The sequence below is a fragment of the Glycine max genome, chromosome 16 (genome assembly GCF_000004515.6).
Source record: "Glycine max cultivar Williams 82 chromosome 16, Glycine_max_v4.0, whole genome shotgun sequence".
NCBI classification, from domain to species: Eukaryota; Viridiplantae; Streptophyta; class Magnoliopsida; order Fabales; family Fabaceae; genus Glycine; species Glycine max.
The window spans coordinates 37,581,000-37,652,330 of NC_038252.2; the positions used below are offsets into that span (position 1 = coordinate 37,581,000).

The window sequence follows — 71,331 nt, forward strand, 5'->3', positions numbered from 1 at the left end:
TTTAAACTTCACAAGGGTAGTGTAACAATTTCTCACTACACATAAATTTAAGATGTAACATCAAAAAATTAATATAATAATAAAGAGATATAAATATATCTTTTAGTCAAGAAAAAAATAGATTAAATTATTTTAATATATTATATTATTATTTTTATTTTTATTTTAAAAAGATGTTTGCATAATAATACATTAGATTGATTAAAGAGAATAATAAATAAAGATAATAAAAATAAAAAATAAAAAAATTAGTTAAAAAAAGTTCAAAAGATATAATTTCAACAAACTTGATAGAAAAAAAAAAGGAATAAGAAATAACACAAATTACTTAATCAATAAAATAACATTTTCTAATTTTTTATGATATGAATTCTTAAAAATGTGTTTTATACATATATATATATATATATATAAAAACATTATCTAAAGGACTTTAGCATTCACTTAATGAATATATAATTAATGTGAATATATAATTAATGTGTGTTATGTTGTAGTTATTTTAAATATTATATGTTTTAGTTATTATATTATGTATATATTTTTAAATTGTGGTTTTAAAGCACAAGAAAAAAGTAACTAGAATTTAAAAGATTTGACTTAATTATTATATTACGTTATACTTTTAGTATTGGTTATCTAGATGCTCATATTGGAAAATAATATTTTTACTTGTGGAAAGACTATTTATTTGATTTTATTTATTATACATAAAATATTTTAAAATTAATATAATTTTAAAATTTTATGTTCTTTTTAGTATGGATTATTAATGTAACAAAGAAGGTTAACGTTAGGTAAGATACCTTTCACACGAACCTAGTTAATAAATTAGATTAAAACTTATAACTTGATTAAAATTTATGACTTAAATTACTGAATTAGAAACATTCAACAAAATTATTATAATTGTTTTACAACTTACTCTTTTTTGGGTATGCTTACAACTTACAATTATTAAATTGAGTGAATCTCCAAAATCAAAATAGACTGTTACATCTTGCAAATGAATCGTGAGAATTTAGAGTTTTTTTTTCTTACTCATAATCTTTCATATATGACACAGAAATAATTAGATAAATATTAATTTTACTATATATTTATTATGTAATTCTATTAGTTGAATTTGATGGGGTTGGAAGCTCAAGAACTTAGCTATTCAACTCAATTATAGTTGGATGCACTAAGACTAACCCAAATTGCAAAAATATTATTAAATTGGATTGATTTGGAGGGATTTGGGGATTGCTCACAATTCGCTCACACTCCTAATAAATAAAAACAAGAAAAAATATTTTCACTTATTTGAATGAGTAAAAAAATGAATTGAAATAAATAACTTATATGAAATTTATTTTATATCAACTAAAAGTGTAATTTTTATTTCATTATTTTTATTTTTAATATAATTTTTTTTTATTATTTAAAATTCTTATATCATAAATAATGTTTTTATAACAAAAAAGAAGAAACATCATTTTCCTCCCATTCCATGCCTAGTGGGATGGAAGTGTTTTTTTGGATCTCATTTTTTATTTTTCTTTTCAAACAAACAGGAGAAATTTAATATTTATATTCTATCTCTCGTTTTCTTTTCAGTTTATTTCCATCCAAACAAATAGAAGCTTAGAGTCCAAAATACACTACTTTTGTTATAACTAACAGAAACATGTGTTTGATTTTCTATTTTACTATATTGTAGGACTTACTTTAAATTTTGAGCTCCAATTAATGTGAACGTTTTTAATCCAATCTAATGAAGCATGTGTCATAATTGAGCTAGCTTAGTCAAGTTCAATCGGGTTGCCCGTTACTTTTCCTAATTTGGTTAAGAATAAAACTAAAATAACTTTTGATATTAAGAATAGTTATACTGTTAGTCTTTTCATTATTTCCCTAAATGTAATAATAAATAACATATCATGTCTATTTATTTAGATTTAGTTATATTTTTTTTTGGACCGGAGGTTTAGTTATACTTTTACTCCTGAAATTTAGAGTAAATCATTTTGATCTCCCAAATTGAAAAAAAAAATATTTTAATTACTCAAACTTAAAAAAATATATATTTTTATTCCTTAAAATTTAAGTGTATTATTGAAAGTAGTGAAAAGTTGTTACGTGATACCGTCTAACATTTGTTTGTTTCTCGGGATTGGAAACGTATTTTTGAAATTTAAGAGACTGAAATAGTTTTTTAATTTAAAGACCAAAAATAATTTCATCCTAGATTTTAAAACAAAAATATAATTAAACTTTTTATTTATTACACTAAAATAAATTTGACAATAAAAATAATTATCATATGATCATCTTGAAAGAAACAAGATGAGGTAATTAATTAGACTTCTCAACCATCCTTAAGAGTTGAAATCAATTTGATTTAATTAAGGTATGGTTTTTAGTAGTTGGAGAAAATAAAATAGTAAAAATCCAGAAAAAAGGTTACTCCCGAAGGATGGTCAAACAGATTAGGTTGTTAGTCTTTCAATAAGAGATCTCAAATATCTTGAATTATCAAATCATAATAATATTTGTGAATTTTTTTATGATGGTAAAATAATAAAATAAACTGTGAAAATAATAATTAATTAACTATTAATTTTAACAATTTAAGTTAATAAAGGGACTAAAACCATAAACGGAGAATTTTTACAGGGACTAAGACAAAATAAACTTTTTTTGAGGGACTATAAAACATAAATCATGATAAAATGAGAGTTTGTTTTCATAATTTTACCTTCTTTATTGGGTGTGAAACCAACATAATTTTTTCTTAAAAAAGTTTTTTTTTGTGTGTGTGATTAAATGTTTTTAAAATCGGACATTGAGCCGATGAATGTACTAATTTAAAGTTTAATGGTCTAATCGTAATTGAATTGCTTTATATTTTGTAATATTATATAATATATTAATTAATAAAATAATATAAAATTTAAAACGATAACTTAATATAAATGAATAAATTATATATTTTATAAGATAAAAATTTTAATAGTTGGAAAAAAATGATAGTTATGTGAAATATTTAAATGTGTATTTTTATTTACTTTAATTATGTTTCAAACTTGAGATGAATTATATCAAATATTTTAAGGATTTAGTGAATACATCATTGATTATGATATAATCACAATTAATTATGTTTACAACCTACAAGTTCTATTGATTTACATAACTAACTATATAAATACAATAATTAATTATATAGGCAAAAAAGAATATACAAAGGACTACAAGTTTCTTGGGACAATTTTGGAAGGATCATTTTTTAGTAGCCAACCCAAATTCACTCCCTTTTATCCCGTGAAACTCACAAATTTTTTAAAACTTGTATCCCCGACTCATCTATGTCAAATACCCATCCCACAACTTTCATCCCTAAATAACCTCAAATTCATCCTCTTAAATCAAACACAACCTAAAAAAAATTAAGAATGAAAAACCTTTTCTTATAAAAAAAACTTAATTAACCCTTTACTAACTAATTATTAGTTGGCTTGTGACTCGTGCCACAAAGTCCTTACTTCTGACTTTTATTTTGGATAAATACTTACTACCTTTTGATTTGATGATAAGTAGCAGTACATAAATAGAATATTTTTACTTGTGATAAATTGGCACAAATAATTTGATATTTGGTCCTTAATCAAGATCTATAGTTTAATTATTGATTTAAATATGAAATTGTTATTGAAGATATTACTTTATCTTGAAATGAACCAACCTGACGGGAGATAACTAGTCAAATATAAGAATTCTAAGATACCTCTTAGTAAAAATGAATTATATAAATTATATCCTTTTAACATATAAAAATAATTTCACATTAAAAAAAGACTTGCATGCGTAAAAAATTAACTAGGAAAAGTATAAGGTAACTAAATAATTAGTTAGAAATTTCAAAATAATAATTTTAATTACTAACTTGTATCCCAAAATCATAAACTAAATAATATTAAGTAGCATGTAACTTGTGGCATATATTCTTCTTATTCGAGATGTGATACATGCTAAAAAAAAAACTAATATTATACAAATTATTACTCAATAGGACCACGTCATTATAATTAAACAATTGAAACCCTTTAAGTTTGTTTTCTTACTCATATACCACCTCTGAATTTTTCAGCTTAAATAAATAAAAAAGATGGATCAATAATGGAATTCTGGACTTGCATAACACGTCATTTGGCATTTTAGGGTAGGCATTCCATCATTTCATGCATGAGTGGCCACCAAATCATCAATTGATCACTCACATCTCGGCAAAACAAGACACCAAATTTGCTGATCAGAGAAGCAAATACAATGAAACTCTTGCTCGTTTTACTACTTTATTGAGGATAATTCCTATTAAATATCGATCATTAAGGGTATCTCGGTGGTTAGAATAGGAAAGTTATTTTATCCATTTTTTGTAATTGATTATTTGATATATTAATAGTATATGATTTCTTATCTTGCTTATCCAATTTTGTTTGTATAATATTTTATTATAATCATCATTATTATTATTGATGGTTCTAGCATTATTATCATTGTCATAATCATCATTCTTGTTATTATCACATGGTGATGACAACAATGATGATTTTAGGTAAGTCTTTTGATATAAATCCTTAATTTTAATTTAAAAATTAGATTAATTATTTTTATTCTCACTTAAAAAGTTATTCTCATGTGATATGTTTCTTTATATACAAAATAACAATATATATAATAATAATTTAAATTTTTATATAGTTAAAAGAAAAGTGCTTTCATAAATAAAAACATATGATTTAATTAAAATTATGTATTTTATAATTTGTAAAAATTAAAATTTTAAATCAAAGTCACTTTAATTTTAGGAAGTTATATGTAACTTGAATGAAAGAGTAATTTTGTCATTTAATCACATTTTATATTTTATATTATCGTTATATGCTTCATATTAAATGAAAGACAAGATAACACAAATACTATTATTTAGTTTGTTATATGGTATGCATCAAATACTTGATAGGATTGAATTTATCATGCTCTTATTTAGTGGTGACAAAATGAGTTAGGCTAACCGGTTGAACCTAGACCGGCCACTAAAATATACTAAGGTTTAGACTTTAAAATTTGAGCATGAATTAAATGTGTACTTTTTAGTATGATCTAATAAATTTCTCATCATGATTATCTATTTTCAATACAATTTATTATCTTAATTACATTTTTTCCTCACAAGATTTTATTTAAGGAACTTAAGTTCAATTTTATTATAACTAATAACATATTGGTTTATTGAATAGTTTTATTCAATTATATCCTCAAAGCATAATATAATTAAAATATCATACTCAAATCAATCTCTTTTTTAATTAAAAAAAATAAATTTGCGTATTTTGGAATTTGGGGGCACGAATAGCACTTCAAAATAAACATTATTAACAAATAAAGTTTGGATTTTAATTAACATTCAAATTAATTAAGCTAACAATTTATTATTCACAAAAAAAAACCCATGTGACCAGAAACAAATAAATAAAATATGCATGAAATTGAATAATTGATTGAAATTGACCTTTTTATTTTTTATATGGATGCTTTTCAGTAGTTTAACTGTAATTGTGTTTTTTTCTCACTATTTTACCCTTATTTACTAAATGTACCTTCCTTATGTATTTTTAATATTTTTTACACTCAAATATACTTTTGGAACACTCTCACCATAAATCCAAACATTCCTTGAGCCGTCCAATTTTGATTTGTTTGGTTGGTAATGGAGTTTATTGCTATCTTCATGTGTTTGCAATCTATATTTTAAGGTTTAAGGTCTAACTAGCTTAGTTTCTCATATCTTACACCAATATTAATTTCACAATTTATAATTTATTGGAGTAATTTTTTATATTATTTAAAATTTTAATATATTACTAATTATTTAGTTTAAATTTTAATAAATATATTTTAATAAATATACCAATAAATATTTAAATATATTTTTATATACACATGCTAAAAAAATTGCTATTATTAAAAATGTTATCCTAAGTAAGATCTTCGGTGTGAATCAATTAAAATTATCTTTAATCATTATTGCTAATTACTAATAGAATTATTTAAATTTACACGTGTATGTTTTATAATAGAAAATTACTATATTTTAAAATATACTTATAATGGGATATTTTTCACATTTTTACTTAGTCAACAAAAAATATATCATATCAATTTATATGGTTCTTATATCTATTATATAAAATTAAAAAAATAGATAAATATAAAATATGCATAATTGAATTATATAAAATTTACATTAACTAAATTATTTTTAGAGAATGAATATGAGAGTAGCACATAACATCACCCACTGAATAAAATCTTTATATATATATATATATATATATATGATTTTTGGCATTGTATACTTTCTCAACTGTTGTTTATAGGTCCAACCAACTTCGGGCCTCTCTGTTTTGTTTTTTTCTTCAGACATTTTATGGGCAATTGTTTCCTACACCCTGTGAAAATTTTAAGACAAAAATGTTCTCTAGCTCTCACCAGGTACCTCCATTCTCTTAAGCAAACCCTATTTGTCTCCTCCATAACCACCACTCCCCACCTTCACCCAACCACCCAACACCAACAACTTTGGGCCTCTCTGTTATCATACTTCAAATTGAGTAATCTGAAACAAGTTTTTGGATTACTTAATTCAAAATTATGTTAACATCATTTTGGGACAACAAAATTTGGAACTAGCATGTTGCACCACCCCCACCAACTATCTTATCATAGTTTCGGGTTGAATAAATCAGAAAACATGTAATTCAGATTACTCAATCTGAAACTTTGATAGAAAAATTCTGGATTTATTGTTATGGATACAAAAAAGAAATGCAGTAATGAGCAATAAGAAAAGGAAAAAAGAAAAAGAGAGAGAGAGGAAGGTGTATTGGCAAAGGCAGGTTGGTGCATGGTTGTGATTCACACGTTGGAGGTGATGGGTGGTTAGAGGGTGGCATGATGGTTGGTTTCATGCGAAGGTTGTGTTGGGTGGGTGCAATGGTGGTGTTTGGATGCAACGATGGTATTGGGTGGTTGTGATGGTTATGGAGATTTGGAAGAGACGTTTAGGGTTTGCTTGGTAGACTGGAGTAGCCTCGTGAAAACTAAGGAGATTTTTTCCCATTTAGTCTGTTTTAAAATTTCTATGGGGTGGAGGAAGCCAAAACTAAGATGCAGAAAGCAATTGCCCATTTAATTTAATCCTGATCCTAAGTCGCTTTTATAAATAAGACTACAAATTATTCATTTAAATAAAAAATTGCTAGCTTACCAATTAGCTATTTAAGCAATAAGACTATTGGTCCCCATAATTTGAAGATTCACGTTGTTCAAATTAAAACATTAATATAGTCACATTTTGTCACTGATCAACCATACAATCTAATTAGCACTTTGTTAAATATTTCTCAACTCCTTTAATAAAAGGAGCTAAAAGTAGAAAAAAAATCCCGTTAATAGTGTAGACAAACATACCTAGAAATGATGAGTGCTGAATAAGAAAATTAAACAAAAGAAGACAAAATTCATTTGTAAAACCATATTATTACATTGCCATTGACATGAACTCCTTCAGATGTTAATCCATCAAAATCCCACCACAAAACAACTAGTCCTTCTTATCGCGAGCAGCCCTTGCAAGATGTTTCAGTTCAGCTATTTTCCACCTAACAATCAAGTAACATAAGGAGAATAGTGTATTGATCTGCATAAAGAGAAAGATACTTGAAGTCAATATTCAATATAAAAAAATAAAAATACTAGCACTGAAAAGGATACGTGAAAGAAAGCACTAACCAAGATTATCATAGAAATTACAAGAAGAGGTCCAGACCAAAGAACAGACATAAATAGTCCACTCGGATCAAAGTAGTTATGACTAGAGAAGCTTTTCCAGTTTTTTCCCAAAAATCTGTTCAGACTCTCAGCAAGATATACACCAACCACTGCATCAAAACAATTTGTAGGTAAGACAAGCTTCAAATAAAGAGATAAAACGACAACCAAGCCTGTTCCCACTAGAGAGATTGAATAACAAGTCTTGTTATGGTAGTAGCATCAGGACCAACCCACTAAGGGTCCTAAAAACATAACTACTAACTTTCCAGCACATACACCTTGAATGTATTGAGATTGAATATTCAATTTAATAGATTAAAATGGTACTTCATATCACCACCAAATCAGTGGCTAAGACAATCCATCATCAAATTTCTCATTGAAAAAGAAATCTTGACATTAATGAAATGGATAAATTTGCAATCATCTGAGCTCTTCACTAAGTAAAGAATATATGGTTCCAAGGTGCTAGTATGAATGAATCTTGATCCTCTAATTTGACAATTTTAGGTATTGTTTGCAATTATAAAAACATGACAAGAAAAATATTTTATAAGGATGAAGTAGTGTATAGGATAGAATTCGTCTCAATTTCACATAATTTTTGCTTGGCATTTCACCCCAGGCCTAACTTTATTATCATGAAGGATCGAAGAAAAGCAACAAATTCAAACAGGAACAAAGCTAGCGGCGTCAAAAGCAATAGAGCAGTTTTAAATAAGCCTATATAGTTGATTAAAAAATTCATTCAATAAAATAAATAAGGAATGCCACATGCATGTCAAAAGAAACAAGAACATTTGAAAGCTCGTCTTCTTCCTAGAGAGGATAGTTACAAGCAGCAACACAACATGGAATCCTGGTAATCGCATTACCCAAGGTTCCTGAAACAGAGTGAAAAGAAAAATTAGTAAATCAAAATGTTATCAATCGTAAGAAAGTTCAGAAAAAGAAAAATGATAAAGACTGAACAATCTGAGAACAGAAAAAACACTGAATGTCATGATTCAAAAACAGTATTTTCTATCCAAATGTTATATGCATTGTAACCTAAATAGTAGAGTGTATAGATTGGAAATCTCATGATATTGCCGCCAAGAACAAACATGACTAGTCTTCCATTGATCCTTTTTTTTCCCATTAAATTAAAAAGTCATCATATTGTTTATAACCTTTGATAGCATTATTCAAATTATTCAACCACCACCATCATGTAAAATTAGTGAATTAGACAACGATACCAGCAAGAGACCACCACAACAACCATAATAAAGCAGATAACTTTTTCACTTTTTGATTTGAAATTCGGGCTCATGAAAAATCCTTGGACCTTTCGATCATGCTTTCAAAAGCCTATCATCCATCCAGTTGAACTTTCTTTTAATTCAGATTTTGGTAGGAAATAAACAATGAATAAATGAATTGGTTCGATTCAATCTAATTTGCACAGACAAATTGAAAAATAACAAAATTGATGGCACTCTAAACATACAGAATCTAGTGTCACACCAACAATGGATCGCAAATCCAACACACACATAGGTTGATGCGAAGTGTTAATAAACTGTGGCTCACACCAACAATGTTAAATACTTTCATACCATAAATCAAAATTCTCATTCATAAAAATAATATTACAAGACATAAGGTATTTCAATAACTAGACGCAGGGAGACTAATAGTTAAAGAATCAAATTTCTGTTAACATATTTAAGTACCTTAGTTATCTAATAAATATAATGAACCTTATTAATATACCTATTATCTTTCTCATATAATTGTATTTTTTTATAGTAGGATTAAAAAGGTAGAGAATAAAATAAAATTAACATTTATCTCAATTTAATAGGACATCAATGTGTCATATGAAAGTCACTGTGATTTTTTAGAACATCTACATTGAACGTATTTATATGAGTTGTTTAATATTAAAGATATTTATTTAACTTTTTTTTAATTGAAACATATGATTTGAAGTTGTTTATATAAACATGGGTACTTATGTTGTTTAACAATTATATCATAAATAACATAATTTTTAAATATTATAAGACCTACAAAATTAAGTTAAATACTCATTTTAATAATTTTAATATCAAAATAAATTTTTTTATAGAAAATTTAAATTTATATAAAGTTATAAAACTTACAAAATTAAAATAAATAATTTATCTAAGCAATTATACATTAAAATTAGTATGTGTAACATCATTTAGCCTGTAAATTGAAATGAACAATGAATTATTGTTCAATTTTTTTTTGGAAGCAAGTGTTGATCACAAAACTAATTTTGCTATAAAAAAAATTAAATATACAATAATTTATACTTTTCTTGTATCATTATTATAAGGTTTAATTAATTAATTCATTAGAATTAAGGAAATAAGTTGATTTTTAGTTGAGAACATTAAATTCATTTTAAATTGACATTTTTTCCCCAAAACTATCCCATTGACAAAACTATCACAATCAATAGGTTTCATTGTTACACTAGTCTAAAATTGAGTTTAATTAAAGATATTTTTAAAGAAATAACTAATGTGGAGGACAATTTAGATTGAGTATTATATAAAAGATCAAATCGCACTTTTGAATTGGAATAGCAATTTGTATAACATTTTTGTGTATTTATCTCTTTTACACATTATTTGTTACATTTTATAATGATAGATATAAACCCAAAAAAAATGTTATACAAACTGTTATATAAATTATTGTACATACTGCATATATTACATCTCATAATAAAACTTTGAACAAACTTTTCTCTGTTTCCTACATTTTCAATGGGTGTACCACTTCCACACATTTCTTTTCCATTGCAAAAGAATTGGCTTGGCAAAGTAAACCTTTTGCTTTGATCCAAAATTTGAGTCAATCATTCTCAAACCTTCAAAAGCAGTTGATAAACGTAACCAAATCAATATTAAAGACTCGTTAAGCAAAATTAAAAGAGAAAAACTGTAAAATGAGTATTTAAATAAAATGGAGTTTTATTTTCGTACATGGTTAATATAGAGATTTTTACACTATCAACTAATAAAAAAATGTCTTAATTATAACCTTTTAAAGTAATTAATACAAAAATCCAAAATGTTACTATATTTGCGCATGTTCATGATAGATAACAAATATTTATACTGTCGATACATTTTAATTAAATACATGAAAAATAATGTTACATGTTTAACAGGAGAAAAGAGTGTGAAGATTTATTATTGCAACTCATCAAATGTATCGCTTTCATAATAATTTACTCTTATGTTCTGTTTAAACTTTGAAACTTGAGTATAGATGAAAATAAATTATCCAAAAATGTTGTCACAGTCACACATGAAATACCTCTTTATAAATGCATCAAACAGTTTCAACCAAAGCCCGTCGCAACCTCCCTTTATTCTTCCTTTCTTTGGCATGTTCAAAGGACTTACTACATGGTGTCAACATGTGGAACAATATACAAACAGACAGAAAACGATGTCCATTAATGATAGCAACATAAATTGACGCCTCCACGAAATAATATTAAAAGACATCACCAAAGAAAATCTTACATAATTAAAATATATTATAAAATATGAAAATAATTTTTTACTTATATATATAATCATTTGGGTGAACAAGATATCTTTATCCAAAGTTAAGAATCAAACCCCATGATTATATGTTTAAGAGATAACTTACTTAACAATGTTGCACATTGATGGTATATATATATATATATAATCATAGTATTAATTGAATAAATTAACGAAAGTCATTTACATTACCTGCAACTTTGTGGTACGCTCCAAGTAAGATTTGACTGTTTTTTGTCAATTTCAGACAATGCCATATACTTCTTCCAATCCTCAAGCAAAATTTTAAGATCATTGACTTTGTTGTCTATGCCAACACAACAATTGGCATGCATTGTTGAGACCTTGTTGAAGTCCTTGCTAGGCTCACAAAACCCTCCAAAATAGCTAGTGCTAAGGAACCTAATCTTCAGCTTCATGTGGGAAATTAAGGGGTGCATTTTGATCTTATTGAACACAGCCTGCTCACCCAACCCTGGGTACTCTTTGCTAGAGTTGAACCAGAACTTGTTAAACCAAATAGTTCGGTTATTCGATTTTATGTATTTAAACCCTCCATTTGGATAGTTGTATATGTCAGAGGAGTTGCCATTGAAAGCATCACAAGCTATTTGGAAATCTGCATCTTCATAAAATTGTTTGAAGGGATCTCTAAGCCACATTATATCAGTATCCTGCAAAGAAAAACAAAGAAAAACAAACCCTTTACCTTGTTGTCTTGTGTGGTAGAGTGTGTGCATTGTAAAGATCTTACGAAGCTTTTTTTTTTTTTTTCAAAAGAAATACATGTATAATTTTGTATATATACCGTGAACACAAAGTTATATCCCATCTCAAGAACAGAAGTGAGGAATTCAGTTCTTCTCCACATCATGTGTAGGTATGTCGGGGTCATGAATAATACTTCACCGGTGAAATTGGCACCTTTAGTTTCAACTTGGTAACAATGTTTGTGCAAAGCAAGGCAATAAGCATTTGTCTTTTGGTCCCAAGTTATTACCACCAAGTGATTTAAAAGCCATTGTGTCTCATTCCCTAGGCGAAAACTCTCAAGAAAGAGGTCAAATACCGAACCTGGCTTTGCCCATGCATCGTTTAAAGTTGTGATTATCACTGTCTTATCCTTCATAGACGCAGTTCTAAAAACACTCTCTAGCTTTGATTCATAACCAGCCTGATGCATAAAGTCAAGACTACATCAAATACTTGGTAACCCAAGTTCATATTTCTCTGAAGAAATTTTCATGAGACTAGCAGTGCAAAGTTAAGCTTAACAAATAACAACTAGTTAGCCATATGCTTGTCAAAAAGATAAAATAGTACAATCCCTTCATAGAGTGCAAAAGCATCAAATGAGCAAGAAATCAAATTATCTGAGATTTATGTAACAAATAATAATCCACAATGGTTAGAAAAAATCCAAAAAGAAGGGCAAAAGTTGCAAGACATCAAATAGGAAGTGAAAAGTAAGTGATGTAAACAAACTTCTAAACATCAATATAACAAAATGGTACGTACGTACCCTCCATTCACATATATATCAACAAGACTAGTGACACATATAGCTATTTTGGGTGAAAATTGTATACAAATTCTACATTTGCAGTGACCTCCAAGTCCTCACAATTATGCAAAGTATATATACAACTACAGAATGGTAGCAGACCGTGTGAAATTAGCAGGTAAACTGTCATTATGATAATGGCATCCACAAAAGAATTATATCTCCAAAAGGAATATATCCCATTATTCTTTTTCCAGTTATGCATCAATAATCAAACAATTAATGCATTAATAATATCAAAAATCAAAGAATCAAAATTATAATTTAACCAATTAAATAACATAATTAACTAAGGTACGTTTCCACAAAAAGAAAAACCTTAGGTACGTTTATTCTCATATAAATGCTGATAATTCAAAAACTTAAATGCAACCGGGAATCAGACATAACCGATCAAGTAGAGAAATTTGTTGTCGCTATCTTAAATCACCAAACCAGAATGTCAATGTCAATAGTTTAAGTTTGTGAATGTTTAATTAATAAATGATTTTCTTCAATGTGTTATTTAATTTCGAATTGATTAGCAATCCCACGTCGGATTAATTTCTTTCTTGAGTATCCTTGAAAGATTATATATATAAGAAAACTTAAGTAAGGCTTTAAGATCTAATCCCATTTATCTTATAATAGCATTCATTGTTTTTTCTCTAAGAGAAAAATTCGGAGAAAAATATAGTTTTCCCTATGAGGTCTTTTTAGTATTTTTATTTTCTTATTATTTTTAAAAGAGATTGTTAATATATATTCTCTCATTGTATTTTAAAAAGAGGTCATGCAATCTCTTTCAGATGGTGAAAATCTCTTATATTCTTATATGTGGGTTTTCCCTCGTTGAGGGTTTTCCACGTCACGTTGTTACTCAAATACCCAAATTATACAGCCCACTTGGTCAATATAGTCAATATTTTGGTATATAGTATTGTTTCAATATACAGTATACTATCCACGGTGTGGATATTGTTCACGATTACTATGCACGTGTACTTTAGCAGGGTGTCAACACACACCAGATTAACTTGTAGTATTGTATATACAGTTGAAAAATTATTTGGTGTTAAAGGAGGGTGGAAGCTAAGGAATTAGGATAAGAATGACAAGGATAGAGAATTAAGGATGACAACCAATACATACTATATATAGTATTTATTCTCATGTGCCCTGAGCTCATTTCCATTAAGCTGGAATTTTATCCATCATGAATATTTTTTTTACAAGTACTTACAGGATTTAGGTAGAATTGTCATCCCTAGACAATAATAAAAACTAAACAATTTCATTCTTGACTTTTCAACTTACTGACCAACAGAGTTTATATGACTTTCTTAGGACTGCAATAGGACTTGCTAAATCAGTCAATTCCCTAATTCATAGAATTTTTTAAAACTATCTTAATTGATCTGATTGTGACCTACTTTTCAAAATCAAAACTAGAGAACTCAATGGCTTGATCACAGAATTTGTTTTTTTAATCAAGTTTTTTTCACTAAAATTATTCTTGAAGGAGGTGGAAATGCAAGATATTCTTACGCAGAGAGAGATATTATATATATATATATATATATATATATATATATATATATATATATATATATATTGATTCTTTCTGGAAGAAGGAATATTAAAAAAAATATTCTAATTTGATTCTTATAAATAAGAAAAGGAAGTACATTTTATTGAAAATTATAAAAATGTCATTTCCTTTTTATTTGGTTGATCGCTTTTAAGAATTTACCACAAAAAATAATTATTCTTTCAAAAGAAAGATTGTTTTTTATGCATTGAATTTTTCCATAAACTAAAATCATATTAATTCTAAAAAAAATCTCTTTTATTCAATTTCTTATGTTAAAGTTTTTTAAAGAATAAAACTAGGTTAAATTTATAAAAACAATATAATGTTTTTATAATGATTAAAAAAGTGTATCATTAAGAATAAAATCATAAGGAAGATCCCATAAAAAATTAAAATAGATAAATCACACGTCAAATACCGAGTGGAATAATATATATATATATATATATTGAGAGAGAGAGAGAAACTCACCTTTGTTGATTGAGCAGTGAAGTAATGTGAGAAGGTATGGAATTCAATGGAAGAGGCAGAGTTAGAGAGAAACACCCACAACACAGGAAGTCCAGCAATGAACATGGTTAATTGCATCACCCTTCTAACCAAAAGCTGGTGGCGACGGAAACTCCATGCCTTGATGCCACCGGCATTCTCCATCGCAGAGGTGTTCTTCTTCATGTTTGTTTCAAGAGCTGATCAATTGGGGTTGCAAAAATGGTCTCTTTCACTCTTAAAGAACTTTGCTTCTACTTTGTTTTCTTCTTCAACAAAACAGCAACTATAGTAGTACTTTTTACGATATGTTATTGTTTGACTGCATTCACAATAACTGTTCATTTATTACTTTTTATATATCCTTCAAGTATATATTATAAATCAATCTTTTTATGAAGGCAAATTAATAAATTTATATTATTTCTTACATACCATTAATTGCTGTGTCTTGCATAATAATAAAAAATCTTCATATATAAAACTTTCGTTGTGATTAAGGCTACTTGTTTTGATATTAAATAAGTTGGTTATTTGTTTAATCTTTTATATAATAAAAAAGGAAATTTGAACACACTTTTTTTCCATCCAGAAACACTTTATAGAAATTTTCTTTTTAGTTTTTTTTTTTTTAAACAATAGATCAATTAGAGTGTAATAGAAAATATGTTTATAACATTTCTCTTGTATGAATTCATTAGCTTGTTTAAATCCTCAGTTTTTGGTTTAAATGCAAGGAAATCCTGGCCTCTCAAAGTTTACCTTGTTTAAATCCTGATAAAAGCAGTTATCCATTAGCTTGTCGATCATGGTCCAAACTCCAACCACAAGTAAACAACTCTTAATTGACACAAGATAAATGGTCTGGACAATGGCTCATTTGAGTTCCAAGTACTAAATGTACAAGGTTAGGCAGGAAAATTAAAGTTATTGCTTCGTCTTGCATTTATACTTACGATCAATTCACGCAAAAAAAATTCTGGTCAACTTGTGTAATATCTCGTGCTTATATCATATAATTTATTTTTTAATAGCTGATCTTATAATATATATATATATAGAGAGAGAGAGAGAGAGAGTCAATCAAAACTTATAATCAACAAGTGATTTGTCCAACTCTTTACTATATGTTCAGGAGTTAAATCAAAATGTAAAATTAGTCAAAATACGTAAATATCGTTTTTATTTAATTTAATTAGGTAAAGATATGTTAATTATGCGACCATTTGAAGGACACTTAATTTTCTCATTACTAAAAAAAAGGAAATGCTCATAAAAAAATATTAAAAAGAAGTTAAAAGCAAAATTAAATGTGTTTAACTTCTTGAATAGTGTTAGAGGCAAGGCCATGCAGAATATTCTTCATCACGAGAAGTTTAGTGTCACGTGGGATAATTCAGGAATCTGGAAGTGTCTCTTGGAGGAGTGATCGAAATTGAATTGTGATGGTGCATATTCTCTGGGATAACCAAGTTAATAGTGGAGTAGTCAGACACTGTCTTCAGATTATTAAACTTTTGGATGAAGGAGATCATTATGGAAATCATTTCTGAGATTTGCAATGTGAAAGGGCAGAGTTTCAACAATGTCTCTAGGTGCATATTCTGAGGGAAGCAAATAAATTGGTAGCTTCGTTGCCCAAAGCTGGTTTATCTTTAATCTCTGATGTTTGTTTTTACAATAATGTTCCTTTAAACTCCTCTATAGAGGATGTTGATGTAATCAATTTCCAACTGGGCATTAATTTATTTTTTTCTGGGGCGTTCTTTGCCTAAGTAATTCGGCAAAAAAAAAAACTTGAATAATAGTGAATTTTAACTTTAATTTTTTTTATCACGAGAAAAAGCAGTAAATAATGTCTTCCAGAGATTGTGAATGCGATGAGTATCCTTCTTTTAACATGATTTTCACTTAGTTAAAGAACATAAATTTTTATCACTTACACTAACTAGTGTTGGTTTTAATTTCAAACTTTCTTAAATATCATTTAATTACGGTATAAAATTTACATAAAAGACTTTAATTTATTATCTAAAATTGTTTATTATATGAAAAGATAATATATATTTATATTTTTAAATGATTAAGTGATAAGTTTATCTTATTTTATTCACATCGGAGACTTATTAAATGTAAAAAATCTACTTAAAAACAAAACATTGAATTTTAGTATAAATAGTTTAGCTTATAATATATTAAAAAAATATCATCAAGAAGTGTATGAATCATCTAAGGAGAAGTTGTTCCAGCTTAAGCTTAATTAAAGGTGTCGGGTTTGAGCCATAGCTATTCAACTGCGTTAAATACTTGAATGAAAATTTTTATGATCCATTATGATTCTACCCAACCAGAAAAAAGGATTGCTTCCATTAGAGAATACATATGCTCTAGACAAAAAAAATGATTTTAAAAAATATACCTGACTCTTTTAAATGATTATACGAAGATAAGTGCCAACAATTACTTTTTAACATATTTTTTAAACACATTTTCTATTATTAGTTAACATTTATTTAAAAATGATAAGTTGTATGACTCATATGTAATTTGCAATTAATTTTTGTTTAAGAAAATATAAGAGTGTATTTATTTTAGTGTATATAAGAGTGTATTAGAGTATGTTTATAATTTTTTTTTATGAATTTGACTATAATGTTGATTATTTATATATGACGTACCGTAGAGTGAAATTTTGTAAAATATTTTTTTTATTAAACGCCTCTTCTATTAATTCTTATATGATAAATCTGAGTATTGACATGGTTTGGTATAGTAGAAGAGATTAGTTTCTTAGAATGTAGTGACCTAATATATTATTTTTAAAATAAAAATTCAAATTTTGGGTTTAAATGCAAAATCGTCCTAGACGTAGGAATTTGCAAGTTCTTAGCGAAGTTGAAAACTCGTGTGATTAGAAACAATGACATTGGGATAACTCTAGTAGAGGAAAAACTCAAGGGACTGATAGAGCTAATCGTAGGTTTGATTGATCATTAGAAGAGAAAAGAAAAAAATTAAATAAAAAATAAAATTTGAAATTAAAGTGAAATGAAAAAGAAATAAGATCCATATTAAATAATAAAATTTTCCCTTCAATTTCTTTTCCTCTATCAACAACCAAACTTACCCTAAATGATCAATTTGTCTTAAGTTACATGAATTAATCCTTTGGAGAGTGTTGCGTGCGTGCAACCAAAGTTCATTGTATTTGCAGCAAATAAAGCTGAAATTATTATAATTTTTTTTCCCACGTGAAGTTACTCAAGCAAGGAGCAAGTCAAAGAATTTTGCCAATCACTAGGCTGCAATTGCATACTTTTAGGGTGTAACCTATATACTCTTGTACTCTTTAAAAAATATTAATTAAAATCACTAGGAGCAGGTCATGTACTCTTTAAAAAATAGAACATGTGCTCTTTAATACACATGTCACTGTCATGTACTATTTTTTTAATTTCTCGCCAAAAGAATCTCTGAAAGGTTCTCTTGTGGAAATCTTCATAAAAGCAGTTATCCATTAGCTTATCATGATCTAACCACTTGTAAGCTGTAACTATTAACGTAAGGTTTGGACTTTTAGGAGAATTCTTCCTTTCCAATCATAATTTTTTACCCAAAACATTTAAATCTAAAACTCTTAAGAGAATCAAGTCACTACAAATTTACATGCATTTGTGTCAATACAAATTTAATTACATGACCATCTAACGTCTAACGTATAATTAACATATAATTCTACGCACAATTCTGAGTTGGGTTATCAACCGATTACCTAACCTCAAATAGATTCAAATTAACCAATCCTAAACTAATTTCACTTCAATCATAAAAAAACAACCCAACCATGAAAAATGAATTCACAGTTGAAGAAAACAGGAAAAATGCATGCAAAATTCAGAATTTAGCTCAAACCTTAATCACATTCGTCACTGGAACCCTTGAATTGAGTAAAGCCTTTAGCCTTCCATGGACATTGCCATTGCCATTGAAGAATGATTAAAGAAGAAAACTTAGAAGAAGAGAGAAAACTTGAAGAATGAATAGAGAAATTTATATTTTCAATGGGTGTGTCTATCTCCATTGCATGACTCCTTATTTATACTAGTAGTGAAGAGCTTAATCAAATTAAATCGTAATAAATTCCTAAGGAAATCCTAAGATAAAATAAGGTAAAACCTTAAAACCCTAATGAGATAAAGTAGCTTCAAATCCCAAATGCTTTGTGATTTTATGATTTATGTACTTTGGATTCCCCAATGGGCACTTTTTTTCACGAGAAAGGAATAATAATAAAAATTACATGACAGGGATAGAAAGTCCCACAAAAATCAAACCAAAGGAGATTTTTACATTCCTAAGGGGATCACTAAAGAAAAGACATTTATGCTAATTTAGGCACTATTAATAAATACTTTTGCTTTTTTAAAAAAGCAAAATCTTTCAAATTTGCTCAACTTTTCTCTTTATTTATTTGGAACTTCAAATGGACGAATTTTCTTTTGATGTCTCCCTGAAAGATGTAGCAAATTCTATCCTCGAAATTGGCCGCTGATTTGGCATTGATCGAATGTCATGTCAGGATAAACCCATGTCATGCTACTAGCGGAAATGATGCATGAAACTTTGTAGCCATTTTTCTCCATGAATTCATCTGAATTAGCCAAGGCTTGTGAGATATGGAATTGTAGATCTTTTTCTTAACTTCCCAATGATACATAATTCTTCAAAATCCAACCTCTATAGCTTCAGTTATGCTTTGAAGAAGACAGAAACGTCAAAATGAGAGAAAATACTAAAATTAACGATGATTATTAATTAATCCAAATAAACCTCACAAATATAAAACTTAAGTCAAAATATCAATATATATTAAGCACGAACAGAAGTTATTGAAAATAAAAAATAAATTTAACATCAACGAATAATTATAAAAAAATAAAATAAAAAGCAAATAATATGTATTGAAAGTATTACACTCATCATTTCATTTATTGTTGTGTATGCAAATCATGACAAACTTCGGAGAAGAAGCGAATAAATATAAAAATACAGACACTCTTTATATTTGATCTTGGCAGCCTAAAGAAATACAAAAATTAAAATAAGTACATAATAAATGATAGCAGTATAATTTAGACCAAAAGAAGTAGAAATTGAACTTTGACTGTAAAATACATTGAAATTCATAAGTGCAAGTTTTGTGTCAGAATTATGAGAACTAGCTTGAACAAACTTTTCTCTGCTGCCTTCATTTTCTGTTGTATTGAATTAGTTTGGCAACGTAATTTTTTTCTGTCATCTGAAATTTGAGTCAATCATACTTCAATCTTCAAAACCAATTGAAAAACGTTACCAAATCAACATAAAATATACTCCTTTAGCAAAAAATGTAATGTAAACTAACAGATGAAGCTACCACATCTTTTCATAGTAAAGGCAAATACAAATTTAGACAATAAAAAAAATTCAAAGAAAACTATGCTACTTACAACAAACAAATATAATTTTGCCTATACTACTTTATAAAAATGTCATTTTTGTATTTCTTACCTAAAGATTATTGTTTATTTGTACAAGCAATTTTTGTTTAAAACATTTTCTGCATGAAATTTTATAAAATAAGAAATAAATTAAAAATAATGTGATAGTTTAATAATTATTAGTAAAACAAAAAAAATTAAACACAAAACATTTTCAAATACTAAAATAAAATGGTTATATATGTTCAATGCTTTTCAAAGAATCATATAATTGTAGACACTTTACCTAACTCTTTATACATGCATCAAACAGTTACAGCCAAAGCCCGTCACAACCTCCCTTTAATTAATCAGATTCCTTTCTTTGGCACGTTCAAAGGACGTCCTGAATGACGTCAACGATGTGGAACATTGTAAAACAGATATAAATAATTAAGCAAATATCTTATTTTATTAAAAAAATGCTTTTTTTAAAAAATAAGTTGAAACAAATGGACCGTGTGAAAAGTCATTTTTAGATTACCTGCAAAGTTGTGGTACGCTCCATGAAGGATGTGACTCTTTTTTCTCAATTTCAGACAATGCCATATACTTCTTCCAATCCTCAAGCAAAATTTTAAGATCATTGACTTTGTTTTCTATACCAACACAACAATTGGCATGCATTGTTGAGACCTTGTTGAAGTCCTCTGCAGGCTGGCAAAACCCTCCAAAATAACTAGTGCTAAGGAACCTAATCTTCAGCTTCATTTTGGAAATTAATGGATGCATTTTGATATTGTTGAGCACATCCTGCTCATTCAACCCAGGGTAGAAATTCCTAGAGTCGAACCAGAACTTATAGAACCAAATAGTTCGGTTATTTGATTGCACATATTTAAATCCTCCATTTGGAAAGTTGTTTAAGTCAGAGGAATTGCCATTGAAAGAATCACAAGCTATTTGGAAATCTGTATCTTTGTAAAATTGTTTGAAGGGATCTCTAAGCCACATTATATCAGTATCCTGCAAAGAAAAAAAAAACCCTTAAATTTGTGTATCCAACTTTTAATCCAAAACATTCTCTGGCTAAACTTCTCCATAAATACTTTAAAGAAAAATATAGAAAGAAAAAATGAAAAAGGTAATTTTTTTTATAAGTAACAAGGTAAAATCATTTAATTTGTTCAATAAACTGATTTTAACTTATAAGAGAAATTTATTTCATTTTTTCTTGTTATTTCTCCTCATATAATTGTTAATTGAATAATTTTGGTTCTCTCTTCCACAACAAGCATTTGGTTTCTTTTTTAGAAAATTTACAATTTTAATCTCATCTTCAAGTTATCCAAACATGTTCCCCTTGTTGTTTTGTGTGGTTGACTCTTGAGTGTGTGCATTGTAAAGATCTTAAGAAGCTTTTTTGCAAAACAAATAAAAGTATATACCGTGAACACAAAGTTGTATCCCATCTCAAGGATGGAACCAAGGAATTCAGTTCTTCTCCACATCATGTGTAGGTAGTTTGGGGTCATGTAAAATACTTCACCAGTGTAATTGCCACCTTTAGTTTCTACTTGGTAACAATGTTTGTGCACAACAAGGCAACGAGCAAGTGTCTTTTGGTCCCAAGTTATTACCACCAAGTGATTTGAAAGCCATTGTGTCCCATTCCCTAGTTGTAAACTCTCAAGGAAGAGGTCAAACATGGAACCTGGCTCTGCCCATGCATCATTTAAAGTTGTGATTATCACTGTCTTATCCTTCATAGATGCGTCTCTAAGAACACTCTCTAGCTTTGGATCATAATTAGCCTGCTGCATAATGTTTTCACATTTCACAGAGGAATTTTATCAAACACATGAAAGGAATATATTTATTCTCATATAAATGCTAATAATCCAAAAAAATTACTTTAATGCAACAATCTTGTGGAATCCAGCATAATCAGTCAAGTATAGAAATCTGTTGTGGCCAGCTTAAATCACGAAACAGAAGGTCAATTTCAATAGTTGAAGTTTGTCAATGTTATTTAATTAATAATTGATTCTCTAGCTTCGATGTGTCATTTTGAATTGACTAGAAGTCTCTTGTCAAATGAGTTTCTTTCTTGAATATTATGGATATTATACCAGTCAAATTCGAACTCAGTCTTTTATGAGATTATTTTACGACAATTATCATATGGACTAAAAATGAAAATTCTTTCTTAAGCATGAACTTATATAAAAAAGTTGAAGCGAGGCTTTAAGGTCTATCCCATTTTCTTTATCTTTATATTCTATATAAATTATTTATCATAAATTGTTTCTTATAGATTTTATTTATAATATAATGTATATATTTAAAATTATTTATTCTTTATAAATTTTGGTTATGTAAAATAAACATGTATTCTCTACACTGCATAGAATAAAATATTAATTTTTGTATTGATTAAAAAGATATTAAATATTGCAAAAGTAAACAAAAAAAAATGATAATATGTAACTAGATGAGTGTGTTTGGGAATGTTTGCGAAATTAATAATAAAACATTTATTTTGAAGCAACGTTATTTATGTTTTAATATTTTTATCTTAAAAGTAAGTAAATAGCTAGTAAAACTTTATAATTAAAATTTATATAATATAAAAACTAGCAAAATTTATCATAATCAAAAATCAATTTTTGACTTGAAATCAATTCGTAAGCACAAACCAAAATGTGAATATTCACCTAAAATCATATGAACCCGTAATCAATGTCATTATGGATAATCTAACGTACGTAAATCCTGATTTGCCCTAGATTATCAATACATTTAGATAATTAAATTCATACTAAAACTGCATTAGTTTTTTTTCTTCTAAAAAGTATATATCTCCATTTTTTGACAACTCACCAAAAATACTAGAAGAAATTCACAACTACATTTTACCTCTTTTAATAAGAATAATTTTGTCCAAAGTAATTTTGATCATAATGATTTATTTAATTAATAGTATTTAAAAAAGGGTGTATCAACTTTTTGATTGGTTTGCAAGAAAAATAAGCATCAAAGGCCAAAACCCAAAAAATTCACTCCTTTCATTCTCCTCTATCAATTGCAAAATTAAACACGCAAGTACACTCACAAACATAGATAGAAAGGGTCACCTTTGATGACTGAGCATTGATGCTATGTGAGAAGGCAGGGAATATTCCAAAGGGAGAAGCAGTGTTATAGAGAAACATCCACAACACAGCAAGCCCAGCAAGGAACATGGTGACTTGCATGACCCTTCTCATCACCCAAATGTGGCTACCGGAGCCACTGGAACTCCCTTCCTTGTCGCGGTCAACGCTGGTGGAGGTGTCCTTCATTGTGAAAATCTTTACTTCTTTCTTTTATTCCCCAACATAACACCGAACGTAGTACCTTGTGTTTTGTAGTATTTACAAAATATAAAGATTTCCCAATAATGTTGTTAATTTTGCGACACTGTTGGAGATCTTACATGATTTTATAGGGTTTGGGGTTATCGTGTGGGGCTGGCTATACAAGGGATTTGAAAAGAAACATTATTAAGTGTGCCCTATGAAGAGTGTAACGAGAGAGAGAGATATATTGGTGAGGGAGGAATGAGAATGATCACGTTGCAAAAGGAAATTAACTTATATATATGTATTATGAATTAATATTAATTAGAGTTAATTTAATAAATATGTACCGTTGTATAAACTTTTAAGATAATTGTAAATGTAAAAAAAAATGTTATTAACCGATAAAAATGATGTTTTGGTTAATTTTAAAAATAATTATTATAGAAACTGATAATTTACTATTGAATAGTGTAAATGTCAGCATGTGCATTATCTATTCTTATTATAAAAGTTTTTTTTAAAAAAAAAATAAGTCAGCAAGTGTGTGTACACTTTTATATCAATTCATCATAAGAACCGATTATGTCTTGGGTAGGAGGATACATTGCTTGTTGTTATATTAATTAGGATTATTTTGTAAGTTACAAAGATAATGAATCAAATGAGAATAGAAGAAAACTAAATAGAGCACCTAACAAAGGATTAAGTGATAAGTTTATCTTATCTTATTCATTTCGGAGACGTATTTCATTAAATACTACCTCTGTTATTATTTCTTTTCTTATATAATAAACTTGGGCATTTATAGGATTTGGTTTAGTAAAAGGATCGAACTAGCTCTTTGGCGAATTTGAATCCTGAACAAAAGACAAATCTATATTTAATGTTTACACTATCTTAATTAAGATTGCTTTTTTAAAACATACATGCTAAGAAGAAAAAAAAAATCTCAAATCTTGACTCAATGCGTGTTTGGATAAGCATTGACAAAATTAATTTTATAAAATTGATTTTAGTTAAAATTGATTTTAGAATGAGATAATTTATATTATAATGTTTTTATTATAAAATCAAAATAGAAATAAAATTTAATATAAATTTTTTATCTAACACAAAAATTATTTTAAAATAAGATCAATTTTAGATACAAAATCAATTGGTGGAAATTTCCAAGTTGCCAGTGAAGTTGAAAACTCGTTTGATCAACAACAATGACATTGGGACCACTCTAGTGCTGAAGGGGTTGGCAAAGCTAAAGAATTATCTTAAACTACATGAATGCTCGTTGATGAGGTTTGTGATAGACATAAAATCGTCCTTTGGAGGGTGTTGAGTGCAACCGAAGTTAAGTATACTGAATCAGCAAAAAAAGGTTGAAATATTAGCAAACGACTCTTAACACAAACTAAATCATAGGGATTGGACCATGGCTCATTTGACTTCCAAGTAATAATGCATGCAAAAGATTAGGTAGAAGAAGTTATTATCTCGTACGTCATGCATTTATAAGGTTAAATTAATAAGTAGGTTTTAAAATTATTTGAAAATTTTAAACTAGGTTTTTAAATTAAAAAAAGTGAAATTGATTTCTTGTTATTTCTTTTCATTGTTTTTATAAATATTGGTGATACAGATATTTGGTTCCTATTTGTTTGTACTTAGAAAAGATTGTAATAAAAAGAAAAGTTTATAAGAATACTTTAAGATTCAACAAATATTTAAAAAAATATTAACAAAAAGAAATTAAAACTAAACTAAACTAAACTAAAGAAGCTACACATCTTTTCATAGTAAAAGCAAATACAAATTTAGATGATAAAAAAAAAGAGCAAAGAAGACTATGCTATTTGCAACAAACAAATCAACAAGAACGTAAAAAGTTTTTTTTTGGTAGGCAACAAGAACGTGAAATTAAGAGATTGTTTTGATAAAAATATTTTTTGTTTTACTAATTTCATTATAAAAATTCCAAAAAAAATAAATTCTTTCCTAAAGATTATTGTTTATATGTACAGGCAATTATACGTTTATACCATTTTCTGTATACAATTTTATAAAACAAAAAATAAAGTAATTAAAGGACGTCCTTTCTGTATACAATTATAAGTTTATACCATTTTTTTGTCGTTGTTGCAGACCAGCAGCGGGCTATGTGGCTGAAATTATGGAAGAACAATGTTCCTTCCAAGATACTTATGTTTGCTTGGCCTGTGTTGATCTTTTGGTAATCTGCTTCTTCTTTTTTGGCACGTTGAAAGGACGTCCTGAATGATGCCAACAAAGTGGAACATTAAACAAACAGAGACAAAAACAAAAAAACAAGAATAAAAACGACGTCCATCAATGCCAGCAACATAAATTAAAGCCTCCATCAAATAACATTTGTGGCAGAAAACATATAAATAGAGATGAAGGTATTACAAAAGTAACTCTTATGAAATTGTTTTTCATATTCATCATTTTATTTATTTTTTAAATTTAATAATTTTAGTGAGCAATTAATATTTTTTACTAGATGAGTAATTAATCTTAATTATTAAATTTTAAGAAAATAAATTATAAAAATAAAAAATTTCTTTGAGAATAATCTGATTCCTCTTTTTTATATAAAAGTTAAAGAAATTTTATATAAAATTTCTTTAAGGTGTATAGTTTTTAGTTAATTTATTAACATAATAAAAAAATTGAAGAAATAAAAATTGTTTATAATTTTTTATTTTTTAATTAAATGTTATTCTAATTAAAATATCAATATTATATTTTGATGTGAAAGAGTTAGCGATCAACATTTCTGAATTCACAGTCAACTCCCTATAAATTACAATTCAGACCAAAATTATTGATTTTATAAAATAAGAAAATTAAATGTAATAGAAAACTAAAATTTCATATTAAGTAAAATAAGGAGATTAAAATTTTATTTTAATCTAAATTTAAAAAAAAACTTTTCATAAGAATTGACATGTTATTATTTTTATGTAGTTATAAGAATGATTTTGTAGTTAAAATGAAAGTTTAATGATGTATTTGATTGAGGGAAGAGAAAAATAAATAGAAGAGAAATAATATGAGTTTTATGTAGGTTTTATATTTTTTTATATTCTATTTTAATTTAATATTTTTATTTTTTTTATCCTCTAAATTAAACACACCATAAGGGTTGAAGAGAGGAACGGAAGGAATCTTGGGTTTAAACCCTCCTATTAATATTCATATTCTAGTAATAACTAACAATGATTGTATTTATTGAATAAATGAAACAATTAATAATCAAGAGAAGTCATTTACATAACCTGCAAAGTTGTGGTACGCTCCAAGAAGGATGAGAGTGTTTTTTCTCATTTTCAGACATTGCCATGTACTTCTTCCAATCCTCAAGCAAAATTTTAAGATCATTGACTTTGTTTTCTAAACCAACACAACAATTGGCATGCATTGTTGAGACCCTATTGAAATCCTCTGCAAGCTGACGAAACCCTCCAAAATAACTAGTGCTAAGGAGCCTCATCTTCAGCTTCATTCTGGAAACTAAGGGGTGCATTTTGATATTGTTGAGCACAGACTGCTCATGATGCCCGGGGTAGTCATTCCTCGAGTAGAACCAGAACTTATAGAACCAAATAGTTCGGTTATTTGATTTCACATATTTAAACCCTCCATCTGGAAAGTTGTTTAAGTATGAGGAATTGCCATTGAAAACATCACATGCTATTTGGAAATCAACATCTTTGTAAAATTTATGCTACTGTTTAATAAAGGTCACTCTTTGCTCCTCAATGACATTCTTGTTAGGTTCTGTAAAACCAATTGTAACTACTTCTGTCATATCTTGGAAGTCAAAATCAAAGACGGGAAGAAACCCTGAACAATGAACAATACTGTTAGGGCTTATCATGTCTGCAGCTTGCTCCTTTCTTCAATCACAATGTGAGTATACGTGTCAGTCATTCTTCTAACCAAGAACTCTAACTCAGTCACCGCACCTCAAAAAATGGTGGAGAAAAAGATCCAATACACAAAACTTGTAAGAAAAGAAAAAAGAATCTCTCAAGAATCTCAGGAAGAGGACACACTAAATTGAAGTCAAACAATCAAATTAAAACTCTCTAACTAACATCCCTCATAGGTGTAGGATCTCACATCCCTTGATACCATGTTGAACTCACTCAAAATGCATTCAAAAAATTAAAACGCACAATTTAATGAATGAAAAATTACATTGATAGCAAACTTGAAAATACTCTATAAATAATATTATGAACCTTGCTTATATAGCAGGTAACAACCATTGGCTAGAGTAAATAATTCCCTGCATAGGTATGAAGATTGTTTATTTAATTAACTTCCAATGAATTATTCCTAACAACCTCTATATATGCATCAAACCGTTACAGCCAATGCCTGTCGTCGAAACCTCCCTTTATTCTTCTGCTTCCTTTGTTTGAAACGTTCAACCGACGCCCTGCATGATATCAACATTGTTAAATATTACACAAAATAGTCATAGAAAACGATGTCCATTAATGATAGTAACATAAATTGAAGCCTGCATTAGTTGATATTTGTGGCAGAAAAACAATTAGATATATTAGTTTTTTATTAAAATTTCTATCAATTGAACTGACATGTTAATCTTTTTATCGTACATGTGATTTATATGTATCTTCATCTTATTCAACTACTCCCATAGTCAAATTTTGTTACAATAATTATCAGTAGATCAAAGAAAAAATTACTTATTCAATCTTATGGCTGCACAAAATTTATCTTTTACTTTCTATACTTATATTCATTTTAGTTCATATACAAACACTTATAAATTCCCTTGGTTCTTGTCATTACACAAACTTTATCTTTTATTACCTCACTTTGCAATAGAAACAAAAGGGATTTAAAAGTGCTTATACAATAAATAAACAAAATAATTTTTAAGTGTAGGAACTAAAATAGTTTGTGTAATTTTAGAACCAAATAAGTTATTTTTTGTAGATCAAAATCATGATCCATATAAAAGTTAGAGAATAAAATGTTACATAATTATAATGTATTTTAAAATATTAAAATTATTTTACTCTATAAAATCAATGCATTTATTGAATAAATGAAACAATAATTAACGAAAGTCATTTACATTACCTGCAACTTACGCTCCAAGAAGGATGCGACTGATTTTTCTCATTTTCAGGCAATGCCACATATTTCTTCCAATCATCAAGCAAATTTTTGAGATCATTGACTTTGTTATCTAAACCAAAACAACAATTGGCATGCATTGTTGAGACCTTGTTGAAGTCCTCTGCATGCTGACAAAACCCTCCAAAATAACTAGTGCTAAGGAACCTAATCTTCAGCTTCATGTTGGAAACGAATGAGTCCTTTTTTATCTTGTTGAGCACATCCTGGTCATGCAACTTGGGGAAGACATTCCTAGAGTTGAACCAGAACTTGTAGAACAAAATAGTTCGTTTATTCGATTTCACATAATTAAACCCTCCATTTGGAAAGTTGTTTAAGTCATGGGAATTGCCATTGAAAAAATCACAAGCTATTTGGAAATCTACATCTTTGTAAAATAGTTTGAAGGGATCTCTAAGCCACATTACATCAGTATCCTGCAAAGGAAAAAAACAAATATTAAATGTGTTTAATTTCTATGCACTAATAACAATACAAATTAAATGGATGTATTTCATTAATCTTTATTGAGAAATAATTTAAATGGATGTATTTCATTAATATATGAAATATATTAGAATATATAAAAATGATTCTATAATAGAATTGAAAATAACCTAGTAACAACTATTTGAAATTTAAATTAAAGATAATATTAAGTAGATAACAATTATTTAAAATACAAATTGATATATATCTGAACACAAAAATTCAAACTAAGAGATATAAGGTGCTACTTTACAAACAAAAATGTATATATATACCGTGAACACAAAGTTGTACCCCATATCAAGGACTGTACCAAGGAATTCAATTCTTCTCCACATCATCTGTAGGTAGTCTGCAGTCATGAAAAATGCTTCACCGGTGAAATTGTCACCTTTAGTTTCAAGTTGGTAACAATGTTTGTGCAAAGCTAGGCAACGAGCATGTGCCTTTTGGTCCAAAGTTATTACCACCAAGTGATTCAAAAACTTTTTTGTCTGGTTCCCTAGGCGAAAACTCTCAAGAAAGAGGTCAAATATGGAACCTGGCTTTGCCCATGCATCATTTAGAGTTGTGATTATCACTGTCTTATCCTTCATAGACGCGCTTCTAAGAACACTCTCTAGCTTTGATTCATAACCAGCCTGATGCATAAAGCCAAGACTACATCAAACACTTGGTAACCCAAGTTCACATTTCACAGATAGAAGAAATTTTCATGAGACAAGTGCAAAGTTAAGCTTAACAAAATGATAAAATAGTATAATCCCTTCATAGAGTGCAAAAGCATCAAGTATGCAAGAAATCAAATTATCTGAGATTTATGTAACAAATAATAATCCACAATGATTAGAAAAAATTCAAAAAAAATGGGCAAAAGTTGCAAGACATCAAATAGGAAGTGAAAAGTAAGTGATGTAAACAAACTTCTAAACATCAATATGACAAAATGGTTCCCTCCATTTACATATATAACAAGACTAGTGACACATATGGCTATTTTAATTTGGGTGAAAATTGTTTACAAATTCTACATTTGCAGTGACCTCCAAGTCCTCAAAATTATGCAAAGTATATATACAACTACAGAATGGTAGCAGACAGTGTGAAATTAGCGCGTAAACTATCATTATTGATCATGGCATCCACAAAATTAAGAATAATATCTCCAAAAGGAAAATGCATATATCCCTTTATTCTTTTTCCAGTTATGCATAATAATCAAATAATTAATGCATCAATAATATCATAAATCAAAGGAATAAAAATTATAATTTATCCAATTAAATAACAATTAACTAAGGTACATTTCCACCAAATGAAAAACCTAAGGCACGTTTATTCTCATATAAATGCTGATAATTCAAAAACTTAAATTCAACGGGGAATCAGACATAACCGATCAAGTAGAGAAATTTGCTGTCGCTGTCTTAAATCACCAAACCAGAATGTCAATGTCAATAGTTGAAGTTTGTGAATGTTTAATTAATAAATGATTTTCTTCAATGTGTTATTTAATTTTGAATTGATTAGCAGTCCCACGTCGCATGAATTTCTTTCTTGAGTATGCTTGAAAGCTTATATATATAAGAAAACTTAAGTAAGGCTTTAAGATCTATCCCATTTATCTTATAAAAGCTTTCATTGTTTTTTCTCTAAGAGAAAAATTATAGTTTTTCCTATGAGGTCTTTTTAGTATTTTTATTTTCTTATTTTTAAAAGAGATTGTTAATATATATTCTCCCATTGTATTTTAAAGAGAGGTCATGCAATCTCTTTCAGAGGGTGAAAATCTCTTATATTCATATATGTGGGTTTTCCCTCGTTGAGGGTTTTCCATTAAGCTGGAATTTTATCCATTACGAATATTTTTTTACAAGTACTTGTAGGATTTAGGTACAATTGTCATTCCTCGACAATAATAAAAACTAAACACTTTCATTCTTGACTTTTCAACTAACTGACCAAGAGAGTTAATGTATGACATTCTTAGGACTGCAATAGGACTTGCTTAATCGGTCAAGTCCCTAATTCATAGAATTTTTTCAAAACCATCTTAATTGATATGATTGTGACCTACTTTCCAAAATGAAAACTAGATAACACGAAGGCTTGATCACAGAATTTATTTTTAAATCAAGTTTTTCACTAAAATTATATATTCTTGAAGGAGGTGGAAATCCAAGATATATGAAGATATATATATATATATATATATATATATATAATTTGATTGTTTCTAGAAGAAGAATACTAACAATACTTTCTAATTTGATTCTTATAAATAATAAAAGGAAGTATATTTTATTGAAAATTATAAAAATGTCATTTGGTTGATTGCTTTTAAGAATTTACCCAAAAAATATCATTTTATATGCATTGCATTTTTCCAAAAACTAAAATCATATTTATTTTAAAATATCTCTTTTATTCAGTTTCTTATTTTAAAGTTTATTTTAAATAAAACTAGGTTAAATTCATAAAAAGAATATAATGTTTTTATAATAATTCAAAAAATATATCATTAAAAATAAAATCATAACGATGATCCCATAAAAAAGTAAAATAGATAAAGCGCACGTCAAATACTGAGTGGAATAATATATATATATATATATATATATATATATATATATATATATATATATATATATATATAAGAAATAAACTATTATATAATTTAAACTTTATGAAAGAATCAAATTGAAAGAAAAAATATATTTTACTGAAATTAAAATATTTAGAATATGAAAAATGCTAACATCAATTATTAGGGTTGATTATAAGCATCTAAAGTTGACAAGTTTTTTTCTTAAAAAAAATTATTTGCTAATTATATAAACAAATTGGAACTAGACTTAGATCTTTAAATAAGGAAGATTTCAGATTTGAGAAGGAAAAAATGTGATTAAAATAAGAGACATTAAAGATAACAATTATAGATACTTCACTGCAGCAACAAAGGTGACTACAAAAATAACAATACCAGAAGAGAGAAAAAAACAAACAAAAAGAATGAAATATTTAGCTCTACTCAGCAAACAAATATCATAAAAATAATGAAATAGTTACTTCTAACTCTGTTTTGAACAAAATTACGTAAGTAAATACATTGGAAAAAAAATAGCATAACAACGTAACAGCAAAAGAATAAATATATTGAAGAATAATCCAAATTGACCCATAAAAAAGCAAAAAGCTTGATCAACTCAAATCAGAAGGCAAGCTTGAACAGCAAGAGCATAACAAAAGCATCAAAACCAAAAATTCAACTTTTTGATATATTGGTTTGCAAGATAAATAAGCAAAGGCCAACACCCAAGATTCACTCATTTCATTCTCCTCTATTTTCACCACCAATAATTCCAATTGCAAAAGGGCAACTTGGCATGCACAGACTCACACAAACATACATACACACACTCAGATATATATATATATATATATTGAGAGAGAGAGAGAGAGAGAGAGAGAGAGAGAAACTCACCTTTGTTAACTGAGCAATGAAGTAATGTGAGAAGGTATGGAATTCAATGGAAGAGGCAGAGTTAGAGAGAAACACCCAACACACATGAAGTCCAGCAATGAACATGGTTAATTGCATCACCCTTCTCACCAAAAGCTGGTGGCTACGGAAACTCCATGCCTTGATGCCACCGGCATTCTTCACCGCAGAGGTGTTCTTCTTCATGTTTGTTTCAAGAGCTAATCAATTGGGGTTGCAAAAATGGTCTCTCTTTCACTATTCTTAAAGAACTTTGCTTCTACTTTGTTTTCTTCTTCCACAAAACCGCAACTATAGTAGTACTTTTTAAGATACGTTATTGTTTGACTGCATCCACAATAACTGTTCATTTATTACTTTTTATATATCTTTCAAGTATATATTATAAATCAATCTTTTCATGAAGTTAAATTATTACAATTAATATTATTTCATGCATACCATTAATTGTTTTGTCTTGCATAATAATAAAATAATCGGTGGCAACATTGGCCTCTGGGAATGAATATAAAAGTAGTGTCACTTGGCAACTAAATTAACGACCAATTATTCTTCGACTACCAACTTATCATGAATAGGTTGCTAATTCTAACAATGATCATATTTTCTGTCGGTCGCTAAATAATGTTTTTTCTACTAAATGTATTCGTATTCGGTCTCTAACTTGGGTGGCTATTTGGGATTTTCTATTAGTGAATGTCAATATGTATATGTATTTGTCGATTAGGGTCCAGGCCAGGTTGAGGTGTGGTCACAAGGCCAAACTTGTGGCTTCATTGATGTGTGTGCGGGTTGATCGCTTTATTCATTGTGAATCCGCCATTGCTAGATTGAATGAAACCAAGTCCACATTCTCTCAACTTCAATCCTTCAATCTCCTTTTCCTCTAGTTCTCTTTATTTTTCATTTCCATTTAGTGGCACACCACTTCTTTCTTTGAAGGAACGTTCTAGTTTTATTATTTATTTCCTTTGGATAAATTATTCACATTTCTTGAATTTTATTTTTCTTACACCAATAGTTTTTCTTTTTTAAACTTAAAAATCTTAACAAGGGAATCTGAGAAAACAAATAAATAAAATTTCAGTTTTTTCATTATAAAATTTTACAGTTTATGGATAATTCATATAAACTATAAATTTAAAAAAAAATGCGGAGATTAAAAAAAAATACATAAGAAATGACGCAGCAGTATAGTTTTAACTAAAAGAAGAAAGAAATAACTATGACTAATTAAAACAGCCATTGAAATTCACGATTGCATTAATTTCCTGCATTTTAATGTGTACACAGTTTCTATTCTACACATTTAATTTCTGTTGCAAAAGAATCGGTTTGACAACGCAAATCTTTTGCTGTCATCCGAAATCTGAGTCGATCATTCTCCAACCTTCAAAACCAATTGAAAAGCGTAACAAATCAGCATAAAGACTCCTTAAGCAAAAATTAAAAAAAAATGATAAAACGTGTAACGTACAACTTATACTATAAATAAAAAGGACGAGCATCAGTCTCCTCACTTATCCTCTTTAAAGGTTAAACTAATAAGTAGGTTTTTAAATTATTTGAAACTTTTTAACTGGGTTTTTAAATTAAAAAAAAAGTGAAATTGATTTTTGTTATTTCTTTTCATTTTTTTTATAAATATTGGTGTGCTACAGATATGTGGTTCCTATTTGTTTGTACTTAGAAAAGATTCTAACAAAAAGAAAAGTTTGTAATTAAGAATACTACAAGATTCAATTGAGAAGCCAAATGCTCTCATTAAGGTATTTAAAACATATATTGACAAAAAGAAACTCTAAATTAAACAAAAGAAGCTGCACATCTTTTTATAGTAAAAGCAAATACAAATTTAGATAATAAAAAAAAAAGAAGCAAAGAAGACTACGCTATTTGCAACAAACAAATCAACAAGAACGAAAAAAAAAATTGAAAGGCAACAAGAACGTAGAATTAAGAGATTATTTTGATAAAAATATTTTTTTTTACTAATTTCATTATAAAAATTCCCAAAAAAAAATATTTCTTGCCAAAAGATTATTGTTTATATATACAGGCAATTATACGTTTATACCATTTTCCGTATACAATTTTATATATAAAACAAGAAATAAAGTAAATATGAAGTGATACTGTAATAATTATTAGTAAAATTAAAAAGTTAAACAAAAAACATTCTCAAACAATATAATGTTTATGTTCAATGATTTTCAAAAGAATTATAAAACTGCAGACAACTGTACATACCTCTTACATGCATCAAAATTAACTCTTGCAACCAAAGTCCAATCCGTCACAACCTCCTTTTGGTAATCTGCTTCTTTTTTTTGGCACGTTGAAAGGACGTCCTGAATGATGTCAACAAAGTGAAAAATTAGACAAACAGAGACAAAAAAAAAATAAAAAATAGCGCTGTCTATTAATGCCAGTAACATAAATTAAAGCCTCCACCAAATAACATTACTGGCAGAAAATATATAAATAGAGATGAAGTTATTGCAAAAGTAATTCTTATAAAATTGTTTTTCATATTCACCATTTTTTTAAATCTAATAATTTTAATGAGTAATTAATATTTTTTACAAAATGAGTAATAAATCTTAATTATTAAGTTTTTAGTTAATTTATTAACATAATAAAAAATTTGAACATATAAAAATTGTTTATAATTTTTTTTCTTTTAATTAAATGTTATACTAATTAAAATATCAATGTTATATTTTAATGTGAATGAGTTAGCGATCAACATTTCTGAATTCACAGCCAACTCCCTAAAAATTAAAATTGAGACCAAAATTGATTGATTTTATAAAATAAGAAAATTAAATATCTTTATTTTTTTAATAGAAAACTAAAATTTTATATTAAACAAAATAGGAAGACTAAAATTATATTTTAATCTAAATTTTTTTAAAAATTTCATAAGAATTGACATGCTATTATTTTTAAGTGATTATAAAAATGAATTTGTAGTTGAAAATGAAAGTTTAATGATGTGTTTGATTGAAAGAAGAGAAAAAAATAATATAAATTTTGTATAGGTTTCACATATTTTATATTTTACTTCAATTTAATATTTTTTTTATCGTCTAAATTAAACACATCATAAGGATTGAGAGAAGATGGGGGAGGAATCTTGGGTTTAAATCCTCCTATTAATATTCATATTCTAGTATAACAATAATTGTATTTATTGAAAAAATGAAACAATTAATAATCAAGAAAAGTCATTTACATAACCTGCAAAGTTGTGGTACGCTCCAAGAAGGATGTGAGTGTTTTTTCTCATTTTCAGACATTGCCATGTACTTCTTCCAATCCTCAAGCAAAATTTTAAGATCATTGACTTTGCTTTCTAAACCAACACAACAATTGGCATGCATTGTTGAGACCCTGTTGAAATCCTCTGCAAGCTGACAAAACCCTCCAAAATAACTAGTGCTAAGGAGCCTCATCTTCAGCTTCATTCTGGAAACTAAGGGGTGCATTTTGATATTGTTGAGCACAGACTGCTCATGATGCCCGGGGTAGACATTCCTAGAGTAGAACCAGAACTTATAGAACCAAATAGTTCGGTTATTTGATCTCACATATTTAAACCCTCCATTTGGAAAGTTGTTTAAGTCTGAGGAATTGCCATTGAAAACATCACATGCTATTTGGAAATCTGCATCTTTGTAAAATATTTTGAAGGGATCTCTAAGCCACATTATATCAGTATCCTACAAAGGAAAACAACTTTTAATCCAAAGCCTTCTTTGCATAAACTTCTCCATAAATACCCAGGAGAAGAAAATAGAAAGATGAAAAAATGAAACAAGGTAAAATGATTTAACTTCTTTAATAAACTGATTTTAACCAATGCATAAGCTAATTTTAAATTATAGGAGAAATTTATCTCAATTTTCCTTCTTATTTTCTCCTCCTATTAATGGAAAAGATTATCCAAACATGAGTGTTGTACTTGTCTTGTGTGTACATGGTTGAGTGTGTGCATTGTAAAAACCTTAAGAAGCTTTTTCGCAAATTAAACAAATAAAAGTATATACCGTGAACACAAAGTTGTATCCCATCTCAAGGACAGAACCAAGGAACTCAGTTCTTCTCCACATCATTTGTAGGTAGTTTGGGGCCATGAAAAATACTTCACCTGTGAAATTGCCACCTTTAGTTCCAAGTTGGTAACAATGTTTGTGCATAGCAAGGCAACGAGCATATGTCTTTTGGTCCCAAGTTATTGCCACCAAGTGATTTAAAAGCCATTGTGTCTCATTCCCTAGGCGAAAGCTCTCAAGAAAGAGGTCAAACATGGAACCTGGCTCTGCCCATGCATCATTTAAAATTGTGATTATCACTGTCTTATCCTTCATAGATGCATTTGCCAGAACACTCTCTAGCTTTGGATCATAATCAGCCTGATGCATAGAGCCAAACTACATCAAAAACTTGGTAACCCAAGCTCACATTATACAGAAGAAATTTATCAAATACACGAGGGCTCGATAATAAAACAAGAGAAAAGCTAATTAAGCTTAACAATTAGTTTCCAATATCTTGCCAAAATGATAAAACAATGCAATCCCTTCATAGAATGCAGAAGCATCAAGTGTGCAAGAAGTCAAATAATATGAGATTTATGTAACAAATAATAATCCACAATGGTTAGGAATAATAAAAATAAAAATAAAAAGCAAAAGGTACGCATGCAAGACATCAAAAAGGAAGTCAATAGCATGTATGCTAATGAGGATATAAAGGAACTTCTAAACATCAATATTGTAACAAAATGGTCCCCTCCCTTTACATATATAACCACAAGACTAGTAGCTATTTTGGGTGAAAATTGTATACAAATTCTACATTTGCGGTAACCCTCCAGACTCTCACAAATGTGCAAGTATACAACTATAGAATATGGTACAGACAACGGTATTTTAAAAGAAAGTATTTGTTACATAAAAAGTATTTTAAGTATTTACAAGTGATAATTTTTTTCTTAAAAAATATTATGTATTAAATATGAAAAGAAGATTTGAAATCAATATTGGACTAGTCTCTGCTTAGAAAACAACAAGTAGCATAAATCAAATAACATGATTATGGAGAATCAAGATTTGAACCCCGTTCAAAGAGACTCACACGTGTTTGTCTAAATATGTCTCAAACAAAATTATAAAAAAAAAGTAGGAAAAAAAATAGCATAACAACGTAAATCGATCCATAAACATTATGGTTCTTTAATTCAAGTATGGCATGGAAAATAATCCAAATTGATCCACAACAGCAAAAAGTATGATCAACCCAATCAGAAGGCAGCATGAACAGCAAGATCATAAAAAAGGCATCAAAACCCAAAATTCAAAAAATCAACTTTTTTATTATTTTGCATGAAAAATAGTAGCCATCAAAGGCCAAAACCCCAAAATTCACTCATTTCATTCTCCTCGATCTATTTTCACCATCAATAATTCAATTGCAAAAGACAATTTGGGGGACACTCACTCACAAAACATATATATATATATATATATATATATATATATATATATATATATATATATATAAAAAGACACACACGAGGATCAACTTATTTGAAGAATAATAATTTAAAAAATATTTTTTTTTCAGTCGTTGATTTTTTAAAATCTAAAGAGAGAGACTTACCTTTGATGACTCAGCACTAAAGTAATCTGAGGAGGTAGGGAATTCAAAGGGAGAGGCTGAGTTATAGAGAAACATCCACAACACAGCAAGCCCAGCAAGGAACATGGTTACATGCATCACCCTTCTCACCCAAAGGTGGCTACCAGAACTCCATGCCTTGATGCCGTCGCCAGCAGCGTTCTCCACGGTGTCCCCGGCAGAGGTATCCTTCATTGTTTGATCGAAGAGCTGAATTGGGGTGGCAGAAATATACCATGAAGGGTGGTTCGTGTGACGAGAAAGAGATATTTGTAAGGGAGGAATGAGAGTAATCACGTTGTAAAAGGAAACATATTGGTTACAAATATTTTTTTTGTTTTCTTTTATGAACTAATATTAATTAAGTGTAAAAGTTTTACATTACTATCAATTAAATAATAATTATTTTCCGTATAACCTTTCAAGAAGAATGTAAGAGTTTACTAGCTAGGCATGTATTCTCCATCTGTAATTATTTCAAAAGTAAATAATTTGTACTCCAGTGAGATCATAATGATAAAAATAAATAATTCGGTCTCTAGGGTTGGTGGATATATTATAACACCTCTAATAAAAGATCAAAGATTTATAATCTTACTAAACTTTTTTTTGGTGAATCCTGTATTATCACATTATTCTAAAAATCTCTTTATTTTTTTCTTCAATAAAAGATTAAATTTTATGATTTTAAACTATTTTTTTGGTCTCACAAGGGATCCACTTTCTAATATTTATTTATAATTTATTTTAAAATAAATTATAAATAAATATTATCTTAAGGGGTTGGCATAGCTAAATGGCGTTGGCAATGGGACGACTCTAGTGGAGGAAAAGCTAGCTCTCAAGGGGTTGGCATAGCTAAATGATCGATTTATCTTAAATTACATGAATGCTCGTTGATGAAGTTTGTGATACCGACATGAGATCATCCTTTGGAGAGCGTTGAGTGCAACCACAGTGAAGTGTATTATTAAGCGGGAGTCTAAATCAGTTAATTAATTAAGATGTATGAGTTATTATAGAATTGTGAAACTTGTATTAAAAAAAAGTTTAAGTGTATTATTAAATGCAGTTGAAATTAATATTTTCACTTACAAGAAGTTTAGTCGAGGCAAGGGAAAGTAAAGGAATTTTGCCAATCACTAGGCTGCACAATTTCATACTTTTGGAGTTTTGCATTAACCTATTTACTATATATTAAATCATTTCCTCTTTATACAATATTAGAAAACTACTCTTAACACTAGCTAATTAAATCATAGAGTGTGGACAAGGCTCATTTGACTTCCAAGTAATAAATGTAAAAGGTTAGGCAGAATAAGTTATTATCACGTCTTGTATTTATACTTATGAACAATTCACGCAACATATTTTTCTGGTCAACTTTTAACATCTAATATGATCATGATATGATGGTTTATTTTTTAACAGTTCATTTCATAATAAATTAAATAAATATAAAATGTAAAGCACACCGTATGTGAATCCTGTATAGTCAATCACAAGTTAATATTATAGAAACAATATTAAAATAGCGTTGTAAAAAGACTGTACAATAATATTAAACAGATAAACATAAGAAATACTTGTAAGGGTAACGTCCGTTAGATTTATTATTAAAATGTTGAAAGGTGTGTAGACGAATTATTCGCAACCTTTTATACCAGTTATTAATAACAAAAAATATTTTTTACAACATATATGTACTTTACACATTTGTTCTTTTCATTGAATAGGAATGTTAGTGATATGTATTTATCGATCGATAAGGGTCTTGGTCGTGGCTTCGTTGATGTGCATGCGGATGCTAACCCTTTCTATATTGGTATTAATGTATTATGTGGCTTTATTTATCGTCACTAGTAGAAAATATGTTTTTTATATCAATTATTAAGAATTTCTAATATTAATTATTAATCGATATTAAAACTATTGATGTTAAAGTATCAATGTTAACTTCGGTTGTTTAAAAATAATATTGTTTTATTAAAAAATAACATCGATTTTTATAAAAATCGATATTGTTTTCTTCTCATCAACATCGATTTTTCTTAAAATAAATGTAATTTTTTGGAAAATTTATCAGCAAGTGTATTGAATCATATGTAATATAAAACGGTAAGAATCGAATATCGAATCACAGGAAGTTTGTTTCATTCAGAAAAATGTTCATTCGATAAGTAGACATTTGCATAAAATCATGAAATAGAAATAAGCAAAGATATTCTCTGTAATCCTAAAGTTAACTACAAAATTAACTACCTAAATGTGAGAGTAAACAGATGATTAAAACGTCGGGTCCTTCTACTGAGTAACTTGATGTAATTAGGTATTTTTCTCTATTTAAGGTTGTTTGTGTTCTATCTGATGGCAACTACCTCAAACCACGATTCCTTGCATGAATGGGCTAATTTTATTTAAACCTCGTTCTCGGATCACTCGTCGAACTTAGCCTAAACGAATTGCATTAAGATTACAGCATATTAAAAACTAAATCTATGCATTCTGTGTCCAAACATACAGTTCTCTAGTTTGCTCTATCCAATTCTAAGGATTTATAACATTTCCCAATGTTAAAAATCCTAACTTTACACACAAATGAGTGATGAATCTACAAACATGTAAGAATTAAATGCAGATAGAAGTAATAAACACATAAAACCACTTTAAATAAATAATAAAGAGTTTTACATCAAGACTCAACAGAAATTCCCAACAAGAGACTTAGCCTTTCATTGCAAGTTATCACCTTTCAGCAACAAGATGAGGTTTTTGAAGTAAAATTAAGATTACACAGTGGTGAGGATGTCTCATCCACCTCTAGGAACCTAAAAATCATTCTTAAACCTAGAATCCTCTTGAAAGATGAGATTTTTGGCTCTGCTGCATCTCTCTTCACAAAAACTATTCCAACTCCTTATTTTTCGCCAACTTCAACTTTTAAAGGTTTTCTGTCCTCAAAGGATCGTTTAGCTCCATTTTCCTGCTAAGCGCGAGTTAGTGGATTTTCGCTTAGCGAGCTGGGCACGCTGAACGCGAGAAGAGATAAATGACTTGCTGAGCGAGCCGATGGTGCGCTGGGCGCGTGCATGAATGACAGATTTTCTTCCAGATTCTCCTAACTCGCTAAGCGCATATGCCTCGCTTAGCGAGACACCAGCTGCTGCAACCTTCTTATTCTTCTTCATCTTTTCACCTGAAACTAAAGTTGAACTACATTAATTCACAATGAAGAGAATATCTACTGAATAAAAACTAACTAAACATAAAAATATGTACAAACCTACAAAAAGAACCATAAATTGGGGGGAAAACATAATTTTATAAAGCTTTTAATACAAAAGTTAGTTGTAAATGAAGACTAACAATTTGCAATGAGCCCATAGAACTTTCTGAGTTCTATTCATCCAACAAGTAGAACTGGGCTCACCAGATCTTGGTTATATGTGATAGAGTGCATGTTGCCACTAAAGTGTAGTAAATGTCAAGTAGGCTCTAGTTCATTCTTTCATCTTACAGCAAATGACCTACTGCATGACTTCACCGTAAGACTACATTTAACAAGCAAAATAATATAAGCAAAAGTGTTATATCATGTCATGTTTATTTGAGAATAGTGTTGAAATTTCTAACCTGATCCATAATATGAATAATGTTGAACATTTCCTTTGCTTTTTTTGTTAATTTTTATCATTGTGTTCGCTATTTTCTTTCGGTTCTGTTGATCTTCATCCATCATTTCTAAGCTCCATTTACAATATAAACATGACATTAAGTAGATTTTGTCAAACCAACACAAAGTGAGAGTGACAACACAACAAACACAAAAACAACCAAACACAGAAAACAATAGATTTCGTTCCTAAGGCTGTGGTAGAATTCTCACACCAATATGATACATTTGACATAACAATATGATACCAATAAATCTGCAAAACCAATAATTCTCACACCAGCACAAAGTTTGTGGCAAAATGATATTTCTATTTTGAAAACCAAGAATGATATTCCTATTTTGGGGGGCCTAAAGCTATGGCAGAATTCTCACACCAGCACAAAGTCTCATTAACAAGCATTTTCATGACCAAGCACAGAAACACAAAAACAACCAAACACAAAAACACACAAATAACAAAACACAAAAATAAAACTAACCTTTCGTGACTGAGAACAAGAACCAGACTGTGAGAGAGCGAGACGGGTGGTGGCACAATGAGCAAGCGAGAGTGAGAATCGCAAGGAGGAGGAGAATGAGAGGTGCAACACCGTGATAAGGAGGAGAATGATGTACAACATCACAAGAACACGATGGGCACGTCGCGGCGCGAGGAGTTAAGTCACAGTGAGAGAGCGAGAGTAAGAGTCATGAGGAGGAAGAGAATGAGAGGTGCAACACCATGGAAAGGAGGAGAATGGAAGGTGCAGTGCCGCAAGAACTAAAACGATACAAAAATGGTTTGGACATCAGAATCCTTCTTTTATAAAAAAAAAAATCTAATATTAGAAAAATCAATGTTGTGTAAGCAAAAACAACATCGATTTTTTAAAAATCGATGTTAAGTAGTAGGGGATATTAACATCCGTTTTTTAAAAAAATTGATGTTGTTTAAGCACACATTATATCGATTTTTAAAAAATTGATATTGTCAATACTTATGCAACATGGATTTTTAAAAAACCAATGTTAATATTTCCCTCTTAACATCAATTTTTAAAGAATCAATGTTTATGATGACATCTTATTTAGAAAAATGTCATCGCATATTTTTTAATATTGATTTTTGTCATAATAGATGTTAGCATGATGATGTTAAAAGTCAGTTTTCTTGCATTGTCTGGATATGCCATTGTTGGATTGAACAAAATTAGGTCCACGTTTTTTAGCTTCAATCACGTTTCATTTAGTTCTCTTCGATGTTCATTTCCATTTTCATGAGAATGTGAATCCGTGAAAGAATTTTGTGAATAAAAATCTCATTTTTTTTATTGTGAAAAGCGCATGAATGTGAAATCGGCGAATCTGGATTTTTTTTTTTGTTCTTCTAATTTTCTTTGTTTTCCTGGATGTTTTGTAGTGGTGAAGTACATGTTAATGGAGCAAGATCCTACGCCTCTAGATGAAGTGTTTGTGCCTCACGACACTATAGCACAAACTCAAGTTATTTGCATTGGTTGATTTGATTTTAAAAGTGAAATGTTATTCGCAAACAATTCATAGAATAGTTTGTACGTACAAACTCATGTTACTTGTAAGTAGTAATATTTTTTCGTATTTATCTCTCATCTACGACATTTATTACGTATTATAATGATGAAAAAGAGACGGCACAAAAATTAATATTATGAAAATTGATGTATGAATTATTGTACATGTACGTGATTCGGGTTTAATTTCATTATTGATCAAAACTCATTTAAATCAAACTTATAAAACATACATGATTCGATTTAATTTTGTTTTTCTTTAAGATTTTGTGTTTATTTAAGGTAAAATTCAAATCAAACCAATATAATTTACTGTTTGATTCAATTTGATTCTCGCTGATTTTATTAAAATATTATTTTATTAAAATCTATATACTTTCTTTTTATTTTTTAAACTAAATTACATTAAAAATTGTTAATAATAATTTATAAAACTTATTAATATATTAAATCTTCTATAATAAAGATTTGTCAAAGTTTCATCCATTTTATATCAAACATATCTTTAAAAAATTATCTAAAAAAAATAATATAAATTATATAAGTGTCATATACATAATACTATAAAATAATATAAAATTCAAATAATATACACATAAAATATACATAACATTAAAATAATATAAGTGTTGTAATTTTTTAATTCAGTTTCAAAAACACAAACAACAAATAGAACCTAACCAACTAATTTAGAAAAAAAAAAGCATCCAAATAAATTTAAAGAAACAATTTGGTTTGATTTTCAATTTTTTTTAACGATTCTCATTTTTTATTTTAAATCAGTTTGGATTTAAGAATCCCTTGTGGTGGTGGACAACTTCTTTCTTTGATGGAAAAAAAAGTAATTTTATTATTTATTTATTTTGGATAAATTATTCTCATTTCTTGAATTATTTTTTCTTACACCAATAATTTTTCATTTTTGAATTTAGAGAGCTTAACAAGAGAATTTGAGAAGAAGAAAAATAAAGAAATTTTCAGTTTTTTCAAGATATAATTTTACAGGTTAACAAAAATGCGTATAAACTGTAAATTATAAAAATGCAAAAACTTTTTTCTCTGTTTCCTAAAATTAGTTTATGGTAGCTTGAAATTACACACACAAAAAATTGTGACAATTTCACTAACTTCACGAATCTTATTACAAAAGTTATAGAAAGATAAAAGATTTAATTAGAAGGCAAATGTTATCTAATGTCATTTGAACATTCGTTAATGAACTAAAAAAAGATTTTTGTTTTCATTGTACGTAATGTATAAAATTTCATTATCCATTAATGATTTTCACAATAAATATTTTCTCATAGTTTCTTAATCAATACCTTAAAAATACTTATTAGCAAGAGCCTAATTACAAATATCTTTACTTTAAGGAGCTAGCTAAAAATTCTTAAAAAGTACGTTCAAGGACCTTCTGATGTATTAAATATTTATCCTAAGCATTAGAAACTAAAATACTAGTTAAATGAAAATAATTATTCTTTTTTGCAGCTGCAGCAAAATCATATCAACTCCACTGCAATAATATCTTGAATACAATAAGGTATATCCGGAAAAATATGGGAATCAGAAAAGGATCGATATAGAGTTCCTAGCTAAGGAGTGAGAGCCACCCCATTAGCGTTGCTAATAAACTAAATATTATAAGAAGGATAAATTTTCAACAAATAAATTTACACTTATGTTTTGTTTAAAGCTTGACTAAAGATGAAAATAAATTATCCAAAAATTTTGTCACACATGACTCAAATAGATATTCCTATTTGCTTCTACTAAGATACAAACAAAAAGAAAAATTATTTAACAGATGAAGCTTCGGAGTAAAAGAAAATACAGAAAAAAAAAAAAGAAGACTATGCTACTTACCACAAACACATAAAAAACGTAAAATTAAAAGACTGTTTTGAGAAAACAATATAATTTTTCCTTTACTAATTTATAAAATGTCATATTTTTTATTTCATCCCTAAAGATTTGTACAAGCAATTATTGTTTATACCATTTTCTGTATATAATTTATAAAACAAGAAAGAAAGTGATACTTTAATAATTATCAGTAAAATTAAAAAAAAATAAGCACAAAACATTTTCTAACAATAAAAAACGTTTATGTTCAATACTTTCTCAAAAGAATCATATATGCATCAAACAGTTACAGCCAATGCCCGTCGTCGTAACCACCCTTTATTCTTCTGCTTCCTTTGTTTGGCACGTCCAAAGGACGTCCTGCATGATGTCAACATTGTGGAATATTACACAAAACAGTGATAGAAAACAATGTCCATTAATGATAGTAACATAAATTGAAGCCTCCATTAATTGATATTTGTGGCAGAAAAATAATTAGATATATTAGATTTTTATTAAAATTTCCATCAAATGAACTGACATGTTATTCTTTTTATTCGTACATATGGTTTATATGTATCTTCATCTTATCCAACTACTCCCATAGTCAAATTTTGTTATGATTTGATAATTAAGGCTTAGTTTTCTTTGACTACAACATGTGAGTGGAGTTGCATACTAAAAAACAAAGCTCGTATAGAATTACACAGTAATACAGTATCTAAATCTATAATTATTTTAAAATATAAAGGTTAATTTCTATGCAACGTTAGAATAAATAAAAAAATTACACTATTATTCAATAAAAAATTATAATAAATAATATAACTTTTAAGATAATTACTCTTCATCACAACATTTTCATGCATGAACTAGTTTCTCTCAAACATACATAATAGCTCCTGCCGTTATATTTTTGTACAATAATTAACGGTTATAGATCAAAGAAAAAATTACTTATTCAATTTCATGATTGCACAGACTTTATCTTTTAGTTCTTATACTTAAAAATTATTCATTTCAGTTCATGTACAAACGCTTGTAGATCCCTTTGGCCCTTGTCATTAAACAAACTTTACCTTTTAGTACTCATTTTGTAATGGAACAAAACGGATTTGAAAGTGCTTATACAAGAACTAAACAAAATGATTTTTAAGTGTAGGAACTAAATAGTTTATGCAATTTTAGAAACCAAATATGTTATTTTTTCTAGATCAAAATCATGATCCATATAAAAGTCAGAGAAGAAAATGTTACATAATTATAATATATTTCAAAATATTAAAATTATTTTACTCTATAAAATTAATGCATTTATTGAATAAATGAAACTAATTAACAAAAGTCATTTACATTACCTGCAACTTACGCTCCAAGAAGGATGCGACTGATTTTTCTCATTTTCAGGCAATGCCACGTACTTCTTCCAATCCTCAAGCAAAATTTTGAGATCATTGACTTTGTTATCTAAACCAACACAACAATTGGCATGCATTGTTGAGACCTTGTTGAAGTCCTTTGCATGCTGACAAAACCCTCCAAAATAACTAGTGCTAAGGAACCTAATCTTCAGCTTCATGTTGGAAATGAAGGAGTTCTTTTTTATCTTGTTGAGGACATCCTGGTCATGCAACTTTGGGTAGGCATTCCTAGAGTTGAACCAATACTTGTAGAACGAAATAGTTCGTTTATTCGATTTCACATAATTAAAGCCTCCATTTGGAGAGTTGTTTAAGTCATAGGTATTGCCATTGAAAAAATCACATGCTATTTGGAAATCTGCATCTTTGTAAAATAGTTTGAAGGGATCTCTAAGCCACATTATATCAGTATCCTGCAAAGGAAAACAAAAAAACCAAATATTAAATGTGTTTAATTTCAATGCACGAATGACAATGTAAAGGGTTGTTACTTTTTACGCAGTTAATCAATCAAAAGACATGTTATAGATGACATTAAAAATATTATAATGATCAACAAAATTATCACACAGAACAATTTTTTATTGGTTGACAATGTAATATACTATATTTCCTCATTAAATTTGTGTATTCAACTTTGAATCTAAATTCTTGTAAACTTTACTGAGAAGTAATTTAAATGAATGTATTTCATTAGAATATATAGAAGTGGTTGTACAATAGAATTAAATAACCTACTCTAAGTAAGAACTATTTAAAATATAAATTAAAGATAACTTCAGACAGATAACAATTATTTAAAATACAAATCAAAGATAACATCAAGTAACAACTAAAACATAAATTCAATCTAAGAGTTATAAGGAGCTACTTTGCAAACAAAAATGTGTATATATACCGTGAACACGAAGTTGTACCCCATATCAAGGACTGTACCAAGGAATTCAATTCTTCTCCACATCATGTGTAGGTAGTCTGCAGTCATGAAAAAAGCTTCACCGGTGAAATTGTCACCTTTAGTTTCAACTTGGTAACAATGCTTGTGCAAAGCTAGGCAACGAGCATGTGCCTTTTGGTCCCAAGTTATTACCACCAAGTGATTCAAAAACATTTTTGTCTGGTTCCCTAGGTGAAAACTCTCAAGAAAGAGGTCAAATATGGAACCTGGCTCTGCCCATGCATCATTTAGAGTTGTGATTATCACTGTCTTATCCTTCATAGATGCGTTTCTAAGAACACTTTGTAGCTTCGGATCATATCCAGCCTGATGCATAAAGCCAAGAAGACTACATCAAACACTTTGGTAACCCAAGTTCACATTTCATAGAAGAATTTTATCAAACACATGATAGGGATAATAAGACAACAGTTTCCAGTATGCCTGTCAAGATGATAAAACAATCCAATCACTTTCTAGCTTCTAGAATGCAGAGGAATCAAAGCTCAACAAGTTAAATAATCTGAAATTTATGTAATAATCCAGTGGTTAGGAAAACATCCTAAAATAAAAAAGTGGGCAAAAATGTGCATGCAAGACATCAAATAGGAAGTATATGCTAATGGGGACATAAACAAATCAAAGTAACAAAATGGTCCCCTCCATTTGCACTTATAACCACAAAACTAGTGGCATATATGATTAATTTGGGTGAAAGTTGTACACAAATTCTACATTGCCAGTGACCTCCAACCTCTCTCACTAAAATGCAAGTATGCAACTATAGAATAGTAGCTGACAGTGTGAAATTATCACAGTACCATTATTGATTATGGCATCCACAAAAGAATAATATCTTAAAAGGGAATTGCATCCCTTTATTCCCTTCCCACTTACTTACTAGTATGTATCAATTATGAATAATCAAACAATTGGCTTGTAGCCACTATGGATCACAATGGCCCCTTTTACCTAAAAATGCAATTAAGATTTTGCCTACTATGGTCAATTTAATCCTTAGCGATTTAGTAAGTTTCACTTTCACATACATAAATGAGAAAATTGGGCATAATCAACACTTCTTCTTCTTAAAATTCTTATTTCCATCAAATCAATTAATCGGTAATCTTTCTAATCTTAAATCAATAATAATAGTAGTCAACCATAAGTCTACATTGGGACAACCACGTGAACAGCTGGTCGTGTCTGATGGTCTTGGCACATGGTTCACCACGTTAACAGCTCTGGTCGCATTTATTGACCATAAAAGATAAGTTTTCTAATTGAAATATTATTGCTAGTTTGAACTTAAAAAAAAAAATGTTTTAAAACTTCACGTTACTCTAAAACTCACCTTGGTTATTTTTTCTTTCAAAAGATATTTTTTAACTAATATATTCCAGTTTCTTATAAAACTGATTTTCTTCGGTCAAACAAAAAAAAATATATAAAACTGATTTTCTAGTAGTAAACATAACCATTTGACTGGAGCTGTTATCTTTTTGGGATCATAGTAACGCCCTAGAGTTTAAATATACCATTTTTTCTATGAACAGACTTTTTTAATAAAAAATATTTTTTTAAAGTTTTAAACACTTAAAAATCAATTTTTGGAAGGAGACCTTGACTTCAAGTTCTGATCTACTATTGCAGAGATTTGATTCTTCCACAAGATCCATCAACATCCACACTGTTTTTCAATAAAATAATATTTTTCGTCTCTCACCCGCGGGAAGCAAAAAACAAAAAACTGCAAGGAAAGGGATGAGAGGAGATGGAGAACAGAACCCAGTAAAAATGAAATCAAAATTAAACAAAAGAAGAAGAAGACAGATTTGGGTTGCTGAGCACTAAATCTGTCTCTGCATGTTGTTGATGAGAACGAAGGGGAGGAAGGAGAGTGTGGGGGATCGCATCGGAGGGAGGAGAGAGTGGGAGTGGGGTGGGGTTCGCGGCGGAGGGAGTAGATGGTGGTGGTCGGGGAGCGTGAGAGAAAACAGAAAAGGGGAAGGAGGAGAGAGTGAGTGTGAGAGAAAACAGAAATGAAAGGAGAAAGAGAGTGGTGTGGGAAGAAGGTTGATTTGGGCATTTAATTTTGTAAAATTTAATTTTTGTAGTCTAATGTTAATGTTTGTATTTTTTTTTTTCAATTAATGATATCTATTATAGTAAGTTTAAATTATCTCCATGAATAAATATTTTAATTATTAATTAATTTTTTTGCAATTAAAAACAATATAATTAATTATTTTAAAATAAATATTAAAAGGTGATTTTTTACTGGACTTAAAAAATAATGTAAAATCTTAACATAAAATAAAAAATGAAAAAAAATCTTAAAAAATAATGTCACTAGTGAACACTTCTATTAGAAAATGCTCTTACAATACCTACATGTTGAATCATGGAATACAGTGGGCACTAATATATTTTATTTTTAACTCCTTCCATCTCATTAAATATCTGTTTGAGGATTTCAGTCTGTCTTAGTACTAAAAAGTTTAATTTTTATGTAAGGTAAAAAAATATATATTATTAACAAATTAAAATCATATAATATATGACTTTTAAGCTATTATTATAAAAAAAATAATAAATTTAATTTTTTTTATTAAATTATTCATTTGATTTCTATAATTTCATAATTTTTATTTTTTTAGTCTCTATAGTTTGAAAGTGATTTTTTTACTCCCTATAATTTAAAAGTATTCTTTTTATTGTATTTTAATTCTTTTTAATCCTTATAATTTGAAAACTATAAGAACTAAAAAAAGTAAAAATTATAAAATTATAAGGACTAAAAAGATCTCTTTTAAAATTACAAGGGCTAAAAGAGAATTAAAATATAAATTATAAGGATTAAAAATATCATTTTCAAACTATAGAAACTAAAAAAGTAAGAATCATAAAACTATAGGGATCAAATGACTAATTTAACGTTTTTTTTAATTAAGAAAGAGGCTAAAATTTAGAATTGAATAACAATATGTATATTTTCAATATATTAAAATTTATATAAAAAAATTCATTAATATCTCCATTTATTGTTATCTCACCAAAATACTTAAATGAGTGTACAACTATATATATTTTGACTCTTTTAATAATAATAATTTTGTCAAAAAAAAGTATTTTTAATAATAACAAATCTTTTAATTAATATTTTTTAAAATGTATATTAGCTTAAAAAATAATACTATAATTCGACACTGTGACTGTCTTAAGCTCTTGCCAAAAAAAGAAAATGTCAAAACTCAAAATGGTGTCATATTCTCCTAGGTCTAATACTATGTGCATTAATTATTGGGCATCATATTATCCCCTGTCAGACAGCAGAACCAAAATTCCCATTGGTATATCTGAATTTCACGAGATATTTTCTAGAGAGAAAAAGAAGAAGGGAACAATTCGCACAAATTTATTAATCAATTAATGTCATCAATGTTGAAACGCCCAGGTTGAGTCCTTTAAAACTATGCAAAATACCTACAAACACCCCAGTGTAAGTTGAAATAATTTTAAGTAATCTTTAGATTAGATTAAAAAGACTGAGTTTTATTACTAACTTAATTTCATAATTAAAGCATTCAGACAGAATATTACAGGCATAGGAGAGAGAGAAAGACTCGTCTTCACAAATCAAAAATCAAATGGTGCCAAAATTTTCAATTAAGAAACGTTAGGCACATAAGGCATGGAGTCCACTGAATTAGATGCATGTCCAATCAGCAACGGTAGAATACTTAGAAGAAGCCCCACACGCCACTACCCATTTTTTCCCTTATCAGTTACAAATCCATCAACCTTCTTACATATCTTTCTAAGACTCTCAGAATTTACAAATAATAATGTATAAAACTTAGTCTAAAAGATTGTTGAGTTGTGATTTTAACTTTCACACCATCATCTAAGCAAAACTAACAAAAAGGGTTATCTTTTTCACTTGATCAATTAGGTTATTAGATAGCAATTTTAGGAAAAGAAACAAAAAGAATGAAATAGTGAGCTCCACTCAGAGAACAAATGGCATAACACAACCTAACTGCATAAGCATTCCAAAAGCATAATTCTTTGGTTCGTGCTTGACAAGCAGAATAACCCAAATTGACCCACAAAGCAAAAAGTTTGATCAACCCAATCACAAGGCAAGCTTGAACAGCTAGAGCATAATATAAAATATATAAAAAAAAATCCAAATCCAAATATTAAAAAATTCAACTTTTTTATTGGTTTGCAAGAAAAATAAGCATCCAAAATCCAAAATCCCCCAAAATTCAGTCCTTTCATTCTCCTCCATTCACCACCACTAATTCCAAATGCAAAGCACACAACTTGGCACACACACAAACATAGAGAGAGAAACACAAAAAGAGAGAGAGAGAGAGAGAGAGAGAGAGAGATACTCACTTTTGCTGACTCATCAATGAAGTAATGCGAGAAGCCATGGAATCCAAAGGGAGAGGCAGTGTTATAGAGAAACATCCACAACACAGCAAACCCAACAACGAACATGGTGAATTGCATGGCCCTTCTCACCAAAAGGTGGCTGCCATCGGAGCTCGACGGCTTGATGCCGTAGCCTGCGGCGGTCTCCACGGCGGCGCCGGCCGTGGTGTCCTTCATCGATTGAATAGCTAGCTCAATTAGGGTGGCAAAATTGGTCACTATGATTTCTTGTGAAGAAGACTATATATATATATACACACAAACTATGATGTGCCTTTGAATATCTTCGATTTCTTCACCAACAAAACAGCAACATGTATATATGTGTGTGTTTGGAAGTATTTACAAAAAATTAAGGATTTTCCGAAGTTGTTTTGTTTTTCGACAATTTTTGCAGTCACATAATTTTATGAGGTGGGAGGTGATTGTGGACGAGAAACAAAGGGGTTTGAAAAGAAACAGTTTCGAATGCATTATAAACTGTGGGCAGCGTCATGAAGGGTGCAAAAAATTAAGGATTTTCCAAAGTTGTTTTGGTTTTTTATGAAGTAACAATTAAGGAGTTATAGTAAATTATTCAAAATCATATAAGCATATCGTTCTTAATAAAATTGGACTCAGAACGTTTTAAGGATTTTAGTTCGAATCTTATTTTTAAAAAAAGTATGATAAAGACATTAGATTATCAATTAAGTTTTTTGACCAAAATTATTTATTAATAAATTTAATGAATACTTCTAATCAATAATATAGTAAAAAGAATATTAAAATTAGAGTGTGTGTTTAACCAATAATTAGAGTGTCGTTAGTCTTTTTCATATTAATTAAAGTTTAATTAATAAATAATAAGTATCGACTATCATAATATAAAAGAGTTTAACATATTAGTAGGTCCCTGAACTTTTGGAGAAATTCGAAAGTCTAATTAGGTCTCAAAATTTTTTTTTTTAAAAAAAATCTATTTAAATTTTTTATCTCTTAAAGTTATTTGGCTCCTTGTCGTTAGTATATGATAACTTGAAATTGCTAAGTAATAATATGTGATGATTTAATTAATTCCAAAAGTACAAAAATCGCAAAAAAAAAATCAATAATCTGTTTTTTTTTTGTTTAGGTTGGGAATGTAATTAAAAAAAATCAAATGATCGAGGGACCTGCTAATATATTAAAACATAATGGAAGTTTTTACATTATTAATTAATAAAATAATTATTTTAAAAGTGAAAAAAATTATTAGATTATAGTGTAAAAAATTCTTTAAACTATTATTCCATTCATAATATTGGCAAAGAAGATAATAGAGGTGGAAATGAAAGCATATTATACAAGTTTCAAAACCGGTCCAAAATAAAGCAATGATAGCTTAAAATTTAGTCTCATTAATAAAAAAAATATTTGTCATTCATTTTTATAAAATAAAATAAAAAAGTCAAATGTGTTAACAAAAATAAATGTTTGTAGTTAATATTGAATCATTAAGATAATATTTGAGTTTCATATTTGATAAAAATAATTTTTTTTTACTTATTTCCTTGTCGAACTCTAAATTTGTTAAAAAATTCTCTAGATGAACAGAGGGTTAAAATACAAAAAAATCCACATTTAGTTAAAAAAAATCAACATAGAGTTCTTCATTTAAAGTAAAAAAAATCTTAAAATTTATTCTAAGTCTTACTCATATGTCAATCCCAAGAACATGTGTTTACAAACAAATACAATCCCATGAGAATTGAAAAAAGAATCAAAATAAATAAAAAATGAATAAATTAAAAAACCGAAGAATAGATCAAAAGATTGAAAATTTGATTTTTTTTTATTAGATTTGACTGAGTTTTGAATTTATTGTTTCAATCCAATCCAAAAAACTTGTACATATTTATTTATTTTTATTCATAATTTAATAATATCACTCGTGTTTTCATTTTTATTTTTTATATCTTTATAAAATTATCATATAATTTATACTTATTTATAAAAAAAATATTTAATCAAAGATTATTTTTTATTAACTATTTTAATTAAGATACTTAAATATAATTATATAATGACATATAAACGAAATATTTGATATTTTAAAATTATTTTTATTATATTTATTATATATCTTATTTTTTATATAATATTTTTCACAAAAATTAAAATTAAGATTAAAATAAAAAACAATCTAATCCAAATCACATTACAATAGATCAAATCGGATCATATTAAAGTTTTGACCATTATCGATTAAATGATGAATTAAATAAATTGAAGTGATTGCCTTTAAAAAAAAATATAGATTGGATACTTTTTTTGTTTAAAGTCAATTCAATCCAATCGTCAAACATTCCTAATCCTTAGAGACCGCATTTTTTTTGTAGCTGGCGTAGGTGAAAAATGAAATAGTTTGTTTTTTTTATAGGAAAATTTAAACAATAAATTTGATTTATGGATTAAAACTTCATGTTTATATATATTAAAAAATAAAAGTCAACTAAAAAAATTATTGAATAGTGATTGATTTGATTTATCATTGTTAGTAGAGTAGATTTATACAGTCAATCAAACCTTATTCATTACGTTAAAAGGAGAATATTTTAAAATTCATTTCCTTGGCTTCCTTGTAAAGGTGAATTATTGATTTTTGTTTTTGTGCAGTATATTAGTCCATTCAAGGCAGCTTGTTGAGGTGGAATATTCTGCCATTGATATTTATATTTTGTGCTCAATGAGATACATAGAGTACTGGAAAAAGTATTATGTGGACAACTCATTGGCTAGTTTTATTTTAGCTTCTTCTGTGTTTTCTTAGGTGCTATTTGAAGGAGTCACATTAGGGGTGGTCCTTTTCCAGGAAGGAACATTTGCCGTTTTGCACCACTCTTCTTAGACTATTTGAGTCTAAAATCTTTTATAATTTTGTTTTGTGAGACTAGATGTAAAATCACTCTTAACAGAAGATATATTAATTAATTAGTTTATGTGTATAGCCCAAATAGTGTGTCATAATGGTATATATATATGGTTGAGAAAAAAAAATGTGGCTCCTAATGTGAATTAAAAATCTTATTGCTAGGTGTACATGCATGATACAACATATAAAACAAAATGATGACACTATAAAAGAAACGCATACATCATAATAAACACAAAAGGACAATGTATAAATTTTGGCCTCACACGGCAAATACAGGTCAATGAAGCCTCTTCCTTGTTGGTTCTTGGAAGAAGACAGGCAAAAGCAACACTTTTTGTTTTTCATCCAACTTCATTGAAGGGATTAGTTCACTTCAGAAAATAAAATAGACAGTTTTAATTATTAATAAGATAATTATATGATTATCCATTTTAATTATTGATTTTGTCAATCAATAACTGAGAAAATTACTTATAATGAAATAAGTAGTAGAAGGGAAGATATTATATATATAGAGAGAGATGGAGCAAAACATAAAGTAAAAAAATGACATAAATATAGAAGTATTGAAATTTGCAGTGTATATATACAGGTTTCAATTTTCCTAAGCTATTTTTTTTGGAATACAATTTGCATAAGCTGTTTCTTTTTATTATTATATTTTATTTATAATTTTCACTGCATCCAGTAAAAGCCGACTCAAATCAAATGTATCCGAGACAACTTGGTACAGAATAAAAATCAAATTTTAGTCAACATGTGTAAGAAAAAACATAAATTCAGCACATATTTAATTAAAAAAATATCAATATGCCTAATCACAGTTCTAATCCCCTTATTTATATCTCAAATGTATCTTCTACTGGAATCTGCATTGGTTTTGACTTTTGACGAGAAAGTTTCCAAATAAAATATAATCAATCAGCATAAATTATAATTTTCATAAAGCTCGTTAGAGACCGCACAATCCACACTTGGAAAGTTTAACAATTATAAAATATCCAAAGCTTAATTTATTTATTTTCTACGTCACATGGCTTGGATGTGAAATAAATTATCTTTAAGAACCAAATTTATAAATGTTGAGTGATTGTGATTGAAAACGTAGTTCGCAATTAATCTCCAAAACGGCTAAACGCAATCAATTTGCTCATTTGGCTTTCAAGTATAATAGGTTATAAGCAGAAAGAGTTATTATTACGTCTTGCATTAATATCTATGAACAAATTCGCTAATAAATTTTCCTGGTCAACTTTTAACGTCTATATAAAAAAAAAGTAGTGTCACTCAATTAATATAATAAAAACAATGTTAAAATAGTAAGTATTATAAAACACGCCGTATGTCAATCCTATATAGAAATAATTTAAAATTAAAATATTAAAAAAAACCCTACTATCTAACAATATCAAATAAGTCAAAGTAATAAAATAAACATTATAAATAATGTAATGATTAAATAAACCGTGTAATATAAAAATATCCAAATAATAATAATAATAATAAAATAAACTTATCATGTATCGTTATCAATATAAAAAAATCAATATTGAATTTTGAAGACAAAGGAAAAAATATAAAAAAATATAAAAAATAGAAGTTAATATTTTAAAAATATTACTGAAAAAAAAGTAATGTCTTAATAAATGTTAAAAAATTATTTATTAAACAGTCAAATAAACATTTTAATGTAAAAAAAATACTAAATTATAATTTTAATCCCTTACTTTGAACAATAAGAAATTTTGGTTACTTTTTCAGTTGATCCCATTCAAAGGCAAATGTTGACTTTGATGTAATTTTGAACACAAAGGAATAAATATAAAAAAAAGTTAGTATTTCAAAAAATACTACTATCTAAATAAGTGTTAAAAAATTACTAAAACAATTATTTAAAAAACAGTTAAATAAAAGTTTCAAATAATACAAAAAGATTAAATTTTAATTTTAATTTTCCTATATTTTAGGACAAGCAATTTTGATCTTAATAAGTGTTAAATTCATAAAATTTTATTTAAAGAAAAAACAATAAATTCATAAAAATATAACATACTTGATTTGTTTAATTAATTTTATAAACACTATTTTATATGTATTATTAGTTAAGAATTATTAACTTTTTCTCAAATTATAAAAATTATAAATTAAAATAAAATATTTTATATTTAAATATATTTTATATTTAATTTTAATTGCATTTCCGTTTATTATAAAATTTTATTTTAATATAAATTATCAAAAAAATATTTTATTATAATTTTATAAAATACATAAAATAATATATAAACTACTTTAAAAAATAATTTTATTAAATTTATACATATTATGTAAATTTAAAATTATATATAATCTTAAATTAAAAATTTATTACTTTTAATAATTAAAATAAAATTTGTATTATTTATATATAAAAATAAATTTACATAATTTTTATAAACTACATAAAATAATTTATATAAATAATTTACATATTAATTTATGTAATTTCTTGATTTATATAATTGGTTTAAAAAAGTTGTTTACTAAATAAGTTTTTATAGTTAAAATGAAAATATTAATATGTAAATTTCCTGAAAACTTAAATATTAAAATTTTATTAATTTATATAATTAAGATAAAAAAAATAGTTTATATATTAAAATAAATTAATTGACGTAATTATATTGATTTGTATAATTAGAGGATGATGAATATGTATATTAAAATAAATTTACAAAAAAAATTATATAAATAACTTATATATTAATTTATGAAATTTAATTATAAATTGGTAAAATTAAAATTAAAATATGTAAATTATTTAAAATAAAAAATATATATATAATGATATAAAATAAAATTAAAAAGACTTATATATTAAATATTTTATAATTTATAAATTTTTATAATTCAAAAAAAATTATAACTTTGAACTAATGATACATATAAAGTAGTATTTATAAAACTAATTGAAAAAATTAAATATCTTAGTAGTTTATTACTAGGTCATAAATTGGACTCTTATTAAAAGACTTTTATTTTATTTAACATTTTGTAACATAAATATCATGTGAATAAAAGCGTATGTAAACATCATGTTAACAGTAGTTAGTTTCTGCATCTTTTTTGAATTTTATTTTACCTTTAAAATTCATCATTCCAAAAACTAAAATTTATAATCAATTCAAAATGTAATTTTATATTTCGAATGATTCCAGAGGGGAAAAAGAAGGAATGCAGGAAACAACAGCTTATAACTTTGTCCCGACCCGTCTAAAAAAGTTGGTTAAACAGGCTGACCCATGGTTCCTATAAATAAGAAAAATGCATTTTCAAAAACATTGGGTAGTCTTTATTATTGTCTACGTCAAACTGTCATATTTTATTACATATTTAAGTTATATCTTTTTTCATTCAAATAAACCTACACACTTACTGCAGGAGTATTATATCTAGTTATTCCCATAAATAATAGTATGTATTTTAAAATAATCATGATTTTTTTATATCTGCAATACTACTACTATATAGTAGTAATTTGCAAATTTTTGGATATGAGAAAAGACAAGACATACTGAAAACATGATGAATAATTCATGTAAAATAGAATTTGCAATGTTTTGAATTCACGTGCCACTAATTCCAACGTGCATCATTGAAATGGCACTTTTATTTGTCCCTGAAATCGTTTACAACAAGATTGAAATACAAAGGTAAAAAATATACAAATGAGTTAAAATTAAAATTACATCAGCATTTGATTCTGATTCCATCATTGCTCCCTTGTGAAGAGACGATCCAAATTCTTCAAGAAATAATGAATGGCGCACACAAAAGCAATTATGGGGACCAACCAACGTAATCCAAACAAACCACCACCACCACTTTGTTCAGAAGTAGCTGTTCCCTCACTCACACCTTCACCGCTGCAATGCAAATGGAAAGCTCTTAAGGGTCTTAGACAAATTTCTCTCATTCATATCAAATAATATAATTACTTAGTCATAACCATTTATCAAAACTTCATGCGAATATTCATTAACAAATATATGTGCTAAGGTGCATTATTAGTGTAAAGGTGTTTTATATTGTTATTCAATCACAAATAATTATATTTGATAAGCTTAATGACTTTTAAAATAATTAATTTAAAAGTTATACTAAAAATGATTCTAATTGATTAATAGTGTAAAAACTTTTATTTTGATAATAATGCCTAATAAACTCGATATTCAATCATGATTCTTTTTTTTTTTTTTTTGGTTTATATGCAAAGTTAGAGTAAAAACAAAATATTCATTTGGAGTTATAGTTCAATATTTAGTTTGACACATGAGGTCTAGTTACATGCATTAAATGACTTACCTTGGCGTTGGATGATCTTTAATTTTTGGTGTTGCTGCTGCTGTTAATAGGGTTAGTGGAGCACCAACTATCCAATGTTCAGAAACTTTTTTAGGCCTTGCTTTTGCTGCTGATCTTCTGGATGGAGCTGGAGCAGAAGGCTTTGGCATTTGTGTAGGATCTTGGGGTGTCTCACTAGGAATAGGTACCTGTTTTGCCTGCAATACAAAAAAAATTTGCATGGTTTTTTTTTATAGAATTTAAAGAGTACAACCAATCAAAAGTTCAGGATGTGTTAAAATATTAATAATAAAGTGTTTGTCGTAAAAAGTTATGTTCATATTATCTTGAATTTATGAAAAAGGAAGGAATGCCATTCACCAAGCTACCAAGTTCCTGAATTGAAGGTTATAGAACATATGGATGTATCTCTCCTTTGCCAACTTTTGCTCCCTGTTCAATCTTCTCCAAAAGCCATAAATTGATCCCATATTCAAGACTTTTTTTGCATATATCTTCCATGTATAGCTGCAAGTGAAACACAAGAATTATATTAAGAAATTCAACCATGAATGTTGTTACAAGTAGTAAGTACACTTGTTAGTTGTTAAGAATTACCATTCATTGATACGCTGAAGACCGGCTTTTGACATTCTGTTCCAATGCTGAGAATCAGTCTTGCACTTTTCAAAGAAGTCAGCAATTTTGTCACTTGATTCATCTCCATTATAAGGATCAATATGAAAGCCTGAGACCCCATCAACTATAATTTCAGCTGGTCCTCCTTGATTTGTTGCAAAAGTAGGTAGTCCACAGTTCATTGCCTCAATGACTGTAAGACCAAAGGCCTCATACAATGCTGGTTGCACAAAAGCTCCCTTTGTATCTGAAATGCACCGGTACAGCTCACTGTTGCGATAGCGGTCAGTTTGAGCTGCAATCCATCTGAATTGTCCCTTGAGATTGTACTCCTTCATCAAGAAATGCATCTTCTTGATCTCCTCAGTTTCTTCTCTGTCTTTGGATTTGGCTGGATTGAAGAATCCTCCAACAACCACAAGGTTCACCAAGCTCCTCAGCCTCTTGTTTCTTGCATACCACTCAACTAGGCCACTAAGGTTCTTCACTTTGTCAAGCCTAGCCATGGAGAAGATGATTGGTTTCTTCATGTCTTCCAAAAGTCCTCTGATTAGAAAACACATCATAGTTTGAATTAGGCCATTGCAATGAAATGACACACTTCCATTTCAATAAAATAAATTAACGAGAGAAAAGTGGAATGAAACTCACATGTGTTCTTCATTGTCATCTTTACTATAAAGTAGTTCTTCAATGGCAGGATGAAATGAGGTCAATCGCTGCTCTTTCGCTGTGGAAGGGAAATAGACAGATTGATCAGCTCCAGGTGCAGCAATGTTGAACTTTGGATCAAACACATTGATGCCGGAGACTGCGCGACAAAGTCCAGGCATGGTGAATGCAGTGTGTGTTTCATACTGTCCCGGCTTTTGTTTGCTGATAATACAAAATAGTGAAATGTTACCCTCATGATAAATTTGACCGGAGGATGGTTACTTAGCATATAAGAATGTGTCACTCAGAAGAAAAGGAGGCAAACCTTCCAGCTATCTCTTGGTATGTACTAGTTATGATGAAATCGGCTGCATTCATTGAGATTATGTCAGCTGTGAACTGACATGAGAAGTGGTACTTTTCATCAAACGCCATCCATTTGGCATCAGAGTCCTCATATTTGGTCTTCTCCAAAGCATGAGCAATGGTTGCCTTCATTTATTATGGATAGAAGTTTTAGTTCAAAGTGCTGATGGGAAAAGAATGTGCATAGATAAGCTAGGAGATTGAATGAACCTGAGTCACTCCAAGTTTAGAAGCCATTAAGGATGACACCAAGTTTCCATCAGTGTAATTTCCAATGATGAGGTCAGGCTTGTCTTCCATGAGGTCAAAAATCTTGGCAGTAGCATCCTGTTGGTGATAAAGATATATGAAAAAAGGAGAAACATAAGTACATGTTTTATGTTCTATTCTTTTATTCTCCCTACTTCTCTCTTATATTGAAAATGGGAGATATGATTGCGTACATGCCTGAGAAAATCTTTCTAAATAAGGGTAGATATCAAAACGGGAGACCCATTGGCGAAGCATTCCCTTGTCTGTATAGAAAGGGACCCTGAGAATGTTTGAGTGCTTAGTGTTGGTGACAGGTTCTAGTTCTTGGTTACATGTGGTTCCTTTGGCATCTGGTATGAGACGAGTTACCTGTGCATGGAACATAAATTTAAAGCCTCTAGAAGAATGATGAAAATAAGATAAGTGATGATTAATAGCTTTTACTTTTTGAAACATAGTTTATATTTTTTGTATTAGTAGTTAGTACTTAGTAGCTTACCACAAGAATCTGAGGCTTCACGTCAAGGCCTTGCAGCTCAATCTTATGGAGTAGCTCTTCCTCTAAGGCCCTTACTTGATCAAGAATATATACCACCTGTTAAAAAAAAAAAAAAAGCCCCAGTCTCATTGAAGTTATTCAATAAAGAGTAGTGTTACAAAACCAGAAAAAAAAAAAATGTCATACTTTTGACCATGTTCAGCTATATTCAAGAGTGGTTGTTAGACAAAATAGCATCATTAAAAGATTTAGGAACAAAGTTTTTGACTGCATAGCTTTTTCTTAAATGAAATCATTGAATAGGAGAAATTCCCACCTGGCCTCCAGTGTCTGGCAATCCTAGGACATCTGCTTGGCCAAAGTATCCATGAATAGAGAGGATAACTATGTTGAACATATTTGGAAGCCTGCTGAAAAGTGATTCCAATTTCACTGGATCTGCTGATTCTAGTACCTCAGAGAGCAATTTCATTGTCTCTTTAACCCTTCCTGCTGTGTTGCCCCAACCTTTATCAAATCCCCATTCCTTGAACCTGCAGACAGTAATAGAGATTGTCAATTATGAAAATAGTTTTCCCTTGTTCATATGGCTCCTCAGGCAAACTGAAGAAAAAAAGTAAGAAACAATCAGAGATAGAAAACTATATTACTTATGATCCTAGCTTAAGAAAGATAAAATTATAATAATTCTAATTCATGATTATCTTTCAAATAAACCAGCCTATGGATACAATACGAATCTTCAAATGAAATTCATTGGTACTCTAAAGACATCAGATTAGACTTTCTTAACCTTTTTTTCTAATCTTTTCATGTGTAACTCACTGTTACCAAAATGAAGGATAAAGTAAAAGAGTTAGATGTTGACCTGTCTTCAAATTTCTGGTATGCTGTGTCTTTGTTGAGTGCAGATACATATGCTTCGGCCACTTTCAGTGCTTGCTGAAGCTTTGGCATGGTATTCAAAGTGTCTTTGATCATAAGATTCTGCACATTGATAAAAGAAATATGCAATCACTGTTGTTAAACACTGCTTTTCCAGTATTACAAAGTCATTCTTTTATTGCTTTTTCCAGTGTTTACATTTCAATATTTGATACTCTCATGCCTTTTATTTACCTCTCCTTGATAGTTAAGGCTCAATAAGTAATCCAGCAAAGGATTTATGCTTTGGGAGCTCCCACTCAACCTTGAGGTCAAGATCTTGGTTGTAAAGTTTAGTCCATTCCCAATAGAAGAAGAAAGAACCATCTGAGGGGTGGAGAAATCAATAGCCCCAAAGTCTAGCTCCAAAGCATTTTCATCATTTGCCCTGCACATTCAAGTCTGTAAAGCATTTGCACTAACCATTGGCACAAACAAAACACAGCATGTCTAGCCAAAGGGTAATAATGTGAATGAGCTTCAGAGAGAACCACTTACCATTTCTCATCAAATATCATTTCCTTATACTTCAAGTATTCTACAGCCTCAATACCTTCTACTTGCAAATCATCAGCATTCACTTTAATATATTCCCAGAAGCCAGGATTAGGCCTCACTGCAAAAGCAACATATGGTGGAACAACAGCGGCTTCCTGAACACAATTCCAATTTGATCCAAAAGTTATATTATTCTCTTGAAGCCCGTGTTTTTGAGTCTCTCTAACGAGACAAATTGTTAGCCTATGAAATGATATTGTACCTGAGTGCAACTGAAGATGTAACCCAACATGCCATCTAGAAACTTTTTCCTCTCAGCTTTATCTTCAACTGTTTTCTCCACATCATCCATTACATGCTGCTGTTTCATTAACCTTTTCCCACTTGCAACAAACCTGTTTTACATTTTCCTCCCATATAAAAACCTTATGGAAATGAAAGAGCCAAAGTTTGGAACACAAAAAATATGAAACTCATTTGAGTATGACTGCTATGACCTATATAGCATAGGTGTTAGGAAAAAACTAATACAATTCTATAGGTGCTTTTGATATTGTTCTCCGATGGGAATTGGAGCTTTAACTTAATAATTTATGTCAACTTCTAATGCAACTTTTATTATACAAGTTATCGAGGTGAAATTTCAATGTAGTTTTGATTGAAGAACAATACTAAGTACACTAAGGAACTGTCTGTAAAGTTTTGTCCGTTGACATATAGTACCTGGCAAAGCATCTCTTCATATGGAACCGGCTTTGCTTCAAGGCTTCTGGCATGCTATCTGTGATCGAATCTGATCTCTTCAAGGCTGAGTTTGGGGCAGTAGAAGCCATTTGAGGGACAGTGACTATAAGATAATAATAACTTGTGTTGAATTAAGGGTAGTTTTGTGCATGTTGTTTTGGAGGGTGTGGAGAGAGTATATATATATTGGATTTATTTGACTTGAGGGGGGATTGAATAATCAGAAAGAATGAGTGTAGGTTATCAGAGTGGAAGAAAGGGAAGAATATGTGAAATATTGAGGATGGAGGAGAAAGCAAAATATTGTGTTATTTGATTTAAAAGTGGAGGCAAAGAATGTTTTAAGGAACATGAAGTTGTTATGTGAGGTAACATCCTTGTTCTTTTCTTTATCCCAACTCAAATGCACACGTTGTTATTCAGCGCTTTTCTGAATTCTGACTATTATTTTACATAATGCAGATTGTCGTATAAAATCAATTGCGTATGAGTGTGTACACAATACATGAGGAATTAGAAAACACTACTTAATTTAAATAAATTTTTCGACAATAATTATTTTTGTTCCTAAACGTGTAAATCACTCATAAATTTATCTCTAAAAGATTAAAATTCAAATTTTAATTCTCAAAAATGTAAAATTATAAGAAATTCATATATCTACCATTTCGTGACAAAGCAGTGTTTAGGTTTTTCTTTTTTTGGGAAGATTAATTGCTAGTTGAGATTCTGTTTCTCAAGTTAGGCATAAGCCATGGATTGGTGAATGCTGTTCAGTGTTTAGGTTATTTGCTCTGTTAAGCAGCCAACGTTAATTAACTATGATATTTTTATCCTCCTGTGTCACGTGTCTCTCTCGTTAACAATAACAAATAAAACTTATCGATTGAATTTGTTGCAAATTTTATACTTTTAAAAACTAAATATTGAATTTTCTTCTTTTTATATAAACCTAATTTAACAATTATATTAATAAAAATCACATTCTATATATAATTATCAATATGATATAATAATTATTAAAATCATACCAATATAATTTGATCATTCTTTAAAAAAAATATTGATTAACAAAATCATTTTAGTTTTTCAATATACAAGAAAATCATTTTATTAGATTTTAAATTTACATATTATATTAAAGCTTTAAATTACAACCACTGAGCAGCAAGAATATCACATCAAAAACTCGATTCAAAACATTATAAATTCAACTTCTGAAACAATTTCACCCAAATTCAACCTCTCAACGGCAACAACAAAGTACTTTCGACAATAAACATAATTTGCATCAAACTTCATATCCTCACAGCAGCAAAGATAAAAAGCACTCCTCACAGGAGATACTTTCAAAACAACACACCTTATTCAACACACCACACTCCTGAAATAGTTTCAAAAAACTCAATACCTAATGACCACTGCTGGAGAAACTTTGAAAGCAAAAAAGCACTCCACTAAACAAGGTTTTAACAGTAATCTTTGGCATTCATGTCTTAACAATAAAACATAACTCTCTTGACGTTCTCCTTGAGTGCAGGCAATGGTCTCACAGCAGCATTGGCACCAGGTACACGCGTGCTACGCCCTACACCGCCCATCCCACGGCCTGCAACAGCACCACTTGTCATAGAGCCACTATCCGACGTCTCTGGTTCCATGTAAAACCTTGCGCGGAATGCAGCAAGGTGAGCATAGTATGCAGGAGGCACTGCAATTGTTAAACACCACAAATTAGTTAATAACCACACAAAAAAGCAAATATAATATGAAGATCCACCAAAAAACAAACTATGACAGAAAACTCACCGATTGAAACAGACCGGGTGCACCGAGCATATCTACAAAAACAAGAACATTCAGTTACAAATTATATCTTTGATCAGAAATTGGAATAGTGAAAGATGAAAGGCAATGCAAATTACTTACGTGTAGCAAAGATTGTTGGTGAGTGTTTGCAAGGCATCAGCAGTAAAATTGTTTTCATCCCACAACACATGGTAGTGAGCAGGACGGCTTGTACCCTGCAGCATAAAAAAACATGAGAACATATCCAACATCAAATCATATCATCAAAAATAACATGAGAATTGTTATTTAGCGAGCAAGAGAGTATAAAAGTTTACCTGTATTCCAGCATGGCTGCAGAGATAAAAGTCAAATTCGGTGGGATGGCAGATTTTGGAGTCAACAACAGTGCCTGCAATATTTTCATTTTCAGCAGTGTTATTATTTAGCACCAAAGCAGTGAACTTGGTTATTTTGAAAGTATGCACGAAATAGTTAAATTAGAGTAGATAGATACCAGGCAATATGTTGCCACTCTTGTCAACAGAACTCTTATCATGATGGTTGCTAGCAAAGAGCCTTGTGTGGTGACGCTTTTGAACCACCACAAAAGTCACAGGAGGCTGATAATTGGGTTCCAGGGATGCACATGCCTGGTGGTGGAACAAAGCAAAGAAGAATTAGTTAGCAATTAGCATTAACGAAATATTCTCATAACCAAGAAAAACATTTCTCTCACCTTTCGAATAGCATCAAGCTCAAACAGTAGAACCTGATAAAACTGTCCCTCACTCACACCATCCCTTCACAATGATATTTAAGAATTCATTATCACATAAAATACAACATATTAATCATCATATAGTAATCACAACAAAGGTTTTAACAGCATAAAATTACCTATAAAATATGATGCGTTGTGGCTTTTGTCCTGTAGCTCTCCTAAAAGATATAAGAAGTTCCCTGCCAAAAAAATAAAATAAAATTAGAAAATAATCTAGAAAACTAAGATTTATGATATTATTATCTAACTAAAAAATGTCCAGCAACCCCAATGTCCCAATGTGTATTAACCAGCTCACATATGAGAAAAAGGGAAGTAGAGTACTTGATCATTCCACCAGTCACTGTTCCTCTGACTGGATCTTGCCATTGTTTGAAAAGATCCTGAATGAGTTCCTGCCTATGAACTTGGGCACAAACTAAACCAGCATACTTTGTAATTTCAGGATAGTCTTGCGAAGCCACAACCTACAGTTTAAACACCCGACTTAATTAAAGCCAATTGCCAAAAAATAAAACATCTTGTTTGGACCATTAAAAATAATTAAAAAAACATACTGCTGCAATTGATGGGCTTGAATCCTCTCCAGGATGTGGATGAGTCACATCAGCTCCAAAAATAATTGTAGGTCTGTCACTGACCAAGGGAATGCGTCGTGAGAGCGCATCAACCAGTACAGTGTTTCTCCCTCCAACTTTGACATTAATTTTCAAAGCAACATTTGCAAGGTACTGCTTGCTCATTTTGAAGACATGCTTAGTTAAGCAACATTGTGAAACAAGTCCTAGGTCAGTCTCACATATCCGTTTGAGATCACCTACACAACAAATCAAAATTGATGTTTTTCATTAATTCAATCAGTATGAAAGGTAAAAAAATTATGAAACAGTCAATGAAAAATTACCATAAAGAGATCCATTATTATCGGGCAAGATAACGATGAGCAAATCAAGCTCTCTTCCTTGCAGTTTGTTCTTGGCATCATGATACCGAGTTTTAAGAACCTTTTCCACTTGATCAGGGCGAGCACTGACTGGGGGGACTACTGGCTCAGGTGTAAATGCCTGATCACATGCAACAAAAGATATTAACTAAATCAAGAATCAAGGGAACTGAATGCTAGAACAATTTTGTGTAACAGGAATATTTACAATACCATTCCAGATATATAACACATCTGAGCAAGTTCATAGCAAAAACCACGGGCAACACTATCTTGAACATTCCTTGAAAAGTTTATGCAGAACCAGTTGTTAACTGTCCCCCCATTAACCATTTTCTGAAAGAAATATAATTCAAATTAATATATTAATATGGATAATATAATATAAAAATTATAAAAGTATACAATGAACCGTACTGCGTATTTTTTTTTGTATGGCTACCAGAATGCACCAAACAAGAAAATACCTTATTCATCATATTCCATTGCCCAACTTGAGGAAGACAATCCTTTTCTCTGCCCGTATCGTGATATTTGAGCTGAAGGGAAGATAAAATGTCAATTGTAAGATCATAGAAAACAATGCAGAAGTTTAAAAATCAATAAAACGATCAATAAAAAAATACCCATGGAGCAGGAAGGATGCGAGCTTCAACTTGAGCAAGTTTCTCGCTAATCTTGATTCCAAATTCTTTAGCATAAGGATCTTCGTGGTATGCGTTGTGGTGTACTGTCTGAACAGTGAAAATACATGATGCACACAAAATAATTAATGCAGATACAGAAATGGCACCAAACAAAATCACAAAAACATCAAATTTACCAAAGAGAAAAAATATTAAATAAATCCATAAAAAAAATGGCCCGACAGCATTTTTCTGACCTGCATGATATCACGCTCCCTCTCACCAGGACGCTGGCATGTAACTCTCAGCAAATTAGTGATTTGCCTCTCATTAAGCCTTTTCGAGTACCTTTGACCCTCCACTATCTTGCAAACCTACATAACCAGACAAGATATTAGCTAAAGCAGGTACATCCCAAAAAATAGCCAAATGATTATTGTAACATGAGATTTTTACCTCCATTGGCAAATAGTTTGGTCTCTGTGCATTGCCAACTTGCAGACAAGGCCACTGAGTATGTTGAATGACAAACCCATATGTCTCATAGAAGTACTCCACAACAGATTTCATGGTTCCCCTTTCATCTACCGGGAATCTAAAAATGAGAACCAAAAGAAAGTCAGCAGAAAAACTCATGTACAGCATTAAAACAAAAATTGCTACCAGTACTCACGTCAATTCTCTGGTTGCCTGTGAAGTCAGACCAGAGATACGATATTTTCTTCTCATGTTTCCACGATGTGTCACTTCAACTTTGATACCCCGGAGAGCTTTCTTGATCTGTTATTCAGAAAAATATAGGATTTCTTAGTTTAGATCAAATCCACCAATATTTTGTTTATAAGCAATGCTGAAAAAATGATGTTGGAAAAGCAAGTACACTTCACATTCAGTGACAAATGCTTATGCATGCACACAGTGATACACCATGTTACACTACCTAAACAGCAAGAATGACAATATCGAGGACACTTAACAAAATCTGACCTTCACACGATCAGCATCAGAAAGTGGCCGGGCGGATACATCTCTGTTCAGCAGTTGAGTTACGAAATCAATTACTGGCAATGGCTCAATAAATGCAGTGGAAGACATATCTGCACATCCATAAGTCAACATTTAGATTGAAAATTGAATGGACAGAACAAACTAGTTAAGGAAAAAAAAAGGAAAATCTAGGAAAAAAAGAAATAGATGTACAGACTAAAACTATGTTACAACAAACCAATGTTCAGTGATAGCCCCATCTGTGTAGGCCGAATACTCTGGTAGAAACCACGCCAGCTTTCCAATCCCTCACCTAAAGGCTGTCTTCTGCCCAAATCAGGTGAATAAAATGATCTTCCAACAGGACAATACCTACAACATCAAACATCCAGTTAGCAAAGAGTGTCACAAACATAGTGAAACAAATTATACTAAACAGAAATAAATCATAGTGAACCAAATTGTACTAAACCGAAAACAAAACAAATTGTAACAGGAACCTTGTAGTAGGGAGTTCGCGCAGAACAATGTCAAGGACCTGCAAAGCCTCTTGAGGAGCATCAGTTTGCCTTCCTTGTAAAAAGAGTCCCAAATGGTGAAGGTCTGCACGTGCAGCCAATTTTATCACAACCTTGAACTCCCTGTCCCTCCTGCATTGAATATAACAAAAAATTATAAAATGAAACAATGATAAAATCAAAAACTAAGAAACAATCAGTAATAAACACAGAAGTAAACCTCTGGCCTCCAGCTCCTTCATCATCATCAACGAGAACAATTCTGAACTCCTTTGACATAAAAGGAAGTGGTCCAGCAGTATAGAGGCTCTTGCGTCCATCATAAGCAGGGAGTCTCTTACCCAAGTGAGATTCCCGGTACAGTCTCACCAACTGCTCCATAACAGCACGGTTCACCCCTCTTGATATCACTTCTGGAGTAATTGTAACCTAAACAACCAGAAGCAGCAAATAATTAATTTGTTAAACAGAAGAATAAGAATTTTTCCACCAATCATTATCAAAGTTGGAACTTACATCATATTGATGCAGATCTTTGTTGGGTAACTCAGCAAAGAAATGATTAGCCTTAACAACACACTTGGTGCCATAGCTACCCTTTCCAGGTCGAAGGGGAAACCTCATTGATGATTTACTTGCAGGAGGAGGAGTAGGAGCAGGTTCAGAATGAAGCACCATCTGCCCCATTGACTGTTCCAAATCAATAGGCTCTGGCGGCAGGGATGAACTGGCCTCAGATGATGCAGGCTGAGAACTCACCCCAGTTTGATATGACTGAACTGAGGTTGCTTGGTGCAGCTCGGGTGCCGGTGGCCTCGATGGGCCACCATATGAAGGACCAACGCCACGGCCACTGCCCATACCACCACCACCACCACCACTTCGGCCACTGCCATATCCTCCACGGCCTCCTTGCTGAGAAGGCCCTCCCCTTCCCCTACCTTGATAATCAGGAGGGGCACCATATTGCTGTTGGGGCATCCCACGGCTGCGGCCCCCTCCTCTTCCTCCTTGGGGACCCCAGCCTCTGCCTCCTTGGGGTCCAGCCCCTCCTGGGGCAGCAGCAGCAGCTTGTTGTTGGGGCGGTGGTGCACTCCTTTCAGAAGGGTGTTGAGCCTCAGAGCTTTCACCCCCACTTGGTAGTTCAGTTCTTCTCTTTCTGACCATGACGAAAACTGCACGCATGGGACACATTTGTTATTAATAATTAATCATCCATCAAAAGGCAAGCTCTATGATCAGCATTGCCAATGTGAATAGACAACAAGAAAACGAATCAAATGGCAACACCAAA

At 29.3% G+C, this 71,331-nt stretch overlaps 7 protein-coding genes across 14 annotated transcripts in view; all 7 read right to left on the bottom strand.

Moving 5' to 3' along the window:
• Positions 1–11,647: 11,647 nt before the first annotated feature.
• Positions 11,648–15,271, bottom strand: LOC100781814 (uncharacterized protein At4g15970). The gene is made up of 3 exons (XM_014768796.1): positions 15,068–15,271; positions 12,268–12,633; positions 11,648–12,133 (listed from the first exon to the last, which is right to left on the bottom strand). The coding sequence occupies exons 1-3, from the start codon at positions 15,269–15,271 to the stop codon at positions 11,648–11,650; spliced, it is 1,056 nt and encodes a 351-aa protein (XP_014624282.1).
• Positions 15,272–19,200: 3,929 nt separating this feature from the next.
• On the bottom strand, positions 19,201–24,136 carry LOC100782354 (uncharacterized protein At4g15970). 5 transcript variants are annotated; one of them, XR_005889099.1, is made up of 5 exons: positions 23,682–24,136; positions 21,993–22,361; positions 21,089–21,570; positions 20,852–20,950; positions 19,201–19,839 (listed from the first exon to the last, which is right to left on the bottom strand). XR_005889099.1 is itself a non-coding variant. In XM_006599655.3 (4 exons), the coding sequence occupies exons 1-4, from the start codon at positions 23,886–23,888 to the stop codon at positions 19,809–19,811; spliced, it is 1,089 nt and encodes a 362-aa protein (XP_006599718.1). In that variant the 5' UTR covers positions 23,889–24,136; the 3' UTR covers positions 19,201–19,808. The 5 variants fall into 5 exon arrangements, 2 of the variants coding, with proteins under 2 accessions (XP_006599718.1, XP_006599719.1); XR_001385312.2 differs by lacking the exon at positions 19,201–19,839 and adding an exon at positions 19,915–20,384 and having other exon boundaries at positions 21,993–22,358; XR_418923.3 differs by lacking the exon at positions 19,201–19,839 and adding an exon at positions 19,917–20,384.
• Positions 24,137–28,268: 4,132 nt separating this feature from the next.
• LOC100782893 (uncharacterized protein At4g15970) lies at positions 28,269–33,240 on the bottom strand. Its single transcript, XM_006599654.4, has 4 exons — positions 33,037–33,240; positions 29,828–30,193; positions 29,025–29,500; positions 28,269–28,350 (listed from the first exon to the last, which is right to left on the bottom strand). The coding sequence occupies exons 1-4, from the start codon at positions 33,238–33,240 to the stop codon at positions 28,269–28,271; spliced, it is 1,128 nt and encodes a 375-aa protein (XP_006599717.1).
• Positions 33,241–34,181: 941 nt separating this feature from the next.
• LOC100783429 (uncharacterized protein At4g15970) lies at positions 34,182–39,094 on the bottom strand. Its single transcript, XM_003549138.5, has 5 exons — positions 38,722–39,094; positions 37,107–37,472; positions 36,298–36,779; positions 35,305–35,405; positions 34,182–34,444 (listed from the first exon to the last, which is right to left on the bottom strand). The coding sequence occupies exons 1-4, from the start codon at positions 38,932–38,934 to the stop codon at positions 35,351–35,353; spliced, it is 1,116 nt and encodes a 371-aa protein (XP_003549186.2). The 5' UTR covers positions 38,935–39,094; the 3' UTR covers positions 34,182–34,444; positions 35,305–35,350.
• Positions 39,095–46,014: 6,920 nt separating this feature from the next.
• On the bottom strand, positions 46,015–53,190 carry LOC100778213 (uncharacterized protein At4g15970). Of its 3 annotated transcripts, none has more exons than XM_003548262.5 (4): positions 52,558–53,190; positions 48,112–48,477; positions 47,151–47,626; positions 46,015–46,170 (listed from the first exon to the last, which is right to left on the bottom strand). In XM_003548262.5, exons 1-4 carry the CDS (start codon positions 52,771–52,773, stop codon positions 46,089–46,091), a joined length of 1,140 nt encoding a protein of 379 aa, XP_003548310.1. In that variant the 5' UTR covers positions 52,774–53,190; the 3' UTR covers positions 46,015–46,088. The 3 variants fall into 3 exon arrangements, with proteins under 3 accessions (XP_003548310.1, XP_006599720.1, XP_006599722.1); XM_006599657.4 differs by lacking the exon at positions 52,558–53,190 and adding an exon at positions 49,773–50,208; XM_006599659.4 differs by lacking the exon at positions 52,558–53,190 and adding an exon at positions 49,314–50,206.
• Positions 53,191–59,064: 5,874 nt separating this feature from the next.
• LOC100783965 (sucrose synthase 7) lies at positions 59,065–64,711 on the bottom strand. Of its 2 annotated transcripts, none has more exons than XM_003549139.5 (15): positions 64,371–64,711; positions 63,910–64,042; positions 63,648–63,802; positions 63,345–63,537; positions 63,094–63,212; positions 62,542–62,758; positions 62,226–62,321; positions 61,922–62,095; positions 61,685–61,801; positions 61,434–61,600; positions 61,106–61,330; positions 60,434–61,000; positions 60,205–60,343; positions 59,837–60,033; positions 59,065–59,397 (listed from the first exon to the last, which is right to left on the bottom strand). In XM_003549139.5, the coding sequence occupies exons 1-15, from the start codon at positions 64,478–64,480 to the stop codon at positions 59,244–59,246; spliced, it is 2,763 nt and encodes a 920-aa protein (XP_003549187.1). In that variant the 5' UTR covers positions 64,481–64,711; the 3' UTR covers positions 59,065–59,243. The 2 variants fall into 2 exon arrangements, 1 of the variants encoding a protein (XP_003549187.1); XR_001385311.3 differs by having other exon boundaries at positions 59,260–59,397; positions 60,197–60,343.
• An 856-nt stretch (positions 64,712–65,567) lies between these two features.
• LOC100778754 (argonaute 1) overlaps positions 65,568–71,331 on the bottom strand; it is a 7,062-nt gene continuing 1,298 nt past the window's right edge. The window contains exons 2-22 of the mRNA NM_001353328.1: positions 70,554–71,212; positions 70,258–70,466; positions 70,020–70,169; positions 69,758–69,891; positions 69,520–69,629; positions 69,206–69,312; positions 68,989–69,127; positions 68,790–68,906; positions 68,533–68,640; positions 68,374–68,445; positions 68,120–68,242; positions 67,868–68,027; positions 67,521–67,780; positions 67,288–67,430; positions 67,080–67,142; positions 66,919–66,982; positions 66,697–66,832; positions 66,518–66,591; positions 66,321–66,415; positions 66,201–66,232; positions 65,568–66,102 (exon numbers count right to left, since the gene is read on the bottom strand). Coding sequence (NP_001340257.1) covers positions 65,888–66,102; positions 66,201–66,232; positions 66,321–66,415; positions 66,518–66,591; positions 66,697–66,832; positions 66,919–66,982; positions 67,080–67,142; positions 67,288–67,430; positions 67,521–67,780; positions 67,868–68,027; positions 68,120–68,242; positions 68,374–68,445; positions 68,533–68,640; positions 68,790–68,906; positions 68,989–69,127; positions 69,206–69,312; positions 69,520–69,629; positions 69,758–69,891; positions 70,020–70,169; positions 70,258–70,466; positions 70,554–71,204 — 3,162 coding nt within the window. The 5' untranslated portion in view covers positions 71,205–71,212 and the 3' untranslated portion in view covers positions 65,568–65,887. The remainder of the gene's footprint in view (positions 66,103–66,200; positions 66,233–66,320; positions 66,416–66,517; positions 66,592–66,696; positions 66,833–66,918; positions 66,983–67,079; positions 67,143–67,287; positions 67,431–67,520; positions 67,781–67,867; positions 68,028–68,119; positions 68,243–68,373; positions 68,446–68,532; positions 68,641–68,789; positions 68,907–68,988; positions 69,128–69,205; positions 69,313–69,519; positions 69,630–69,757; positions 69,892–70,019; positions 70,170–70,257; positions 70,467–70,553; positions 71,213–71,331) is intronic.

Excerpts from the sequence above, each read along its gene's own strand:
- LOC100782893 (XM_006599654.4), bottom strand. The coding sequence starts at position 33,240 with ATGAAGAAGAACACCTCTGCGGTGAAGAATGCCGGTGGCATCAAGGCA. Across the intron at positions 30,194-33,036 it reads TCATTGCTCAGTTAACAAAG|GCTGGTTATGAATCAAAGCT; the intron begins GTGAGTTTCTCT and ends TTTATGCATCAG. Across the intron at positions 28,351-29,024 it reads TCTTGGAGCGTAAGTTGCAG|GGCGTCGGTTGAACGTTTCA; the intron begins GTAATGTAAATG and ends GATATCATGCAG.
- LOC100782354 (XM_006599655.3), bottom strand. The coding sequence starts at position 23,888 with ATGAAGGACACCTCCACCAGCGTTGACCGCGACAAGGAAGGGAGTTCC. Across the intron at positions 22,362-23,681 it reads TCAATGCTCAGTCATCAAAG|CAGGCTAATTATGATCCAAA; the intron begins GTGACCCTTTCT and ends AACATTATGCAG. Across the intron at positions 19,840-21,088 it reads AGCGTACCACAACTTTGCAG|CATAACTGAAGCTATAGAGG; the intron begins GTAATCTAAAAA and ends TCTTCTTCAAAG.
- LOC100778213 (XM_003548262.5), bottom strand. The coding sequence starts at position 52,773 with ATGAAGGACACCACGGCCGGCGCCGCCGTGGAGACCGCCGCAGGCTAC. Across the intron at positions 48,478-52,557 it reads TCATTGATGAGTCAGCAAAA|GCTGGATATGATCCGAAGCT; the intron begins GTGAGTATCTCT and ends TTTATGCATCAG. Across the intron at positions 46,171-47,150 it reads TCTTGGAGCGTAAGTTGCAG|GACGTCCTTTGGACGTGCCA; the intron begins GTAATGTAAATG and ends GACATCATGCAG.
- LOC100783429 (XM_003549138.5), bottom strand. The coding sequence starts at position 38,934 with ATGAAGGATACCTCTGCCGGGGACACCGTGGAGAACGCTGCTGGCGAC. Across the intron at positions 37,473-38,721 it reads TTAGTGCTGAGTCATCAAAG|GCTGATTATGATCCAAAGCT; the intron begins GTAAGTCTCTCT and ends TCTATGCATCAG. Across the intron at positions 35,406-36,297 it reads AGCGTACCACAACTTTGCAG|GACGTCCTTTCAACGTGCCA; the intron begins GTTATGTAAATG and ends GACATCATTCAG.
- LOC100781814 (XM_014768796.1), bottom strand. The coding sequence starts at position 15,271 with ATGAAGAAGAACACCTCTGCGATGGAGAATGCCGGTGGCATCAAGGCA. Across the intron at positions 12,634-15,067 it reads TCACTGCTCAATCAACAAAG|GCTGGTTATGAATCAAAGCT; the intron begins GTGAGTTTCTCT and ends TTTATGCATCAG. Across the intron at positions 12,134-12,267 it reads GATATAACTTTGTGTTCACG|GATACTGATATAATGTGGCT; the intron begins GTATATATACAA and ends TTTTCTTTGCAG.
- LOC100783965 (XM_003549139.5), bottom strand. The coding sequence starts at position 64,480 with ATGGCTTCTACTGCCCCAAACTCAGCCTTGAAGAGATCAGATTCGATC. Across the intron at positions 64,043-64,370 it reads ATGAAGAGATGCTTTGCCAG|GTTTGTTGCAAGTGGGAAAA; the intron begins GTACTATATGTC and ends AATGTAAAACAG. Across the intron at positions 61,001-61,105 it reads GATGACAATGAAGAACACAT|AGGACTTTTGGAAGACATGA; the intron begins GTGAGTTTCATT and ends TTTTCTAATCAG.